Raw genomic sequence first — 72,089 nt, forward strand, 5'->3', positions numbered from 1 at the left:
GCCTATCATCCCTGTAAAGTTGATATCCTTTGAATTTAGGATTGTCAGCAGGTCTCGGGTGAGTTTCATTAATTAATAATATATCCGAATTATATCTGTTATTGAATTCCTGCACTTCTAGTATTTTATTTTTAAGGCCGTTGGGCATTCCATGCAATAATCATTAGAGAATCTGGGGTGAGTTTTTTCCTATGCATTGGAGAGTGCAGATAAAATGGACTATGTTTGCTGCAAGAAACTTTTTGTAGTGCTTAGTGATAGATTTGCATTACTGAAATCCTGTAACATACTTACAAGAGAAGAGGTGATGATGACTGTTATATTTGAATGTGGATTTGGCATATTCTGGTCATGGACTGCTTTTTTGGGGGATGGCCACGTCGTCATATGTTCTTGTTTAGTGCTGAAGATTTATTTTCTTGGGGCTCAGTTGATGGTGGGTGAACACCTGTCATCTTGTTCAAACTAATAGAAGCCTGATGAACTTGAGCTTCTGGGGCTCTCGTTTCTGATAATGAGGTAGATTGATTAACTCAGTTTGCCTGTTTGTTGGGTGGCAAATGCACCCTCTGTAATTTGCAGGGTGGGGGACACCACAATTAGCGCACTTAGCCGGGGTGGTTTTTGGCTTGGAGTAGGTATGTGTGTGGGGTGGGTGTCACCACATTTTAAACATCTGTATTGAGCTTTTCACAACTTCTGGGCATGACCACATTTTTGGCATATATGGCACTGTCCAGAAAGGCCCTCTTCCTAAGTGGCTCCGGTGAGACCGTAAGCCCACAGATTGTCTTCAAATTATAAATATCTTTATAGATATTGTGTATTTCCACCAATACCAGAGGCATAGGGGTCTCGTTTGATCTGTACATTCTGCTGACTTTTATGGGAGGCAGATCTTGCATGTTGAGGTCAGCAGCTATTTCAGCTGTTTCAGTGTCTCTGATACTCCTCGGAGTACCACTTTAAAATTTTTTTCCGAGGTAAGTGTGAAGATATGGTTTTGTATACCTCTTACATCCAACTCCTTGGTTAGATTTCTATAGTCAGTCACTGTAGCGGGCTGAATTTTGATGCCCTCCTCTGTGTTCTTGGCAGTGGAGTAATTTATCTGCAGGTTGGCCATGGTGGTTCTTAAGGCTGTCCATCTCTGCTTTTCCCTAAGAATGACTGGAGGCACCTTTTCATTTGTGATACATAAGTAAAGCCAATCTCTAAAAATTAAGACGATCCCTAGGCCACTCAATAGTGGCCGAAACACCATCCATCTCAGCGTTGGCTCCACTCAATGATGACCTTCCACCTACCACCACCACCACCCGCAGAGCAGAACCGCTCATATTCCGAAGAAAAGCATTCACCGACAAAGCCCCTCAGCGGGCCGTGCCGGAGAACACTTTCCCCGGAGACTCAAATTGTTCCCTTAAGGCAAAAACCTTAAGAGAGCGAACTCAAAACTCTCGAATCTCAGCGCCCCTGGGGGGTAACAGCAACTGCCGAACCTCAGTTAAACCTCATTGGTACAGCATTGCCATCCATTACCCTCCAAGGCACCTTTTCATTGGTGGAGACAGAGGAATCTGTGTTGGGGGCATTTTCTCTACCGGAACAGTCCTTATAAGGACTGGTTTAAAGGGGCGAAGCAAGAATGCTTTTCAATGTCCTCTACAGATAACGGGAAGTGTAGGGATAAGGTGTTATTGAGCTATTAAAGCTCTGATCATGGTAGGAGGGTAACAGCAATAGCCGAGCCTCAGAACTTCATTGGCTACAGCATTGCCATCCATTACCCTCCAAGGGTATTAATCACCGCATATCACGGTCATCCAGAATATAACCCATTGACTACCGGAACAGTTCTTAAAAAAACTGGGCGATGGACTGAGTCCTTGACTCTTTATCCCGTCATCTGAATGAAGAGAATCTGTGTGGATGGAATGTTATCGAGCTAAAAGCTCCAGTCATGGCTGGGTAACGGGCAATAAATAGCCAAGCCACAGTTAAAACTTCATTGGCTACAGCATTGCCATTCGTTAACCTGGAAGTCCTAAAAAGGATTTAACTTCCTCGCTCATCTCGACTACCGGAACAGATACACACATCCAATTAATATAGATATTGAATATGCAAAATAGAGTGGTGTTGGAATTATATACCTTCTACTTTCTTAGTTTTCTTTCTTTGCTTTTAGGAAAATCTGATCAATAATAATAAATGCACACTTTTTTTAATTGAAAGATATTTAGTTCTTTGTAAAAACAATACTTAAGGAGTAACACAATGTTTTGTAGACACATCATGTATATTTTAACGTTATGTTTCTCATAAGACTTTGATTTATACAATTCTGCCATAACTGCCGATCTTTCCGTATAATTAGGGAATCCCTTAGGCGTGTAACTAGCAATGTAATGACTCAAAGCTACACTGGTTGTTAACAGCATATTGTACAGCTTCAATTCTCAGACTATTAATATCCGAAGTAAGAAATTGCTTTCAATTCACTCTAGAATGCCCATGAGAATACATGAAGTCAAAACTCCTAAAGGAAACCGCCAGGTCGTTGATTTAAATAGTTCAGATTGCGAAATAACCATTATATATACTCATGAGCCAAAATATTGTGATCACTTAATTAGAAGCGTGTTGGGCCTCCTTTGTCCGAGATAACCGCTTGTACCCGTTTTGGTAGTGATTCCACTAGACCAAGAAAGATGTCCTGAAGTATTCTAGACCAAGTAGGCAAAATAACCTCCCGGATGTCAGTAAAAAGGGTGGTACTAGGATTAAGTAGCATATGCTGTGTTCCACATCATTCCACACAGATTTTTGATGGGATTCAAATCAGAAGAATTAGGCGGCTAAGGAAGCACACGAAATGCTAAACTATGCTCTTCTAACCTTACTTACGTAATACGAGCCTTGTGGCTTGAAATGTCGTCTTGATGGAAGAGTTCAGATCCATCGGGCCACATTGTCACCCTGTACTGCATTATCCGGTCCGAAACAACCCTTAAGAATTAGTGGCGATGGTATGTTTAATGCAGATGAGTGGAATCGGTGATTTTCATGATCCAACCGGAGAACCCGGTTGCTTCCATGACTGCTGAATTTCTACTTTAGAAAAAATAAAATAAAGAACACAGTAAAAGCAAACATTGGTTGAGGGTATAAACAGAAACAATTCTTGTCTTTTTTGAACTTGTTAATTATCAGTTATTCGAACTTTTACTGTCCTTAATCTCCGACCTTTTCTCTTCCTCGACGTCGTTCTTTTACTCGCTTTCAAAATTACAAAACGACTCCACTTAAAGTGGGGAAAACCGGCTTAATTTGACTCTTGTCATTGGTGCCAAGTTGTCTACTTAAACCGTGCTTATAAATGATTGAAAAGCAACTTGAAAATGTAATATCATCACCAATAAAACCTCTTTTATTTTACTTAAATATTTTGCTTGCATCTTTAAAGGTATGGCGTCAACGAATTTTGCCGACTCACTATTTCTTTCAAAAATTCTCAAGAAGCTAAAACGTCTTAAGATTTAACAACCCACTTTTATTAAGAACCGTAGTACACGATCGCTTTGTTATTGCTTCAGGGCGTTTGCAGAAGTTCTCTGGATGTCCAAAATTCCTAAGATGGGAAGGCAGATGCTGTGCATTACTTCTCATTACAACTATTAATATGTCCAATGATAAATTGGATAAAATAACAGACTTCCCCTCGGGGGAAGTGCATCGTTTCCAGCCGTGTTACTTATACGAGAAACCACTTCTCGATTTAAGAGGAATCTAATCAGAACTGGTATGATGCGATGTGGAGGTGGGGGGGGGGGGGAACTGGGTGGGATGCCGAAGAACTTGCTTAGAAGTGTCTTAAGGCTGCAAGTCATGTCGACATCCCTTAGATTATTTCCATCTTCTTAGATAGTCACGTTTCTTTGTCCGCGTTTAAATGATTTTGAGCTAGGAAAGCGATGCAGTATTTAAATATTAATTTTACAATGTCAATATCGTTTCTGTCGAAATACTTTTATTTAATGCTCTACCATTCTTTGCTCATCCTTTGTGCTTTTATTAAGCCTCGATGCTCTTTACGTAGCCATATTTCACTCATTTATATTGAGGTTGGTTAAAACAATGCCCAAAGGTTATGGCGGGGTTATAAGGCTTTAACGAGTACAATAAATGTTTCTCTCTCTAGTTAGCTCATCATATGTTACATCCGTGTTTCTTCGGAGATAGAAATTTATAAACATATCCACACACAATTCGACTTCAAACATACTTTTCAACAGAAGGTTGAGTTAACTGGTCTCATACGTAGGTGGTAGAAATTTTCATCCCCCCGAAAAATAAGTAAACAGTAATATTATACATAATACTAAGCCTCACAGGTTTGATTGCTTTAGTTTATTATAACCAAACCAATCTCCATCTTTCTTTCTCTTTATGGTCTGACACTTCGTTCCTCAAGGACTACAACATTCAGCTGTTCAAAGAGAACAGTTAGTGTCGTCTGTTTTCAACTCCCCCCTCCTGAATTTCAAGCGGTAATAATGTACTATTGGTCATGAGGCTTCTTTTGTGTGTGTGCGCGCGCGCTGCTGATATAAATGAATTACATCAATTCCTCGATTAATGCGCTCCCGATTAGTGCGCCTCTAAAATTCGATTAGTGCGCCTATATAAATCTTAAAAATAAATGTTACAGATTTAAAAATTTTTTCGATCTATATATTTTTTATGGCTAACTATTTTAAAAAATCACTCACCAGAATGAAATAAATTAGTTACCGATTTGAAACATTTTACAAAGTTATTTTTAATGGCATGCTACACTATTTCCATGTACGCTATGTTCCAAATTTACCGCCAAAATTTATGTCGTCTGCTTTTACGTATCATTTTGCTGATCATATCTCGTGCAATTGTTTTTCTTACGTTTTTATTTGAAATTATTTTTCTAACCTTTAATCATGAAGGTTAAAATGATTCGAAAAGTAATCTGATTCTTGGAAGAAAAACTTGAAATCATGAAGAAAAATGAACAAGGCGAGTCCAGAGCAAAGATAGGACAAGAACACAAAAATGGGTGAATCAACTGCTGAATACAAAGAGAACGGTAAGGCTGCTTCAAGTTCATCATGCATGCACTCGAAATCAAAGTATTATAATGATTGAATTTGAGAGACGTCTTTTTACATGGATCGAAGATTGTAACCAAAAACGGATCCCGCTAAACACCGGTCTTATTAAATCTAAAGCATTGTCTCTTTTGTAACCTGGAAAGAAGGACTATCAATGATGGAAAAGAAGAAGAATTCCACGTTAGTGATGGGTGATTTGAGCTTTTCAAAAAGAGAAATAGTCTACATAATGTTTTAATCACAGGCGAAGCTGCAAGTGCAGATAAGGAGATATCCAGAGATTTTGAAGAAAATTGTGTAAGAAGGGGACTATTGTGATCAACAAATATTTATTGTCGACGAAACCGGCCTTTTTTTTTTTTTTTTTTTTTTTTTTGGAAGCTAATGCCTTCCAAGTCTTTTCTAGTTAAATCAGAGAAATCTCAGCCTGGTTATAAAGTCGCAAAGTCGAATGAAATACTGCTAGCAATCTGCGAGCCGTTTGGAAGCACATTCTTCCACATTGTGCAAATGATCTTAGAGGCTTTTAAAATGAATCTAAGCTAATTAAATCTCATTCTGAGAAGTTGAGTGATTCCGACCTGCTAAATTTAGATGCACAGCGGGAAGATCCTCAAGAATATGAAGAAAATTTAATCATTGACAAGCCCAAAGAGGTTTCACAGAAACAATTTGAAAATATTTTTCGTACAATCGAAGTTTTTGAGCAACAACACTTAGAGACTGACCCTGGTGAAGAGAGAAGCAGTAAAATTTGCAGAAGTCAGTTGTATGAAAAAAAAAAGAAACAGAATGCCAGCCAAACTACGTTAGCTCAATTCTTTGTTAAGAAGTAGAATAATAAAATTTATATTCTAAATATGTTTTGTTATCTTTCAGCTTCTTGGTTTTCCTTTAACTAGGCTCCGAGACATACCCTAATTCTCTTATAAAAAAATTAATGGTCAAAAAAGAAACCTGAGGAACATTTTCCCATAGGTTGGTATATTCGATTAGTGCGTTTTCGATTAATGCGCCTGCTTTAAAGAGCGCATTAATCGAGGGATTGCTGTATAATGGTGTAAACACGTCCTCTCTATGCGCCTAGCAATTTCACCTTCTGAGTGTCAAAACCTCATCCAAGCGAATTGGACATTTTCATAAATTTACATCTGAAATTATACCTTTGAGTCAGCAACTTTGGGAAAAACATGAGTTGGTTGAAACAACTCTTAACGGTTGAAAGAAGTCGAAATGGAGTTCGAACTCAATTTCAACTTCTTGCATGAAAATGCGGTCTCTTTTTATTTATTTATTTATTTTGGTGGGAGGAGAAATGGCTTCCAGTTTTTTTCCATTTTCTTAAGTTGAGGCAATGATTCAGATCTCGTATTTTTCCTTCCAAAACATCTTGATTATTGGGAAAACAGGAGATGTACGTCACTTATTCCTTGAAAACATTCCGGAGGTCGCTAGAAGCGATTTTGTTTTATTATTATTATTATTACCCGACACCTTTAAGGAGTCCAAAAACATCGAGAGAGGGCACCTACTCTACAACTCTCCGCCTCCACCACTGAATCCACTATCTATAACGAATCGTAACTACACCAACGCCATCTACCGACCACCACTCGTATTTCCACAGACAATCACAAACGTCCATGCCCACGGCGGGATTCGAACCCGCAGCCTTTTGGCTGGAGAGCGGATACGCTAACCACTCGGCCAACCAGGGCGGTATTTTATTACTGAATTTATGAGAGAATCCACAAAATTTTTCTTACACTTCCGTATATCGTTGAACTTGAGCTCTAGACGTCGTCTAACTATCCCTTTATTCGTAAGATATCAAAAGTAGTCTCAAATGCTATTTTTAAACGAATATGTAATCGCTATCTTTCAAGGCTATTCGAAAATATTGAAATGCTATGAAAAACTGTTTGCTTCCATAAACATTAACCACAGACGACTTTAAGCATTTCACGAGTCTGTGCTGGTTCTTTAATTTTTTTTTTTTTTAAACAAGTCTTATTATCAACCCACAAATTGTTGATTGGAACAGCAGGTATACACTAGCCAATCGGCCAACAGATCCTACAAAATGTCCTCAAGTTGACCTCCTAAAGGGGTATGTCGAAATACAGGACCGAACGTAACTAGCTTAAAAAAAAAATAATAATAATAACGCACAACTCATTACAGGTAAATTAACTCAACCTATTACTATTTCTGACAAATAGCACGTCTAAGTTTTTTTTTTTTTTAATATATGTATATATCCAGCATATTAATAGCGTAGGTGAGGTAAGATTTTTTTTTTAAATATATTTTTAAAACTTTATTTTTACATAATCTGAAACACGGAAGGTAAGGCATTACACCAGACGGCGCAAATCATTTCTCGCATAATGAATTAAGGGGTAGATATAACTAGAAACTTGATCAAGTTTCTAGTTTCTAAGGCAGTGTTTCCCAACGTTTTTGAATCATGGATCATGCCCCGCCTCAAAGATTTTGACCCCCCCCCCCCAGCATAATAGTCAGCCAAGTTCTGAAAAAGTATAATATAAATATGTACTTTAAATAAAAAAGGAACATAAGTAAAGCTGTTTTTAATTTGACTTTCTTCAATGAATATAAATTTTATATTACACTTTGTATATTATAAAACATAAATCGAACTGAACTCGGGAAAATAAAATCCAAGTTAATGCGATCCTGGAGCTTGATGTCTGCTGCAAAGAGTTTTTATTTGAGGTACTAATTTAGTCATTTTCAATCTCAAATCCCCATGGTTTGTGATATCCAGCTGATTTCTCTTTTTCATTAGCAAGTCATTTACAGCACTAAAGCCACTTTCAACTAAATATGACGACGGGAAGGGCAACTAATTTTTTTGCAAAACTGGTTGAATTTCGGTATTTCGTTTCTGCCTCGTCAGAAAGCAATGCCATTGTTCCTTTTATATTAAATAAAGTTCTAATAGACTCATCATTTTGCTTTTCTGAGAGTTGTTGATACTGTATTTATGTTGACTGCTGCACTAGTGACGTCAGCTTTTTTTCTCGGAAAGTCAGGGTTGCAACATCGACAATTTATCGCCGACATTTGTGGAGGTAGTGTAGATTTTTTCTCTCCATCCCCAAACTATATTTAACCACCAGAAGTGCTACTACCAAATGTGTAAATTAAAACGAACAAGTATTTCTCAAATTAATTTTCTTTATCGCACACTCTTTTCAGCATTCACTCCATCAAATTGTAATCTCAGCCAAGGCAGTAATAATTATCGATTTGGTCCGTCAAAATCAAGGTGTGTGTATGCATCACCCCGATGAGCCTTCTATCACGTGACCAAGGTTATTCGGGATCGTTATCTGTAAATAATGCATTCACACCCAGATCTATTTAACGTGATTATCTGTTTCAGTTATTCTGCCGCGATTGGCAAATGAGACCAACGAGGTATTTTGAGCCCTTTCCTTCTTCAGTGTTTCTTTTTTTTGGAACACACGCACATACATACGAAACTAACCCATTCTTATCTTAATTTACCAAGACAGAAATCACACTAGTTTATACTTGCCCAGCCAAGAAACTAATGACGCACGAAAATGACAGGAATCAGCAAAGCTGCAAAACCGATAACAAGGCCCCCGCTTTTCAAATTGGCACGCAGCTTAATATCGCTCGTAGCTGGAAGAGTAATTGTTGCGTAAAAATTACTGCACGCCCAGCACACTCTCCGTGGCTGATGTAATACAGACAAGATATTCTCGAGCTGAAAGTTGCAAGAAAAAAAAAAAAAAAACGTAACAGTTAATGAGGCTGCAGCTAGAATGAACTACATAATAAGTCTATCATCATTCTATAAAGTCTTCACCATCTTCCCTCTACGATCAACTACACGATGACCAAATCCGAAAATTAAGCGTAAAATACTACCAACATGTATCCAATACCACAAACACTGCAATATTTTTGCAGTGTTTGTACACCATGCATCAGAAATTATGGTACACTCATTATAGTTCACCTAACCTCAGTTGTACGGGTGCACTACAGTACAAGAAACTTTTCATCTCACTTCTACCAGTATTTGTATGCATTTAAGCTAACCATTAGAGTTAATTAAAAGAAATAAAATTTAATCACATTAAATTAAAAGAAGCATTGGAAAATGCAGAAGAAGGAATAAAGATTGGAGGTAGACAGATATTTGCAATAAGATACGCAGATGACGAGGCATTATTATCAAACACTGAGGAAGGATTACAACATCTGCTGAATAGATTACTGTAATCCTGTATCAATTATGGTATGAAAATTAACACAAGCAAAACAAAAGTAATGAAAGGAAAGAGACTGTTATGAATCTAAGAATAAATGGAAAAAAATTGAATCAAGTAAGGAACATTTAAATATTTAGGAAGTGTAATTAGCAGCGATGGAAGATGTACAAGTGATATAAAAGCAAGAATAGCAATGGGAAGAGATGCCTTTAAAATTCAGATGTAAAATGGATAGAAATTTAAAGAAAATACTAATAAAATGTTATGTGTGGAGTGGTGTCCTCTATGCAGCTGAAACTTGGACATGGAAGAAAGAAGAAATTCAAATTTTGGAAGCGTTGAGATGTCGATTTGGAGAAAAGGATGGAAAAAATCAAATGTACAGATACTAATGAAGAGGTCTAATAGAAAAAGGGGAAACTTCTTTAAAGGGGAAAAAAGAAGAAAGGGAAACTGGATCAGTCATATTCTGAGAGGGAATGGAATCATCAGAGATGCCATCGAAGGAAAAATAGACGGAAAAAGACCCGCAGGAAGAGTAAGGAAAACAATGCTAGAAGACATGCTCAATGGAGACAGGTTCACAACCTTGAAAGAGAAGGCTCAGAACAGAAGAGAGTGGAAGGAAATTTTTGCTACTAAGAGAAGAACCTGCTCAATTGCAGAATACTTAAGAAGCTCAGAAGTTATTGGTATACCAGAAATTATTATAGTTAATCTAAACCCCGCTGTACCAGCATTTGCAAAATTATGGTTCATCGAATTGTAATACCAGAACTTGTGGTTCCCTACCCTCCCATGTACTGTTGCAGCAGAATTTATGGTACATCCAGTTAGTTTATCAGAGGTTATTATGGTTCCGCTGAGCTCCACTGTGCCAGTATTTGTGTGCACTATAACACCAGAAGTTATGGTTCACTCAACTCGGATGTAGTAAATGTTAAGATGTGTATGTATCGAATTTATAGTTCAGCATTTGCCAAACGAGTGAATTTCTAGTAATAATTCACATAATAACATCATCTTATGAGAAGAAATATTAATACATAAATGTCATGCACTATAAGGGAAGTTACGGGCCCCGTTCTTATGTAAAAAAAAAAAAAAATAGTACCTAATAATTCCGCTGTTAATGATAATATATCTGCTTAAAATATTACGTATCGATGAATCTCTTCACTGATGTATGAAGTTAAAGTAGTTTTCATAATAATTCATGTGATACAAATAAATTATATGTTTAGAATAAAAATTAATTAATTTGATTGTGTATTGATTGCAGTATTAGAAAAGAAGTTATTATACACCCATCTTTATATAGCATAAGGAAATAATAAAAAAATAATTAAGTTTTATAGTTATGTGTTGAAATATGATACTAATGTTACAGGATTTTCCCTTGTTTTAATCATTGCCCAAGTTTCATTTCTGTGAGAAGGATGCTGTCAACATCATCTTAGATAATGTAAGGGGGGACTAGCGATGGTATGTTTTGTTCCAAATGTCCGAATAATTAAAACCGGAAAACAACCAAAAAAGGAATAAACACGACTCAGGAATGTTTTGCAGTTGAGGGGAAAATATTAAGAAAGCTCTTTACTTAAGATACAAGATTAGTGATCGATTAATTACGTCTGGAACACCGCGAAGAACGCCTGGAATTGACAACAGCACATTAGGGCTACTTACCAAACAGTAGAACATGCGGCATCTCCAATGTAGCGTTTGGTAGTGAGAAAGAAGGAAGAAAAAGAAAAAAATCAAAAGGCATTTCCAGACTATTGCAAAGTCTTCTTAATTACCCTACTTGGGAAACAAAAGTATTCAGAATATTTGCACTAATTAGGGTAGAAGATGCGTAATTACCATTCTTTATAACAAACAGGCTTTCGCCGGACAGATAAAGCCTTGGAGAATTAAATCAAGGAAACATAGATGCGGACAAACATACGGGAATTTCGTTTCTTTTGTGATGTTTTAAGAGGGATAAAAACGCTTCTAAACACAAGACAAAAAGCCGGCGTCATCAATGGTGACATTACGATCACTATGAGATATGAACGGACTTTTCTAATTTTTTTTTTTTATTCCCAAAGATCGGATATTAATTAAAACAATCTTAATGGGATCTACATCCATTGCATTAGCTACCCGCAAATAGAAAAGTGTTTTTTTTTTTGTTGGAAACAAATTAAAACTTACATTATTAAAAACTATTTAATTAATGACCAATACTTTTTTGTTTTAGAAATGTTAGGAATGGATGGTCCCATTAATTTTTTTTTTCTTGGTATGAGTTTTATATCTGAAGTTTTTTTTTTCTGCCCTCTGTTTGTTAGGGACTAACAAGTTGTTTGCTAGAACTGTCTATTTTAATCTGAATTTGAATATATGTAAAGAGTTTCCTAATGCAGTTAATTAATTTTTACCCTGTTCTAATGCCGAGCAGGATAGCATATTCTTTTAACAACCAACAGATTCTAGCTTTGAATTCTACCTTCTGCATTGATGTTTATGATTGTAGATTGGTAGAAAAATATTTCATGCCTAGTTTTTAGAGTGAGATTTCTGATACTATATAAAAATTAACAAAACTCGAAAAAGTCTTAATCCATCCACGGTATTAATATACTTTATCATTATAACGTTTCGTGGTTGGTAGTCGCATAAGAAAACTTAAAAAAAAAAAAAAAACAGTGTGGTCCTTAAATGACTCAAGGTTCTGTAGAAGGCTTTTGAGATCCTAAAATTCTCAAAAAAATAAAAATTCCCAACTAAAATTTCTGAATATTTTAAGAACTCCATTTTTAAAATGTCTCAACTGCTTAGGAATTTTGTCCTTATCAGGACTGGCTTAAAGGGGCGAAGCAGGAATGCTTTTCATCTTCCCCGTTATCTGTAGAGGACAGTGTAGGGATAGGATGTTATTGAGCTATTAAATTAAAGCTCTGATCATGGCAAGAGGGTAACAGCAATAGCCGAGCCTCAGTTAGAACTTCATTGGCTACAGCATTGCCATCCATTACCCTCCAAGGGTATTGGATTGAATGAATCGACTATGTAAGTAAAGGTTCAATCTCAAAAATATCGGACGATCTCTAGGCCACTCATTCGTGGGCGAAAGACCGTCCAAATCTCAGCGTTGGTTCTACTCAGTGAAACTCGATTACCGAGCAGAACCGCTCAAATTCCGAGGAAAATAATTCACCGACAAAGCCCCTCAGCGGGCCGTGCCGGAGAACACTTTCCCCGGAGACTCAAAGTGCTCCCTTAAGGCAAAAACCTTAAGAGAGCGAACTCAAAAACTCGTCGCCCAAGTGGGTAAGAGCAACAGCCGAACCTCAGTTAAACTTCATTGGTACAGCTTTGCGTTGCTATCCATCACCCCCAAGGGCATTAATGAACCAATCACCGCATCTCACGGTCGATGGGTCCTTCTTAGGAATTTTAGCGAAAGTAATGGTTATTAGATGTAATTTATGTAAAAATAATTTAGGTGTATTCAGAAAATACAAATTTTTATTAAATTAACTTATTTTTAGATAATATAAATTACTTTATTATTTGTAGTATTATATTTCATATGTTTTATTTAAAATATTTTATAGATAACGGTTAACTATCCTATTTTATTTCCACTTTTATGAAAATTTTCATAGATTTTTGGCGAAAACAAATTGTGTTCCATACGTACAAAACGTTCTAGATCCTTAATTTACCCAGAATAGTATTCCTGGAAAGAGTACACATCAACATAACTTCAAATAACACTGAAGAAGTAGCCATTCTACCCCGGAGCCCGTCTACTTCCTCCCCCTCTACGAACAAGACAAGTGGAGACAGAGGGGTGTGATGTAAGAAGTCACAACACTTTTTCCTTTCCCCCACTTCCGAGAACGGAACAATTAAGTCCCAATTACACAAGAGAAAAAGGGAAGATTATCTAAGTTGTACGAGTGGTGAGATAACTGCCCGCTGGGTTGTTTACGACTGTGCGACTCCTCCCGTACTCCACCCCTGGGTATTCGTTTGTCTTTTCTTTGTAAGACAGACTCCAATAGATTGAGACATGACATATTAGAGAGAGAGAGAGAGAGAGAAAGAATTAGTGTACACATACAAGGGGAACAAACAATGAACAGAACCCCGCTTGTATGCCGTACTAGAATGGGATGGTTTATTACATGTCCCCTTCATTGACCTTAGCTGTGTGACAGGACACTGACGGAATGAATGTTGAGCGGAAAAAAAAAAAAAATAAATACCAGAATAATTCCTTTGGTTTATTTTGGGCATGCGCTGTAAGATGAAATGCTATGAAGCGCTATACTTCCTTGTTCTATTGTACTGGTGTCGTATTTTTAAAATATAATGAACAAATAGGCAGAGATGAATAGCAATACACAATGAATGGATAATAATACACAAAGAGAATATCACCACACAATGATAATATGATGTCGTTATTGAGCCAATGTAATAATGTGAGTATTTTTAACGAAGGGATAACATAACAATGCTAACAAGTCTTTACTATTATGATTCGAAATCGCACATAAAAATGAACGATAGATTAAAAATAGCAAATAATAGAAGCGTAAAATAGTGATGGTTTTTTATTAAGTTGTTTGAAAAATCTATAAAAAAAATCTTCTCATAGTTATTCAGAATTGGGTTTGTGTTAGTCAACAATTGAAAACCAACAACAAAAACTAACAATGGCTACTAGCTGTGTACTTTGTTGGAATGACTATCAGTGAGACTTTCGTCTGCCTTTAAAGGTTTAAACAAGAACTTTTATGACCCATTAGTATAACAAATGGCCTGTTATCAAGTACCGTAAAAATCTCTCATTAGGACTAGTTCCGTCATCTTGACTTGGACATTGGTGTACTCGCCAGACCGGTATGAATATAGAAGTTGCCATTATAAACAAACGAACCTATTTATTGTGGGGTAAGTTGAAAACGGAATATTTTGCTTGCTAAAATATTATTTTTTTTTACAGTGTTTCATCGTCTAGGGCAAGGATTCTCAACCTATGGTACGCGTACCACTGCCTTACTGGTACATCTAATATCTTGAATTAAATATAGTGGTACGCCACTGGAAAAGGTTGAGAACCCCTGGTCTAGGGGATTGTGGACATTCCTTCGCTTTTTTTTTTCAATTTTATTTTATTATTTTGTCTATTTGACTTTTATCTTATTGTTTCTTCGATCTACCCGATTCATCGGAGATTAGCAATAAGCAACCAATGTTTATCTTTAGGAAACCCGGGTGTGTGTAAGGAGGGGGGATAAGTAAAGGGGGGATGAGCCCATCACTTTTTCTCTTTAGGTGGGGTGATCGTAATGTCGGATTTGACGTGCTCGTTAGGAATCAGGAAGCGGCATGAGTGACGGCAGACGAAGAGCCTTATCCGATCACCCTGGCGGTGCTCTGACACTCGTAAATCCTTTAATTCTGTCTGTTTCCTCCGACATTCAGTCAGTCCACTGACGGGAAGATTGGCCAGGTATCGCCTTCTTTAGACTACTCAGGGGTTTGACCTTCTTTGTGGCTTACAAATGTCCCGAGGAGATCACCGGGAGAAAAGAGAATTAGTACGCGAACGCAGGGAATCGTCAGCCTCTTTCCTAACCCCCCCCCCTTTACTCGCTTTGTGCCACTTCAGATGCTTCGCACAGCGGGAACCCCCCTTTCCTTAAAGGCACCCCTCTCCTGTCGTACTTAGTGTGCGAATGACGCGCGAGATGCAGACCCACCCTGGGTGTGGATAATGTCATCTGGAGGCACCTAAGTCAACAGATAACAGAGACCTTTTCCTTGACCTTCTACTTTAGCACAGCCTTCTGTGCATACCTGACTACACCTGGACGCTATTTCGCTGACCACTGAAAGAGTTTTTTTTTTTTCTCTCTCTTCTTTTCATTCTCCCCCCCCCCCATAGAATGGAAAGATATGCCAGGGACGTCGTTTAACAAAAGGAAGACGCTAGTATCACCTAAAGGGAACGTTGACATTGGGGGGGGGGGGGAAGTAGACATCAGGAGAATACAGAATACTGACTATCCCCAAAGCTTTCTTTTCCCCACCATACTTAAACAAGCACAGTCAAAACCGAGTCACGTGATCTATTTACATTCACCTAAGAATTTATTTTCGATATGTTTTTGAGTATTTGCATAAGAAATTGTGAATCCATCTCAAGTTACTAATGATACAGCACCAATAATAAAAGTTAAAAACAAATAAAAAATATAAGGATACTGCAATGTGTAATAAATACATCATACTAAATATAATATCCCTTAGATATTTATATGCCTATAGGGTACTATTATTCATAAAGACAAAGGAGAATCCAGAGGGTAACAGATGGCAATGCTGTAGCCAATTAAACTTTAACTTAGGCTTGGCTATTGCCGTTACCCCGCATTGACCAGAGCTTATAGCTGAATAACCTATCCATACATTTTCTTCTATAGATAACGGCGAATATGAAAAACATTCTTGCTTTACCCATCTAACCAAAAAAAAAATAATAATAATAATAATAAATTATTCATAAAAAACGACAACGAATACGTAACTATCAAACAAGAAGCTTTCCTTAGTAGACAAGGGCCTAAAATATTTAGTTCTTAAAGCAAATAAAGAAGCAATACACAAACATTATACTTATTTAGCGCCAAAAATATTCAACGCTACCTTTAACAATAAGAAATGAAACTAACCCAAACAAATGCAAAACTCGAATAAAAGAATATTTATTTTCACACAAAAATGAGGAAGCTCTGTTCAGAATAATAACATAAATGATTGGTTTTTGCATATTGGTATTAAAAAAGATCCTTTTGCGAGTGTAAAATGCAAAAAAAATTAAATGCTATTTAACTACTTTTTTGTTGTTGTCCCTAATTCATGTTATTCAACTTTCTCTGTACATATTAGCATGTCTCCTGCGATCTTATTATGTTATTATATTATAATAATATATAATATGTATATTATATTGGATGTACATATGTGTATATAATGAAAATGCATTACATAACTTTGCGTAACTTTATGCATGTCGTAACCTGGATGAGCTGTTGCTCTTAGACTACACATATGATTGTTGAACATTTTGTATTATAATACGAAGCTTACAAATGAAAATATGAAATCAAATAATAAAATTCATTCATAAATTAAGTGTTATTCTGAAGTGGATTGGTTAAATCTTCTATTTTAGATTCTGCGATCTAACCCCCTGTAACACAACCAAAGCCGAATATTATTCATATAATCTCAAAAGAAATATATTAGTCAATTTATTTTTCGTCGCGAATTATAATGAAGAACTTCTGCACTTTATGAATGACTGGACATTTCTATGATACACATTTTTACTTCTTTAAAAAGCCACCCTTTTTATTCCTACAACCTGCTATTGGCGCCTATGCTAGCTATTCTCCAGTTGGAACACTTTAGATTCTTAGAAGAAGGTACTCTTTCGTTTGAAAACAAAGGAGCGTTATATAATAAATTGCCAACACTTCGAGGCTCATATTGTGACAGCTCGAAGACAGTTAAGTGGCCAATCATTCTTTGTTCTGTAACACAAAGCACTTTTTCTTCTAGATAACTGAATAGCGGGAGTAATGGGTAGAAAGAGTTTGGCCAATTCAGAAAGAAACGGCCGATTCAACAATGGAATATTGACAAAGCTAAATTATTTATTTTATTTTATTTAAAGGATGATTTAAGAGTTTTATGAGCTTTATTTTTTATCAGTCATTTCGAGGCTATTTAAAAAGAATGGAAAACATTCTATTTTTAGCAAATAAACCTAAAGGAAAAACACTATCGTTACTTAAGACTTACGTTCGTCGGAATTCTTAATGTTGCTGTGTTTTACGAGTTAAATAAACATACTCAATAATTACCCAAGAGTAATTATTGATACTTAGTCTGTAATCTTAGATCCTGATATTTATGCTCTCCCTTATAATGGGATTGGCTTCATGATTTGACTTTGGATTTTCATCGGGTGTTTTATTCCTCGCCAATCAATGGCTTACTACGGAGCACTCCATTGAAAGCCTCACCTAAAGGGAAATAATCTAATAGCATTAAATCCCGAGGTTGGAAGCCAACCACATTTGAACAGATTAAGATATTGAATTACCAAGTCATGTAAAAGAGCTTCTTGTACATTTTTTTATTGTTTCGTTGTCTGGGAGACCGCAATCAGTAGATGTACTTTAAATCACAGTTTTAAATCTGTGAACTATCAGTGAAGGAGATATTTAATAGTTAAATGCTATTAATAACAAACAGAATGGCGAAATATTTCTAATTTACGTTGTCAAGTAAAAGCTACTAGAATGTCTTAGATGTAGCATTCTTACCCAATATTGTGCTGTTTCTATGGCGACGCTGTTACAGAATGGTGATTTTGATATCCTATTAACAGAGTTAACCGTTTCGAAGTAAATGGATAGGCTTTTAAATAGAAGGAAAGAAATGCAAATAACTTAATTTCTGGAATGTGTTCCCTGTAAATATTTATTCGTCATTTAGAAAGACATGAAAGGATTAGATTCCAAAATTTATTGCTCGAATAAATCGATTTATATTTGAATTTGCCCAGCCTTTTGCCTAAAATTAATAATAGAGAAAAGAAGAGATAAAATTTAGAAGCACATGTTGTATTTATTGACTTTGAAAAAGCATTTGACAAAGTTAAAAGAAGCGTTTTATTTAACATTTTAAAAGAAAGACAAATGCCAAATAATATCCTAAATGCTATCACAAGTATATATGAAAATAATCAACAAATAAGATTAAATCATGAGCTATCATATACAAGAGAGATAAACCAAGGAGTCCGACAGGGATGTCCCCTCTTATCAACTCTTTTTAATATCTACTTAAATGAAATAATAATAAAATGGAATAAAAATTTACATCAAGGAATTAAACTTTCTCCTACAGTAAACTTAAACACTCTCATCTTTGCCGACGACCAAATAATAATTACAAATTCCGAAGATAAACTACAGAAAGCTATTTTAGATCTAAACGAGATATCCAAAGATTATGGTATGATAATACCAACAGAAAAATCAAAAACTATGGCCTTTAAAGGACAAGATCCAGCAAGAACTAAAATAGTAATAGATAACAAGATCTTAGAACAGGTGAATTCATTTAACTGCCTAGGATGTATGATCACATATGAAAAAGATATAAACGTAAAAATCGCAAAATATTTAAAAATAGGTGTAATTAACTCTATATTTAAACCAAACCTAGTTCAAAAACAAACCAGACTAAAAGTATACAATACATTAGCCCTACCAGTCTTAATGTATGGAAGCGAAATCTGGACAATAAAACAAAAAGACAAACAAAGATTAACAACAGCAGAAATGAAGTTTATGAGAAAAACTGCAAAGTATACCCTATTTGATCATAAAAGAAATGAAGATATTATGAAAGAATTAAACCAAGAATCAGTAATAGAAAAAAATAAAAATATATAAACATAAATGGATGGAACACGTTCAAAGATTGAAAATAGAAAGATTACCAAACAAGCCTTAAAGTACACCATTAGGAAAAAGAAAACCAGGACGTCCTCTTAAAAGATTCAACAATGACTTCTAAGGCCGGAACAGGCCATGCTAGGCCTAAATCCTTGATATGCATGATGATGAATTGAATTTACGAGCAAAAATGTATTAAAAGGCTTGACAAGTCAAATATGTTTGGGATAGTTCTGTAAAAATGGCTTCACTGCAATGCATGATTAGTGGTGCTGAAACTGGCATCTTCGTGGTAAAATTTTATATATTGGATGCTGGGATTGTTGCATCCTAAGTGGTCTTTTAAATGAAACAGAACGCTGCCTAACAATCTCTGTCTTTGTGTCTTGTATGTTGATAAAAAGACAGCTGTTATTATATTTCAAATGATGCTAATAATTGTTTAGAGGTTTTATATTTGACAGTGCTAATACCTAAGAATCTTTGACATTCATTCTTTCAATTGTTTTTCGCATCCGATGTCTTAGCATCGGCGTTAAAATCCCTTCACAACCAAATGTGCAGTCAGTAGTTTCAGATCCATTAAAAAATTACATGGTCTGGTGATCTAAACGCTTGAGGTGCATAACCAAACAGGCCCCATTTTAATTTTATCTTTTATTCTCTTTTAATCAGGTATGTAGTCTTATGCTAATGTTCCTTTACATTCCTAGCGTCGCATTTTGCATTTTCTTATCGGGGTCTAAAAGACAGCAGGTGTCACTGGTGTTGTGTGATGTCCTAAGATTAATGGCCTATAGCCCAGTGTAACTTTTGAAAATTAAATACTGCTAAGACAAGGGCAAGTGATGAATGTTCGGAACAAAAGAGGGACAATGATGAAGCCAGACAAGTCGAGATTGCTGGGCCAAATAGCTGCATTGGGAACGAGAAAAGTTCATTTTCCTCGATACATGCACCACTTCTAAAAAAAAAAAAAAAAAAAAAAAAAAATCTGAATGAGCGTACACTGCCTCTTCAAAAGTTAGGGAGCGTCACACAGTAAAGATACTGATATTTTGCATGTTTTATTTCTTATTCCCGACTAGAGAGGCTATCAGATAAGCTATAGAATGTAAATAGTTGGCCCATTCCCTACTTTGAAGAATGAGTTTTATAGCAGGATTGTGCATCTCAACAACTCAAAGATAGAAAGTATTTTGTTTGTAACGTGCCTCCAGTTACAATTATCATGTTGACGTGTACGGTAATATATTTGTATTCTAAGCAGTGAACAGATGTTCTCTTAGCTCATTTTTGGAAGTCGAGATGACATAACCACCCATTTATATAAGAGGTCGCCAAATGTGACAGTTTCCATTAATCAGATTACATCGGTGGTGTTTAGCTAGACTAATAAATCTTCTCCGGGAAGATTCTAGCTGTCAGAAGTTAGAATGAAGGTATTTAAAGTATAAGTTCTGAGTGAATGTTCTACTCTGTTTTTATTGTGTCTGTAAATAATTGCTCTTCGAACGTTCTGTCAATTTCTGGTAACTATTGCGTAGCAACCAACACACGTGCCTGGTTTCATTGTTGTGCTTACACTGTATTGTTGCTCAACTAAATTCATTAATAACAAAAAAAAAATTAAAAAAAAATCGCGTGGTAGCAGACGTTGCTTAGCAACTTATAGAATATTTTTTTTTTCTTTGCTTTTATATCAATCCATTGTTGGATACAGAGCTACAGCGCTTCACTTGTAGGCGTGTATATTCTGCTTTATTTTTCTTTTTAATTTTGTTTGAAGGTTGTTTGTTGTTAGACAAACAAAACCCACGCCTCTTGAGTATTCTTGATTAGCAGCTCAGACTTGACTCGTGTTTCATTAAAGAGTAAAAATTATTGTCTAGACGTCGCATTTTTTTTTTTTTTTGTATTTTAATACATAGCCTACTGTGTTTATTTATGTATTTATTTGCTGTGTATCTTTGTTGATTAGAACCAGAATTTGTTGAGATATAATAGCATGGCTTTTGTAATACATGAAAACACACTATTCTTTATCCAGACTAACTTTTACAATAAATATTTTGCATGTTTATATTATGTATAAGTCAGTGAATTCTTAACAACTTCATTGTAATTAATTCACACGCACATAAAAAAATTAATTAAAAATCAGTTTGTTTTCAACCAGATTAGGGTTCCTTCATGTGCTTATGTAATTCCTTTCAGATAATATGATGCACTTTATAAAATAGTTTAATCTCATAACTCATATAATCGCATCAAAAGTGTGCATTTATTTGGATAAACTGCTTCTCAATTTTGCACATTTCTAGTATTTACTAAACGTGCGATCCCCATAATCCTCCTCCTCCTTATACGTATATTAGGCCTAGTGGCTTGTTACGTTCGTATTGGAGATGACCTGTTACGATTTGAAATCGCGACCTCCTCGCGGATAAGTTCTATGCCTTCCCGGTGTGTCCTATGTCTGTAGATGCGCGTGTTCATGGGGCTGGTTTGCCTGTTTTGGGGGGAAGAAAAACCCGAGTTTTCTGGAGAAAAATTCCTTACCTTCGCATGACACCGGTTAACTCACCTTTAGTCGAAAGAGAGAAGATAAAGATTTCTCACGACGGGAATCGAACCCAGATGTTTCCGAACTAAAAGGCTTCGTCTATACTGACTGAGCTACGGAGGCTACATCCCCATAATACCTACGTGTTAAAACCACCCTAACAATGATACGTTTCAACTCTCCTCCTCCTCCTCCTCGGTTATGTTTTCACGCATTCTTCTCCCGCTTATTTTTGATTCTTCTTTTATCCTTTCAGGAGTGACAGAACAATCTCCATTAACTCATTTTTTGAGTGAAACTTCGTGTAGACTTTGGCTATTGGTTGCCACCGCACTTTTAAAGCAATTAATTAATATTTGTAATAGGTTAAGTAAGAATATACGTTTATTTAATATTATTTTTTTTTATTAACCGAATTTTGGAGCATGGACTACTTAAACTTCGATTACGAGAATTTGAAAAACATTTCAAAAGAAACAAACAACCAAACTCGAAACTAAGGAATCACATTTCTTGTTTCAAGATCTGGCTGTGATTCGAAGGTAAGTAGGATTGAAAGAGAATTTTTGGCTTTTGAGATTTGACTAGCACTGCCTTAAGCAGTAATTTGTTCAGGATGGAAGATTCGGTCAAATCGTCCGCAGATTGACATCTGAGAAGTTGTGATAGATATTCTAGTTTTGTTGCCTCATTCTGAACAGGGATAACTTTTAACTTATTAAAAAAAAAAAAAAAATTAAAAAAAAAATGCACGAGGGCCACAGAAGGTAACATTTTAGATTCTATTAAATGAATGGGAGATCCGACAAAAGCCAATTTTCCTCCCAATGATTAGTTAAATAAATTTTGCTAAATGGGAAATTGGAGTACTTTCATTAACAAAACAGGAAGGTTAATTTTTGCCGTTAATGGATGGGGGATAGTCGAGGGAATTCCGTATATCAGTGATATTGTTTCTGTGAAAGGAATATTAATAGGTGTGGTTTGTTAATCTCGCTGTGTCGTAATGGTGAAGTTCCAGCTTCACTGACATATTTCGATCGCTTTTTCATGTCCAGTATTCGAGGATATATTTTAAAAGATGCGAGTACCAATCTAAGTTTTTTTTTGTTTGTCGTTGTTTGGAAATAAAAGAAAACAACTTAATCTTTATCACTTGTATGTAGAAATGGAGAGAACAACTGCTGGAGAGGAGACCATCTGCCAACCGATTTAAAAATAAACAAATAAAAAATTGGTGCTGTCTACTTCTTTTATGGAATGAAAATACGTTAGAGGATTTTTTTTTTATTCTATTTTGGATAAAGCGTCATACTGGAATAAACAAATATTTGAGATCCTGCGAATATAGTCCTCTTTTACTTTGAACTAGAGAACGTAAAGTAAAATAATGGTTGAAGCGATCATGAAATGGATTTCTACCTGACCCCCCCCCCCAAAAAATGGAAACGATATGAATTCAGTGGAATCTTAAAAATAAATATTAATAAAGGAGGAATATATTCGCTATATATATATATATACACACACACACACACACACACACACACACACACACACACACACACGAGTATTTTAAAATAAAATCCGATAGAATCTGCAAAAGATAGCTCTAACAGCGCATAGAGTATTTGGGAAATTTTAAAAAATCCACATATTAATCCTAAAGTTAAAGAAAACAAATCACTCCAGGTTTCGGTGATTTTAAAATATTTAAGATTTTTAACATTTTAGCAATTATTTGTCTGTATTTTGTTTTAAAATGAGACCGGGGGGAACAAAGGATTATTTATTTAATTAAAAAATTCTTCTGTGTCATTGACTACTTGAAGACCAAAACATTTTTTTTTCTTCGCTTGTTCCCTCTCAAATGGCCTATTGCGATAATATTTCTTACCATGGTTGTTGATTCTGATAGCACTTAATATATTTCGGAATTCGATCTTCTGGTTATGTAAATATAACCCATATATAATATGCAAATAGAATTCTTGGTGTTATTTATGACTCTACAAAGAGATAAGCTGATATTATCCGTTTATCTATTGCTGTTGTTTCTAAATCCAATATTATCGGCAGTTGTTTTTCAATAATTGTTGAACCAAGTATTGTTGTACTACGGAAATAGAAATAAGTCTTGAAACAATGTATTTGGAGCCACACAAAAATCAAAAAGACAACAGTTAAATATAGATTATTGCCGTATCAATTGTTACACGATTCTACAAACTCTCAACATTGCGTACAGCTGAGAGACAAACAATGGAATTTTTTTTGCTCTCCATAACAATATTATTGTGGAGAACGCTTTGGAATTTTAAGTCCATTTATTCCCTTGCCAACTAGTAAAGTAAATCTATTTCCTATCTACCATTTATTTTCGATGTAGTGGAACGTTATCTGAGAATGGAATCGAATCCAACATTTATTTAAGCACGTGTGTCCTTTTATATCCAGAGACATTTATCAAGAATAATTTTACAAATAACCTACTAATTTAAGCTGATGGTTAAAGTCGTTGTAGAATTTTATTATTATTATTATTTTTATTTTTCTTGCCTTCTTTACAATAATCGAAGTGCTATCTTAGTGACAAACAAATGAAAACTGGGAAAAAAAAAAAAAAAAAAGAGACACAGAAACACGCGATTTATTTCCATTTTAAAAACCAGTTGTTTTCAGTATTGACTTTTCAACAATGGCTCGTTTATTTTCCAACAAACGCTCAACACTTCAGTGAACCAACCACGTTTGCGCACGAGCACAAAAGAGAACTATGTTGCAAGCGGGAAATCAATATAGGGTTATTGGCTTTAATGTGGAGATGACATACCAGGCTATTCTCCATGCACGAAGCAGATGAGTTGATTAGATTAGGGCTAGGAGTGTGTTTAGAAGGAGGGGGGGGGGCAGAGCAAAATGAACGAACGAGGGGAAGGCAACAGAGTAATGAGGAACTTCTATATAATTAGGGATGAGGCATCCCGTATTTGGCTCGGTATTACTGATCATCACAACTAATATACATCCATAGTAAACCGATTAATTCGATCGTCTACGTATGACGTCATCACACCAGGCTTTTAGTGATAAAGTTATTGATTGGTGCATTTTTAATAAATTAGACCACATCTCGAGGTTTTTTTTTTTAATATTTTTTTCCGATTTCTTTTTTTTTTTAGCTTCCTATTCAGGACTTGTCTTTTATAGTCATATATGTTTTTGTTCATCGCAATTTCAACTCTTGTTAGAAAGAAGACTCATTTAGAAAGAAAACTTAATAAATTCTAGTTTGGGATGATAAAAAGATGACTACGAAAAAAAAATTATTGACCTGGCGTTTCTTCAATCACTGGAATGGAGAATGGTACAGCCATTTCATTTTTTTTTTTTTTTTCTTTCACTGGGATTTTATAGATACTTCAACAATAAAGAATACGTTTGTTGGAAACTATAGCATTTTTTGTTTTCAAAAGATCTTAATTGTTGTTATTCAAAATTCATTATCTTTCGAAGTTTTAATATAAGATAGTCCAGTTTTTTAGTCTTGCTTTATAACATATTAAAATTAATAAAATATATAAAATCTTATAGTAAATTATATTTAAATCTATATTTTATAGAAATATTTAAAATTAAAGAAATTAAAAAAATATTTCTTAACATTTTTAAATGCACCTTTTATTTATTAATATATAATATTTTATAATGATGGGAGAAAATATGTTTTTTTAGTGGTGAAGCAATATAACCATTTTGTTCACTTCATTAACTTCAACTTCAGTTAACACAAGTTGACTGTGTTTACACTGGTTTATTTTATAGTACTATTAATTTTAATATTCTTCTTATCTGTTTACTATTGTTAATATTGTTAATGTTAATTTTTTTTTCCTTTAAAAAGTGAAAAGTCAACGACTGTTTTAGAAGTACCTGATTAGTCAACAGCTAAACCTGTCAAATGAGGCCTCTTTCTCTCCTCTAATTATTAGAGGAGTTAAATATAACATAACACTATTTAACTCTATCTTTCTCTCTGCTGAATCTCAAAAGGCCAATGATGAGAGACTTGAACTCAAAAATTATTCATATAATTATGTATATGAGACCTATTCGTGGTTAAAATATTTTGCATGGATTAGCCTAATTTTTTACTCATAATAATATGAAAATTTTCATATGGATTCCACGATAAAGAATATTATGTATAATTTCGCAGTCTCAACAAGTTTAAGAACACACTGAGATAGCCATTCTCGAATGATAAAATTTAGTGTTGAAAATTTCGATTAAAATAAAAAATATATCCATGGATAGAAGGTCTTAAGATCGGATTGACCTATTTCCACAACGAAAAGTCACCACATAAATTCCATCAACATTGAACAGGAAAAATAAATGAAATATTTAAAGGAGGACCAACCACTGATGATTTGAACATTCCAATTTCTGCACGTAGTTAATTTGGGATTAATGTTGAAGTAACCCTGAGGCATGTCAGGATCCAGTTTGTTTGAAATATATGAAGCTCTACCGTAAATATGAGATGGAGCTGTGGATGATAAAATGTGGGTTCAACAGCTAATTTCTCTGTGCATAAAGAAATAGCGAATTGTCTGTGATATGGGTTAGATTTATTCCATTAGGCAAAAAAAGAGATGTGTGCATCTATAATGGTCACCATCGTACAGTGTTGACCTGTGCAAGTTACACCATTCGAAGGCAGGCAGGCAGACTAATTAAGTCAAATGGAAAACTGGCCTTCACACTGACATTTCAATACATTACTTCCACCCCCCTTCCCTCATATTTTATTTGATATTCCATCTCTGCAAAGCAATTCTTTCACTCGGACAGACAGTCGAGTTCTACAGAGTAATTAAGGCGAAGAATTCTCGTAATAGGAAGCAGAACAAATGGAGCCAAATGAACAAGAGAGGAAACATAAAACCGACTTCGCCCTGGTTACTGGCCTTATCGCTTTTCACCAGAACCACCCTGCGGTCGTCACTCTTAATTATGTCACCTTCCTGATATGCTAATAGCCAGTAATTTTGCAGCTACAGGGATCGGTTAATGACACCAGTCCAATCACGTGACTCGTCCTTGCTTTTCCAAAATGAAATGTGGTTATAGGTGGTTTCCGTGTACGTGTCATTAGAGATTTGCAGACGATGCTAATGCAAAATGGACGGCGGGGGGGAGGGGAGAGAAACGAGATGTGGTTTTCTCTACTAACTATCCTCACGCGAAATCAAGGAAGTTTGAAAAAGAGAGATTTCGTCTGCTATTTCTTTTTTTTTTTTCGTTGCCATGGAAATCGCACAACAATGGTTTAAATTATCCATATGCAGTGGGGAAAGCAGTCCGAGAAATGAATGTTCGTACCGTTAATGTGAACAGTTAATCTGATTTGGGATTTCTTTCTTTTTTCTTTTTTTTTCTGTGGCACGTTCGTGTTTGTTTAGGAACATTCATACGATTAATTTCAACAATAGAAATATGACAACAGTGAAACACTGGTGACATAATCGGCCATTCTACAGATATAGAAGTAGTTTTCTATGAAAGTTTGTGTTTATTTACAAAAGAAAGCACAATCAGCTGATCAAAAGCGACTGATATGACATCAGTTGTGTGATGGGCAGTATCATGATGTTTATTGTGCTAAACATTCCAGCGATTCAAAAATCACCTTGAGTTGCTGACTTTAAATTGGATGGTATTTATAAACCTTATTAAAATCAGAAAATATTTTTTTCTGCATTTTTTTTCCCCCTGTGTATATCGCATATTCTTCTGGCTGGTTTATGCTTGTTTTGCGGAATTAAAAACAAAATTTTCAGGAGAAAAAAAAATTCCACCTTCGTTTTGAGAATTTCAAAAGATCTTAATTGTTGTTATTCAAAATTCGTTATCTTTCGAAGTATTAATATAAGATAGTCCAGTTTTTAGTCTTGCTTTATATCAAATTAAAATTAATAAAATATATAAAATCATAAAGCAAATTATATTTAAATTAATATTTTATAGAAATATTTAAAATTTAGGAAGTTAAAAAAATTATTTCTTAACATTTTTAAATGCACCTTTTATTTATTAATATGTAATGTTCTATAATAATGGAAAAACATGGTTTTTTTTTTTTTTTTACATTTAAACGAGTTTTGATAAAGTTTCCTTCATTCGATTTAAATGAGTGTTTCTTTGCCTAGACGAGATTTGATAAGGCTTTCTCTCCAAAGGACATCATCAAAAAACCGACAGCATCTTCCTTGGTAAAATTGTTTTAACCCGTTGCTAATTCCTGACAACACGAATTTGTGAAGAATCCGTCTTTGTCAGTGGATTCCTGAGGATGAAAATAATGTGTCAGGCTTTCGATGAAGAATGAACCTTTCATCCGTGATGAGTCTCGCAGTCATCGCGATCTTGTCTTCTTTTTGTTGTTGACTACAATGGAGAAGATTATCAACAGTCAACTTCTTCAACACCTCCAGAACTGCTGTGTAATTAGTGACCACCAGTATGGATTTCGCCACTCTAGATCCACAGGAGATCTGTGGCTTACGTCACTCACACTTGAAGAAACGTATGCTGTTGCTCTTGAGGTCCAAGATTTTTAATAGTCTGTCATCGCGGGCTTCTGAACAAGTTACCGTCATTTGGACGACCTTCGTCCTTGTGCAAATGGTTTTCTCTCAGATCGATCCCTACTGTAATAGTAGATGGTGTTCTCTCCTCAGAGTTTACTGTCAGTGTCGGTATCCCTCAGGGCTCTGTCATTTCACTCACCCTTTTCCTGATTTATATACATGGCCTGCTGACGACAACACACTCCACTCGTCCTACTCATATGATAAGCTTATAGTGCTCAACATCTCATGCTTCAAGGTCATCTATAATAAGTTCCCTGAACACTCATCTCCACAGTATCCTTGACTGAGGTAACCCAACATAGTCAACAGTTTTGCGTAGTTTCTCGTTTTTTTTTTTTAAAAACCCAGATCTTCTCCACTTACATTTGATAATGCTCAGCTCAACAGTTAAGACTAAATCTCTCTTGTGGAACTGATTCTTACTCCAAACTTTTCCTGGCACAATCTTGTCACTTCTATAGAAAAACTTGGCATCCCTTTTCTGTCAAGACAGTAGATCTCCGCCGAACAGTTACTTACTCTGTACAAATCGTACCAATCTTGGAATACTCATGTTTGGGGAGGTGTATCCAAGTCCTCCATAAAAATTCTTACTGCTTTCAGAAAAGGACTATCCGGTTGGATAAATGACTCATCTCTAACAGATTCTCTTCAGCCACTTTCCCACAGAAAATCAGCTTTTGCATTGTGTCTTTCCTACAGATATCTCCATGGCTGCTGTTCAGCAGAACTAGCATCCATTATGCCTTCCATTTCTTATTCGGGCAACAGCTGCTCAATATCCCTTTACATTTGAACTGTATACTCACCGAACCTGCTACTCCCAGTCATCTTTCATTCCTTGCACCTCAATTCTGTGGAACAGCCTTTCTCATGAAGCATTACCTGCACAGGGCATTGATTTGCAATGGGCTCTTCTGCTTTTTGTGTGTGTGTGTGGGAGAAATATATAAAATTCTGGGTAGTGTGTCACCGTGTGCGGTATAAGAGTTCCTGCAAGCAAGGCCGTTTCTTGTTATCCTGAAATATGAAGTTTTCACAAAGAAAGTGGACACCGATTTAAGTGCAGTGTACGTTACACTGTCGAAGGATAACGTTACGGTACTAAAGCAGTATACAAGAATCATATTGAGAAAAGTGTTCGCATTTCAGACAAATGAACAGCAAGAATTTTTAGATAGCATGAATAATATTGAGTTAAAATGGTGATAGATTTTTTAAAATTTTTTTTAGAGGAGATGTGTAAATTAAATAGAAATACTCACCTATATGTAGGTAGTTTTATGTTCATTGTTGTCATATTACGGAAAGCGCCATGGGATACTATAAACTTTAGAAAATTTTTGCAAAAACTAAATTACGTTTTTTAATAAAAGAAATAAATTTTTTATTTATTATTTTAATACCAGTATTTGTTTACTTCTCAAGCTATATTTCCCTGTTGTTCCCGATAGATCAAGATTTTTTTTTTTCCCCTAGCAAAAAGGAGCAATCAAAAATAGATAGAATTCAATTCTTTCGCCGGTATTTGTTGATAAAGGGTTTTCTTGTCAGAGGGCAAGTTCAGATAGCTGAAAACGCACACCGGCTTTTATCCCCGATGAAAAATCGTTCGCTTCTTTGAGAGTGTCGGTGCGGTGAGTGACGTCATTGGAAGGTATGCCCGGCTTCGTAAGAGAGTGCTGCCTATTCACGGTTGAGTATAAAACGCTTTCTTTATTACCGTACGAACGAAATAAAATAACCTTCAACTTCAGCAACAAAATGTCTGTTTTAGCTCGGGCACTAAAACCAGCCCATACTTTCCACTCGCTTGCAATGGAGACACTTATTTGCACCGGCAGTAAAATAAAATTTTTACCGTTACCAATGAAACTTCCTTTCCAAAGCGATGTGCCATAAACATTATATTTCTTCACGCAGTTCGTTGGCAAGTTGTGAAAACTATTGCCTTTTTTTTTTTTTTAAATGCTATTCCGGTATTTTGTGGAAATGCTTTGTCTATAGTCAATACAAAGCAAAATAAGCATAATGGGTATAATTGTTTAATGATCTGTTAACATTTCCTCATGTTTTTTGCTATTGAATTTATCAAACAATATAACCAGTAACTAAATTAAAAGCAAATATCACTGGACTTCGTATACCGCTATCTGTGCAAAGTCCGTGTCTTTTAAGTAGCACAATCCAAGGCAACTCCGATACCAAAGATTATATTCGAATAATTTCTCTAGTAAATTTAGAAATTTTCTATTTTTTGCTATAAAATAAAATTGGATCTATTATATTCTTCTTAATATAGTCTTAATTTTTTTAATTAAAAAAAATTAGCCTTGAATTTTAGTATTTAGTTAGGCACCTATCAAGGGTTCACTTATGATGAATTTAACTATTTAATGCAGGATATTTGAGCGTAATTAATTAAGTTAATTAATTGAGCGTAAGTAATTTTTTTTAAATTTTTAAATAGTGCATCCCTAAGTTTATAAACACCATAAGTTTCTTTCATAAACTTCGAGACTTTTTTTTAAATTTCCATCTTTGTCAATAAAATATCTTTGTATATAAAATATTAATGGATCCATAATTATATAATATATACTCTGTTACAATGGGATATGGAGAAGAAAAAACACTGATTATAATATTCGCATCAGCGGTACCAAGTAAGATATATTACCTGTACTACCAAATTGAAGCCATTTTGACTCTACACTTTATAGTTCATTGTTAGATTTCTCAATGTTCATTGTTGGCAATAGCGCATTGATAAACAATACTGCCATTGTTGATCACCCGATAAAAATCCACATTAGCGCCACGCTGTGTTTTCATTCCATTGTTCTTTAAGGTTATATAACATACTGGAACGTGCTAATTAGAGAAAAATAAATTACCATCAATGCAACTACACTTTTGCACATCTGTTATTTCTACCTGATGAATACGAAATAGAGAGAAGGAAAAAAAACAACAAAAAAAAACAGAAAATATAGTCTCACCAAACATCATTATGGGTTAATTTAGTATAAATCATGCAGGTGTGTTTCTTGAACAAAAAAGAAAGAGGGAAAAAAAAAAAAATAAATAAAGTGCATCCTTGAACTTATCCAGTTTCTTAAAGCAAGGTTATTGAACAAGAAACTTATAATGATACCGTGTGCATGTAGGAGAGATAAAAAGAAATTTTTCCAATGAAATCATGGATGCGTGAACAAGGAAGGGGGGTGTATGCTCGGCATATTTAATTGAAAGCAAGGTTATTGTACGGATAGCACGGTTTTTAAAACACAAATTCTGTCTGCAACTTCGTGCTGTGCTTGTAGCTTGATCCACAAGAAAAAGAATTAGCAGGAACAATAAAATTTGACCGAGAGAAGTTTGTAATGGGTATGATTAGGACTACTTTATCTTTAAAATTTCAAGGTCATTATTGTAATGACTTGGAAAACTTCAAAAAGGAGGGATGTTGGGCCTTTTACATAATGAGACGTGCATGCCTTATTATGAAAATTGGGAAAGATCAGACAATAACCGAGTGTTGATATTCGTATAAAAGAATGTTTTTTCTTAATTGATTTCATTGCTTTGCTATCCATACGGATTGTTACTGTTTTTCTAGACCGTATTTCTTAGAACAATAAGCCTTAAGGGGGGTGATGAAATGCACTCGAAGGTCGATAATCTATATCGTGACATCCCTTACCCAGTGGGGAGATCATAGTTCATTCTTCAATAATCGACTCTGGCATTTCCTTTCTCCAGGGGAGGTCGCTAGTGGAGGCCTCATATTACTAATCAATCTCGTATAAACCGGAAACCTCTGACCACCTGCAAAGGGCGCCTTTTTTTTTTATTACTTCCTGGGTCTCTCACCCATCACCCTGCGAGGAAATCAAAATATGTAAACAATGTTATAGGATAGCTCCGACTAAAACAATGGATATTATTCATTGTTATAATCGGTGTTTCGTCATAATTTCAGACAGTACATTTAAAGAAAAAAAAAGTCAGGATTCTCTAAATAATGAACCGGAAGTGATGTGCTAGTAACGGATTTCGTTTTGTTGCTGAGAAGGATTTAATACCTGGCAAAAATGAACGTTTCGAAATATGTTGATGTCATATCGAACCCAATGCCATCTGGCGGACTTTAGTTGAACTATATCAGGTTGGGATTTTTTGAGCATTGTCTTAACGAAAGATAAGGTTTATATTAAATATTTTATTGTTTTATTTTTTAAAAGATAGAACAGTCCTAAACCGTAGATTAAGGGCTACTTCTTTCTTTGCATTCCATGCTTGGTTCTTTTGTTAAATAGCTCATGCTTTGCTATCTTTCTTGGGTACTTTTTGGGTTGTGTGTGTGTGTACGTGCATGGATATCGTTTTAAACAGTTATAATTTTCCGTACTGGCTGAGAGCTCTCTCGACAAGAATGTGCCTTAATCTGCTCTTTTATGCGACTCTATAAAAATTGTTTCCCCCCTCTTCTAACCCCCCCTCAACTATAAACAGTTTTCATCTCCCATTTCATGTACGGCCTTCGAGACTAACTTTACCCCTCATTAAACTTTGTAGTGGCTGTGCGCACGTGGAATGCGCATTGCGTCATAAACTTTTAGGTGTTCGAGTGCATCGCAGCGGAAACTGTTACATTATGTGTCAACAGTGGGAAATAACTCCGTTTATGGCAAGTACTTTTATAGACTCGCACACGTTGACACACAAATCACCTCCGACACACACCAAGTAAGGAAATATTATTTTTTTATTTATTTATTTCCTCCTCTAACCGTTTCGACTGCTGTTAATAGTTACACATTTGCTTTTATGTTTCCCTTAACCACACTAGAAAGTTTGCCAAACGACTCATTGAACACACGTGCAAGGAGAATGCCTGGAACTCCTTAATTGATATCAGTCATGTCGAAATAAACGGACCATCGACGGTAAAATCAATGCTATCGAAAAACACGCTGCGAACAATCAGTTTCTTTAAATGGCATTCTACCTTCCAGTTACATCTTAAGCGTTGATTACCTCACCCCCCTTTCTCATCCCCCCAAGGCCATAGACCACCCTGGTATTAGGGGTCTTGCCCACTATGTTTTTCACCTCCTATTCTTGTGTCCGCTTGCAACTGGGTGCTGAACCCATCAACTATGTATCGTAGCCCCTATTATTATAGACAACACAACCTTTAGCAATGCTGGAATATTCTTTGTCATTCTTACAGATTAGCATTACCGATGGAATGCCGACACCCCATCAAAGATACCGACTCGTAGAGGATAACACTTACTTAAGTATAATTCCAAAGACAGGGAGGGGTTCATATAAAAATAAAATCAGAAAAAAAAAAAAAAAAAAGAAACGGCACACCTTTAGCTGCGAGGTAAAATAACACACTTCTACGTCTGTGTTCGTATTCATTGTTTGATTGGTTCTTTAAAAGATCATTGACGGCGTCTACTTACATGAATAATTGTTGACTGGGCCTGTTAAAGCAATCATTTAACAGATACTTATCTTGAGAAGGAATCTTAAATTATCCTATTGTGAGGAACACCTCCAATGTACCCAGCATTTATCCACAAATCATCCCCTTTTAAAATGAGGGACTGTTTTAATATAAAAAAAAAAGTGGTCCTATCAGCACATTAGAGACGTTTTTATTAGAGCAATGATCTTTGAAGTTACGATTCAACACCCTTTTGCGAAGCTAGAACATGTTTCACCCCATCCTATCCCCCATTATTTCTATATAAGCAATTAAATCAGTTCATTCGTGGATTGGAATTAGCTTGAATTACATACTTGATGTGAAAGAGGTATCAGGGGATGTCATACCAATTCGAGTACGAACGCCATCTGGTGGGCATTCATCGAACTACATAAATTAGGGTTGTCTTTCTGGGGACCCTGCCTTTATAACAAGTGGATGATCAAGGTTTAATATTTCGTTTAAATGGGATGTTCTGTGTTCATTTTGTTCAAGTCTGCTTTTCGGCACTGGAATTGTACGTAATAACCGGTTGAAACCATTACTGTGTCCATTTCCACATCTTCTGATGTGGTTTCGCTTTTATGTGCGAGTGGAAAATTTCAGATCGTTTTGCGTATTCTTGCAGTCATTTTCCTTCTAATTTTCCAGACGTGTGTCAAGTATAATTCTAAGGTGGTAGAAGTGACTGACGGCAGTTTGGTTTAATCAATATTAATTTGCAGACCGCACTTCGTAGGGTACACCATATCAGTTTCACTAAAACGAAAATATGTCGGAGTTTATTTGAATTACGATGTCTGGAACACAAGCGAGTTCTGTGGTTTAAGATTCGCATTGGTCTTTCGTTTCTGCTTTATTGTTGGGCAAAGAAATGCATGGATAGACAGAAAAAGTAACGGTTCCATTTTCTTTCACTTCCTTCCCCCCCCACACACAAGGAATCACTGTGAACTTGAAAGGATTGATATTTGCCAGGAACTTCAATTTATAAGAGCTTAGATTGAAAGGAATGGACTCGTGGAAGAGGGGAGGAGTCCCCAACTATGGGAGGATTATCCCATCACAACATAGAGTAAATATCGTATATCTGATCGGATTTGAGTGAACAAAAATCGTATACACAATATTTTCGATGAAACCTCCCTTCACAAAGACAAACTGGCCTTGGAACACATTTTGCAGATCACAAACATGAATCAAAATGGAGGATACGAATCATGGGATATTGTAAGCTCCTAAATACGTTCGTCATGCCTTTTTTATATACAAAACTTTTAATAAAGATATCAAACCTAATCCCTTGGATTAGATATCGTATATGCTAATTTGCTCGGAAGGGGTTTTTCAACATTGCTTTTCTTTCTCTTAAGTACAAAGACATTTGGTTTCTTTTCAGCAATATCTTTATTCATAATTTGTTCCCAAGTTCTTTTATTATTATATTCTTAGAAATACTTCTGTTCTGTGTTTGTATTTTTTCACTTTTTTAACTGCATATTGGTTCGGCGCTTAATTTTTTCTTTTTTTTTTTTTTGGATTCAATTTTCATTGATATTGTTCTTAATTATTTATTTTAGAAATATATTATCCATATTCCCTCCCCCCCCCTTTCAGTTTATGTTGGATTTCACAGAAGTACAGAGGAAATTTTGATTCTTTTCCCACTCTCTTAAAATAATCCCAATCCACTCTTGGAATATTTCTTGATCTCGTATTCAATCTCTCTCCGTGTACTCCTAGCTCAATTGGTTGACTACTTCTGCCTAGTTTTCCGTATGGTTAACTGAACGGCTAGCCATACAGAACTCTAGCTTTACGAAATAACTTTCGCGGGTGAGACAAAAAAAAAAAAAAAAATGCTGACACTCTTTACATAAGTTTATGCTACTAAATAATGCCTTTACAATACTTCTTGAAATATTCAAATGAATACGTTTTCTGTGAATGTTCATGATGTTCTGTTCACGAGATAACTAAGAAAACAGATTTTGAGAATTTGCCAAAATCTCTCTCAGTAAACTTCGAAGGAAAAAAAAAAAACTATTCAGTTGTCCTAATCATCTGGTACGCGCGCGCGCCTAAACACGTTCTTTGAAACGACGTGTGTAAGTCTTTTGTGGCACCCCACAGACTACGCATTCTCATTGGCTACATGATTCTAGCACGAGTTCCTAGACCATTGTTGCGTGACGGTTGATGTATCACGCAAATACCGTAGATTCAAGCTCTTTCTAGTGTGTGTGTGTGTGTGTGTGTGTGTCCTTATCTGAGGTACGTTATTGTCGGACATATTAAAGAACATGGGTTCATGACAGCCGAGAAGAATTTTTGATTCTCGGGCGCGGAAAAAAACACTCTAATATCCATTTTTTTAAAAAAGATAGGGTCCCTTTTACTCCCCCTTTCTTTACCCACCCCGTCAGTTATGATGGCAACCAAAAAAGCGTGACGCACGAAGTTGCAGTAAAATATTCCAAGAGTGGGAGACAACCAGAGAAAGAGAGATAAGTTGACCACTACTTTCATCGTCCTATTTGAAAGATCCTCGGAAGATACACTGGCTAAAGCCTTCTTCTGCCTGTGAAGAGCGGAGCTAGTAATTGCTAGCAGGATGAAAGACACGCTATATGATAGAGGATCTTAATGTTTTGGTCTGGTAGCGTGGCTTTGTTTTCATTCTAAAGATTTTTTTTTTAAGTGTAAAATTGAGTTCAGACTTGAAAGTTTTGGCTTTATTATGAACATTTCTTCTTATCATTTTAAGATACTGAGCACACGATAGAAACAAGTGGTCAGCTTTTTGTGTCAACATTTTAGTTGTTACTTTCTGTTTATTTGATAGGAAAAGTAGGAGATCGTAGTGTTAAATTGCTGTAGTTGAAAGAAAGAAAAAAAAAACTTTTGTTAAGAAAAATATAGACGTACTGACCTGTAATATTACATTCCACTATTCTTTGTTTCTTTGCCTTTGTTTCCCAATAGATGCGAAGAACGATCTCTGGTAGCCTTCATAGGCTTAGTTAACTCGTTTCAGTCTAAGTTGCTGCTTTTAGTGAGGGAAAAAAAAAAACGGTCCCGAGAACAGTTTATTGAGAAGCTAAAGATTGTTTTCAAACTCCCTCACTTCGTTGGACACCGTCTAGGTATAATTTAATCTATGAGCAATCCTAATGCTGATCATGTTTAGCTATTCATCAGGCTACTTCTTCGTGCTCATCATAAACATGATTGTAATCCTTATTGCTAATCAGACATTTTCTACTGTCAGTAAATATCATGATTAGCATTAAGTATACCTTACGGCTAATCGTATGTGTTTGGTTGTTCATAAACACGATAATAATTTAGTCTTACGATTAGCCGTTCAGAAATATATCTTAAGACTAATAATCATTGTGCTTATGAACAACTGAAAACATACAATTAGCTTTTTTTAGTCATTAACATGACTGAAGGCAAACTATAATTTTGTTTCATGAACATGCCTCAAGGCCCACGTATGATTTAGTAAATAAACTCGCCTTAAAGTTAACGCACGGTTTAGTTAATAAACGTGTATTAAGGCTAACGCAAGATAAAAATTTATAAACAGATATTAAGGCTAATAGATGGTAAAGTTCATAAACACGATTTAAGGCTAACACGAGACTAGTTCAAAACAAGATTTAAGGCTGACTTATGTCTAGTTAAAAACACGCTTTAAGGCTAACACGTGCCTAGTTTAAAATATGATTTAAGGCTAACATATGCCAATTAAAAAAACGCGATTCAAGGCTAACGTGTAGTCATTACATAAACGTGGTTTAAGGCTAACACACGTTTAGTTCATAAACACACTTTAAGGCTAATAGGTTTTATCTCTTCATGCCATAAAGCTAACGTATGCTTTTTAACTTTCCATAAACATGCATTAAGGCTAACCTATGTTTTCAGTTCTCATAAACATAATTATTATTCACGGTACTGCTAAACATAGCAACACTAGCGCTGATCATGCCAACTCGCTTAAATTGCAATACATAAATACTTAATTATGGATGAATACGAATTTCCTTTTTAAATTTTGCACCAAAGTACAAAACTCTTTTCCTCAATTTCATTTCGTTCTCCCTTCGGATAGGTTATATATTCGAGACTCAAGCATATTCACTTAACACAAAATGTGCTGCTGATGTGTTAGGTGAAGGTCCAACCTCCCTCTAGTGTACATAAGAATCATAAAGGCTTTATGATATGATTACGTAGCTGGAAGTAAAACTTTTCACTTGTCACCTCTGTTTATAGAACCATTTTGCATGTCATTAATGATAATAAGCTGCCTTCATTAACAATGCGAGATTGCTGTGGGACTCGACAATACTACAATCGCACTCCCTTCGCAACAGTATGTTACCTCTCCTTAAAACAAACCGTAACTAACTCCTTTATCAGTTACTTAAACTTTAATTAGGCCGTAATCAAACCAATTAAATGCATTGATAGAAAGTCTCATTTCTGACAATTGCTTACTACGCCATCTGACGAAGAGCGATTGAACCTCTTGTCAAATTTATTACATTTTATTTTTACAGTTTTTTTTTTTTTTTGCACATTTTTATATTTTTTTTTAGCTGATTGTGAAATTCAGAAATAAAAAGTATTCAGAGTCGTAATTTCTTGAAGAATAACTGCTATAAATCCCTTCACAAATGCTTCTACTTTGTCCGAGATTTTCAGGGATGAAAAACCACTTTGGCGAGTATTTGAACCATCGGAATGTTGTCAAACACTTGAGAGGGCAATCCTTATCACCTGTGTGATTTCCCCTCCGACCCCCCCCCCTTAGTAGGGAGAAATGGGTGGGAGGGGATAGTATAAGAGTGTCAAGACGGGAGATGCTCGCGCTATCAGTTCAACTGCCTGCTGTCATGCAAGGGCCCGACCCCTTAGAAGAAGTCTGGAAAAAAAAAAAGTAGAGTGGCAGTCCGATCTTGAAGGTCGACATGAGCGCCGTTTAGCGGTCACGGTAGCAGTGAACGCAATCCATCAAAGATGACCGTCCAATCCTCCGTCTCTTACGGTAAGTGCTAGGGCTTTTGTGTATCTGTCATGTTAGTGGAGAGAAGTAGCTGGGGTGGGGGGAGGAGAAGTGGGGGAATGAATCTCACGTTCATTTCGGTGAGGGGGTGTCTAGAAGGTGCACGAGGGTCTAGATCTTATCGCTACATCGTCTTAAAAACTGGCAGAATTTGTTGTAGTGGGCGTGGGCTGGTTAAAATCGTTAAGTAAAGAAAGAAAAAACCCGACTTTGAAAAATGGTGTGGGCGTTCATTGGAGGAGGAGGGGGGGGGAAAGAACTGGCCGACACACCTGCGTACAAGATCCCAGTTCCTACGAGAATGCTCTTTTAAATTTATCTGCCAAACATCTGATACCTTTCCCCGCCTGCGGAACATTCATTTTCTTAGTACAAATATCTACGTATATTGTTTGTCTTTATCTCTCCCTCTTTACCGCCCCCCCTTTTTTTTTGACGTATCTTGACGATCTTGTTTTCAAAACATCTTAAGAACCCACACAATAGAAACAGAGACAGATCTAGTTGCTTCTCTTTTGTTATTAATGGAGCTAAATGAAAGATGATTTAAGAACATCCAAAAATATCCAAGATTCTAAGAAGATTTGCGATATCGTGTTTCACATGTTTAATGGGATTGTTAAGCCTATAAAACATAATAGACTCGCGAACACTCAGCAGAATTTTCAGATAGGAAATTTACATGAAACCAACAATTCATTTCCACGTGTCACTATCGTTTGGCTTGCAATTTCACTTATTGTTGATTTCATTGTCGACTCGCATGGCAATCTACATGGCTGTTTAAACAAAGCTCTTTAAAATGTGATTGCAGTTTTCTTTTGTTCAATTCGCCATTGTTTTATTATTATTATCAAAATAAATACGTAACGATGCATCTCTTTTATCGTTCTTTCTTCTCCGCTTCCTAGTCGAAACCAACTGTAGTCTGCGAGAGCAACGGTCTCTTGAGTAGTATTAATCTAACAGCACACACAGCAAAATAAAAACTTCTCTTGACAGCTTAATCTATTTAAATTTTGAAACATTTGCCATTTTATATATATTTTTCTGTTGTAATTAGTCTTTTTATTTTATTTTTAAAAGGAAGCCTTAGAGTTTCGAAGACCAATGGTACGCAATGCGGAAAAAACACAGGCACGTCTGTTCTTTTTTGAAGAAAGCATTTAATTGATCGAAAAAAAATCTTTTTTTAAAAATCTGTCAAGTAAAAATATTGAGAGAATACGGGAATTTTTGTATATGTGCGTTCTTGTATTTCTTCCCCTTTGTGGGGGGTTTTAAAGGGGGAAGAACTGTCGCCAAACACTGGCCTCCCCATCTCATTCCCTCATGTTGCGAGCTTTACAGATGGGCCCTTAAAGGAATGGTTTATTGCTACTATTTGGCCACCACCACCTAAGCAATATAAGAGTCCAATTACTAGTGAAAAGAAACACAGTTGGTCACCAAAATTTCGAACACGTGTGTTGGATGCAGCTGTTTGTTGAGCGGGGAAAGCCTACCCCCCCCCACCTCCACTGGTTCCGGTTGGTTTAATTGATCCGAGCAATTAGAATCCCATAAAAAGTGGCGAAGACTACCTTCAACAACTTTGTCCCTAATTGCTAGCATTTGTTATCTATTGCGGCCTTACCCTTGCAATTTACTTAGCAGGACATCGCGATTGGTCCCTTCGGTTAGTACTTAACTTCAGGGAGTTTTTCCAGAAGGGGGAAACATCGTTTTTTTTTTTTTTTTGCCCACGTAAGAATTACCTCAGTACACTCCCCCAGTCTTATTCAACCTACAATGCGCTTGTTACCAAGTGGTTGTGCGGTCAACTCCCCTAGTTTTCCCGCCCACAAAGAACCTTGAGTAGAGTTAGTTCTGACCAGCACTTGACATTATCCACAAGCTCGTGGAGAGCAAAACTAAATAAGAGAAAGTTGGATTCTCCCCTCCCCCCCATACCCCTTAATAAAACCATTTTAGTAGGTTTATAGAGGTGTATTGCAATCAAAATACGATGGGGGCGGTTGGTTTCTGCTAGTTTCAAAACGTTTTTAGTTCAACCGTGGTTTAAACTCACGTCCATTTATCAGTTGAATCTCCAAGCTGTCTTGAGTAAGGGTGGAACTGGTTTCCGAGTGTTTTTGAAGGACATCTAATATTATTAAGAAATATTTCTGTGATGAAAAGGAGATAGAGGAGCAAGTCAGTCACGATGGTGATTTTTAAGTGAAGTAATTATACCGACTGTAATCATTAAGGCTTTGTAAAGTCGACTTGCTTTAACTTCAGTCGAAGCTTTTTTTTTTTTTTTTTTTTTTTTTTTTTTTTTTTTTTTTTTGTCATCGGTGACTTCTCCCCCGTCAATAATGATCGACAAAGTCAGTTGGAGATTCCGTGACATCTTTGAGGCTATTAAGTCTATTTCCTGTAAGATCCGTCGTTCTATACGTGAAAAGCGGCTACTTGGCTGACATTATTGTTTTAATTGTTGAGAATGGAAATTCCTCTTGAAATTCTAGCAGCACCAAAAACAGCAAAGCAACATTGTCCCGAATAGTGTGCGAACGTTCTCGTTTTTTTTTTTTTAATTTAATTAAAAAAAAATTTTTTTTCGATATTTTTTTTCTTTTAAGGAGGTAAACTCATTTTCCTCTTTATTGATAAAAAAAAAAAAAAGAAGAACACTTTGGACAATTTTTCTCTGTTTATTATGGTATTTTGTCTTGTATTTTTGTAATCCCAGATTATTTCAATCTATATCCGTAGAGAAGTATTCACTGTATTACTCATTTAAATAACCTGATATTCATTGGTTGAAGTATCGTAGGAAAGAGCAACTGACTCCATAGTGTGGTCGAGGGTTGCGCCAATTACCCTCTCAGCTGGAGGTGGGATTAATCGTAAAATTTCTTGAAGACATATTAGATTTTACTTCTACTCCTCGGAACCTTGGAATTTTTGAATCAGCGGTCTGTTTTTAATTCCAAAAGCACTGCACTATATCATTTATCATAAATTTAAAAGATTTTTTTTTTCCCTGAAGTGATTCTCCACGAAATGAACCAAAAAGAGGAATTTTTGATTCTAAACAATAGAATCAAACATCCTGTACAATTATATCCTCCTTTTTGAAGATTTTTATTTTTCAGCAAACTTCTGTATTTCCTCTAGATTTCTCTAATAAATTAGACAAAGTTTAAACTGTTATACACCCTCAGTCCAAAAAAGAAACCGAACTTTTCGAAAAATAGAAGAAACTAGTGGCGCCACCTGTTGCATCTTTTTGTTGTCGAAAGCGGCAACCTTCATTAGTGTTGTGTCAACTGTTTTATGACATTTGTTTCATTAGAAGCAGAGTTATAGTACCAAGAGTGACAGTGTGTTTTGACAAACGGTCGGAAAATGAGTTTCAAACTCATTGAAAGCTGCGATTGACTTTTGTGTTAAACTTGGTAAAAGTTTCATTGAAATGCATCAAATGCTTCAAAAAGCATACGGTGATGAATGCGTAGCCCGTACTCAAGTTTACGAGTGGTTTAAGTGATTTATTTCCAAGTGGCCGTGAGACGCTTGAGGACGACGAAACGCCGGCCGGTCAAAAACTAGACTGAGCCAAGTTAACATCCAAAAAGTGCGTGATTTCATCAAAGAAAACCCGAAATCGTCCTTGAGATTGATTGAAGATGAATTGAGGATTCCAAAATCAACTGTGCACAACATTTTGATCGAGAGTTTGGGCCTTCGAATTTGCGACTTTTTTGAATTCGCGATTTGCACCATCTCATCGTTCGAACATTGTGAGACAGTTTTTTTGAGAAAAAATCAAGTTTGTATTTTGGATCACGCGCCGTATTCACCTGATTTAGCACCCTGTAACTTCTTTCTCTTCCCCACCCCCCCGACTTCATTTGCCGATGAAAGGAAAGCGATACGACACCATTGAAAACGTTCAACCAGCAGTAACCACGACCCTCCACAGTATCTCAAAAACCGATATAAAAAACTCATTTAATGAATTAATTGACCGTGCCAAACGCTGTATCGAAGCTGAGGGAGAGTATATTGATTGAAATAAATGATTCGAATAATTATAATTGGTCTGTGCTTTATTTTCTATCAAGAGTTCGGTTTCTTTTTGGACAGAGGGTGTAGATTCATCACTTTAGTTATTACTCCAGAATATATTTTAGACATGGCGGCCTCTAAATCTAAAATGTACATAACGAGAATATAAATGCTACTACAACAGAAATATCTCGAATTGAAAATGACTTCATCTTTTAATACCAAAGCTAGCCTTAATTGTAACAAACTTCGTATTAATTTGGAATCTAAAACTCAACAAAATAATGCGTTTAGAATGATTGTTGCATTTTCTCCTTTGTTAGAGCAACAATGACTATTTGTTTATAAATCTTTATGCTTCTCTCTTTTAAACCAGTTCTGCCTTATAACAAAAAAAAAAAAAAAAAGAAATGCATTTACATATCTTCATAATTTCCTCAATACTTGAAAACCTTGAAATATTTAATTACAGGAAATGAACAACAAAAAAAAAACACTTTCGTTTTGTGTTTGCATTTTTTTTTAAAGGAGGGTGAATGACTTGTAAACAGGGAAAGAGGTGGTTGTTAAGGGGATAAGATACCTTCTTAAAACACACGTTCTTTCATGTACTGATTGGTGTTGCTTCTTTTGTAGTGGCTCGAGAGGTATAAGTTAGTCATTTGCGGGCTTACAATACTTCAGATAATCCTCGAGGTTCTGTCGGACATGATTCTAGGGGTCGAATTTGCTGTTTACCTGCCAGATAATCGTCTTCCTAAACAGAGTATTGTGTGGCGCGTTGTTCTTTTTTAAATAGCCTTACTAATGATAGCCTACACCCGACTTTTAATGGCATTACACAAAGCGCCATCTCTTTGCCCATAAGGTGGAGGTAGGTTCAACTCGTAAGGTGAGTTTTTTTTCCCCTTCTCGCTCTCTTTTTGAGATATGATACTGACTTGTTTTGTTCGCCGTATTTCCGTATGCGTGACCATAAAATTTCTCGGCCAGTTTACCTAAAATTGAAATGACAAGTCGTGCGAAGAAAAGTCTGGGTGAGGAAGAATTTTGACGAACGTGTTGCTTTTAAAACCGTGCTGTTTTGATGTTGCTGTAGTTGAATGTTTGGGGGGGGGGTTTGAAAGTGCACGTTGAGGTCACTGCTCTCACACTTCCGTCGACGACAATGAATGAAGGTGTTCGTCTTGCGCGGTAAGATTCTGAGATTTTTTTTTTCCCCCCTAAGGTCAAATATTTCACAATGAATCTCCCTCCTATCCCACCTACAGCGAAAGAAATGATTCTATTACTTAACATTGGACTTATTCGTTCCCGGCTAGTAAGACAGGATATTTGCTCATTCACATAAACCCATACTTTAATAAGAACGCAAATATTTATTGAAGTAAAAAAAATAAATGAACAAATCTTTTGGTATTCTGTGAAAAGTGATGAAAGCACGCGCTCAACAATGCGTAGATGTAATTGAACTGGGCGGTAATTCCATTGTTGTATGACGTGTATTGCGAGCTGATTGGCTGTCATAAATGAAGTATCGTGAAGATGCAGGTTTTTTTTTTTTTTTTAAATCTTTCTGAGGAGAAAACCGGAGGTCCCCACAGATGGAAAGGAGCAGCGGATGAACCAATATACTGACTAAATCACCAATGCGTGACTCAAATTGATATGCTACCGATTCACTTCACAGCGTATATTCACTCAATTTCTTATTCATTCTCTCACTTTTGCTTCTGTTTCATACATATTTATTCTCAAACACCCAATAATACCGATATATTCAACACGGCCAAATCGAAAGATAATTATTATAACTAATCTTTCTTTTAGTAGTAACAAATATCTATATTAGTTACATAAAATCATCCAAAGATGAAGGCCATTCCACATTTTCTACCCTCATAGGAAGTGATGAACGTTGTATATTTGTTCTTAATTGTCTTTTCCACTATCGTTTTATTCTGCCCTCTAGTAGAGCTTGGTCCTGTCAAATGCAGAAAACTATCTTAGGAGTATCTCGAATCTAACTTATAAACTTCGAAATCTCATCTCCGTCTGTTGTTAGATAAATTCATTAGATTACAAGTAACCAATCGATTCTCCCGATGACACTCTTCTCTGACTACCCTCAGTTTTCTCGATTTATTAAAAACCTTGGCAAATAAAGTTGGGAGTTATAATCGAATATTGGCCTGACTGTTGATTTATACGAACCCGTCCATTCACCTTGCATCCATCCACGTAAAATATTTTTTTCTGAATCGGATATACTTGCATGCGTTAGTTACATTTTAATCCCCAATTTTCCTTTTACTCTTCTTGTTTTTCAGGATCATCCTGCTAAGATCATCCGAACAACTATGTCCATCTTTACATTATCAGCAAAGTGAGAAATTATAATCTTAATATTTGACCCTAAATCATTTATAAGTATATTAAAACAACAAAAGTTCTGACGCTGTACTTACGCGCATAACAACCTTACTGTTTGAAGACTTCTGTAAACATCACTTCCTGTCGTCTATCAGCCAATCAATTTCCCATCCATCTCAATAGATGATCAACAATATCCATCTGGTGCATCTTAACCAGCAGGTCCTGAAGTGAAACGCTTTCAAAGGCTTTGTTAAAATAACATAAAATACATAATTTCTCTGTTTCTATTGGGACTCAGAATAAAAGAAAAGCAGATTAGCCATAGATAATCTGCTTTTATCTATGGCTTTTGATAATCTAAGTAGCTCAGTTGGTTTCCACAAAGTCCTTTGGTTGGAAAGGATTTGGATTTCGTCTGTGGACTTTTCAATTGAAAGTGAGTTAGCCCAACATTCGGAGGTTAAGGGTTTCTCCCTTCAAAAAAGTGATCCCTCTCAAGAATATCCTTTATACAATTCCTGATTAATGTGTTTCCATTACTTTGTTTCTAATCCCAACAAATTACACTGAAAGTAATCAAGAGTCAAATTAACCCTGCCATACATCGGTTTTATCAGGAAACATAAGTCATCTTGAGCTGCAGTTTTATCAGCTGCCAAGTGATCTAAGATATCGAAAAGTTCCTTCATCTACATTATGTCATTATGTTCTATTTGTTGTGTGCGTGTGTCTGTTCAGTTGTGTTAATCAATGATGTCACTACACAAGAATGCTATTGCAACACACACCCTTTTATGATAATCTTCAATCAGTTCCTGACTTGAATTCTTAAAGACTTTAGTTGACTTTATTATAACCCCTTCCCCTCATTTCATAATATAGCGTAATCGATACATAAAGTTAATTTTAAATAATATACAAAACAAACCTTTTCTTAAGGTGAATTAAAAAGTTTAATAAAGAAAACAATACTCGTGTCAGTCTAATCTCCCTATAATAGTATTTCCAAGTACATTAATATTTTTCTTTTCTTTTTTATTTATTATTCTATAACCCAGACGAGCATGACACGAGTTTTTCCAATTTTTAATAGCAACCTGTGTATTTTATTACTTCACTTATAGGTGGCGCTTTTTTGTCCAGAAAAATTTATATTTTAAATTTATGTATGCGTATGAAGATGTATGATATTTCGCAGCTTTATCCATAGATGACACTGGAGTTTTTATCTGGGAGATTCACTTGTTTGTATTATCATTATTACGTAGATCAGTATCGTCTGCTTCTGAATCATAGTAGTATTGTTTAAGGTGGATGTGACATTATTAGGAAAGAGTTTTTTTATTTATATTGCCATTAAACAATGTTATGAGATAGGCCATATTGGATTGCATTAGCATTCACTAGTTGTGTTTGTCCATGCTTGGTTTTTTTTCGTTGACATTTTTCTGACCACCATTCCGTCTACAGTATTCGATGTTAAGGGAAGAAAAAATGATTTATATGTCACTTAAATCTCTGTTAATGGAACAAATTGATCGTCTGGACTTCTCGGAGCCTTCTGGTTCTAAAAAGACGCCTGCTTTTTACTTTTCCAATTGCCAGTATGCCATGCAGAGAGAAAGATCAGTAATTAAAACCTACTCTACAATAATTTAACGCAAAATAGTCCTATAAATCTATCGACAGAATTGTTGCATTTATCCCTGGAGTCACATTTACTCTTGAGAGTTCTTCTTCCCCTCCCCTCTGGAATGCCTTGAATTTATATTTCACCCAACATTCGCGCCTGTGCGGGTATTAAGTGTACATCCAGGCTAGTGTCCTGCAGAAAGGTACGGATGGGACACCAGCTGCAGGCCGCTCTACATCGGCCATTATTTTGTCATCACCGGGTGTACATATGTTACCCACAAGTGGGGGAGAATCCACCTGGCACGAACAGACAACTAAGCTTTTATTTATAAATAAAATCCTGTTGAGTAATATTTTTTTTTTTTTTTTTTAAAAAACATTGGATGTGAAAGAATTTTTGGCACAAGTTTAAAGAAACACGAGCTTTATTTGAAGTGTATTCTACATTTCAAATGTAGAATTGTGCGAGTTGGAATGCAAAGGTACAAAAATGGATGGTAAAACTTAGCAAGAGGGAAAAAGAAGAAAAAATTTAAAACTCTTTTTCAAAAGTATTAAAAATAACTATGCAATTAAAATAATAAAAAGGAAAATTGTAGTAAAGTTATTTTTAATACTTTTGAAAAAAAGTTTTAAATTTTTTCTTCTTTTTCCCTCTTGCTATATAAATTTAAAACATATTTAAAATTATTAGTAATTTTTAAATGTACCTAAATTTTATAAATATAAAATAAAATGATATCAAATGTAAAAATATTAAAAATAATATAATATAACAAGTGAGATGCGGTGATGGATTCATTCAACCCAATACCCTTGCAGGGTAATGGATGGCAATGCTGTAGCTAATGAAGTTCTAACTGAGGCTCGGCTATTGCTGTTACCCTCCTGCCATGATCAGAGCTTTAATAGCTCAATAACACCTTATCCCCACACTGTCCTCTACAGATAACGGGGAAGATGAAAAGCATTCTTGCTTCGCCCCTTTAAGCCAGTCCTTATAAGGATAAAAATAATAAATAATAAAGTAGCGCTACTGCCTTTATCTTAAAAAAAATAATAAAGTAGTGCTACTACCTTTATCAGAAGAGGAAAAAAATGCAAAGAAAATGACTGAGAAGAAATAAAGTAAAAAGAAAAAAAAACAGCAAAAGAAGAAAAATATTCAGAATGAAATACTGTGTCAGATACAATGTACGACTAAACAGATATGAATATTTTTCTGCATATGTAAGGCTATTTGAGAAAATCTCTTGGGAGGATAAAGAAAGAAACAATGTGGTTGGAGTTTTAGAAGACACCAATCTATCTCAAGCACCGCGAAAACAGCCAGGAAAAATCACTTCACACTTCTTGTATCACTCTACAGAACCCCTTAAATTACTCGCGTCTCCACCTCCATATTTCACACTTTTTTCCCCTTCTTTACGCACCAACCAAATAAATGAAAACATTTTATTTCTCAAATCTTTTTTTTTTTTCTTCAAAGGACCAAGAAGAACAAGACAAAGACCTATTGTCTCAGTGTGTTGGCTGTGATAATAATATTAGATAGAGAAGAAACGTGTGTGTGTGTGCGCGCGCGTTGCGAAGATATACAGTACTTCAAAATAAACACGTCAGAGAAAGAACTAAATAAATGAAAAATGTATAATTTAAACTCGACTCTTAAGGTATTTTGAAAAGGAGAAAAAAAAAAAATGACGTGATGTGCCGGCATATTACTCTCCTTGTGCAATAACCCTGCACGGAAAAATGGTTGGGGGGGGGGGGCAGTAGTAAGCGTTTGGGGTCGATTGTGGCATCGGCTTTTAAGGTTATGTGGCAATTGAGAGGACTTGTTTAGCTCCATTTCTTCTTCTTTTTTAGCTGACTCTGATAGAAAGAAAAACAGATTCTCCGCTCCCGTAATATATATTACCCGACATTTACGATAGAGAGAGGATTAAACAGAAAATAGTGTGCTTTTATAAAAAAAAAAAAAAAAAAAAAAAAAAGAAACGACAAAAAAAAATCACAAAATGCTTCGCGGACTTTTTTAAAAGAAAAAAAAAAGTTTTTTTTTTTATCTCCACTAATCTGCAACCAAAAGGGTTTTAATGAGGCTATGACAATTAGTTCTGTAAATTAATTAATTAATGTTCCATAAACTTTCTCTTTTTAATTGAATCCGGAATTTTAAAGTGTCAAAACGATGCAGTCATCTGAAATTCAGCGAACTTACTGCGTATAATTTTCGTTAATCATTATAATTGAAGTACAGATAATCTCCGTTACCATGGAGACCAGAAATTTACAAGCGCGTGCTAATGCGGAAAACATAGACTTGCATTTTTTTTTTTCTTTCTTTCTTTCTTTTTCCTGTCTTTGTGTGTCTCCTATAACAATACTTGCATTAAACTAAAGAAATAATAATCTGGCATTAAGAGTGTCACGTTCTGACCTCTGGCGGAGACTTTTGACATCACTTGAATCAGTGCTAGTGGAGATCTTCAGAACCATCTGTTTCTTTGAGCCGTGCTTGGAATCGAATTTGAATTGTTGAATATTGTTGGGAGCCTGGAAGTGAAGGTGGGGGGGGGGGGAATGCCTTGCCGATCAAGTAGTATTTTTCTTTCGTATCCGATAACTTATCAAAATTTCTTTGTATATAAATTATATCAAGGTTTACTCAAAGATGGCTTCTTTGCTAAGGTCATACATATATAAACTAGACATTATTCTAGTATCCCATAATCCCAATGGAAGAAAGACATTATAAATATCCAATTTAAAATGTTTAATTGTTATTAATTTGGAGAAATATAGCTGTATAATGATTTTAAAGTCTGTTAGTTTTTATCTACTTTTTTCTTAAAAATATTAAAGATATTATAAAAATATTAGAATAGTCTTAGATTCAAAAATAATTAAAAAGAAAATTGTATTAAAATGATTAAATTTAAAATATTATTAAAATTATTAGCGATTTTCAAAGACACCTAAATTTTATAAATATAAAAGAATGTTAAAATAAAATATATCAAATATCAAATGTACTAACATTGGAGTTGGTTCGAGAGACGAACCATCCAATACCTTGGAGGGTAATGGATGGCAAAATACTGTAGTCAGTGAAGTTCTAACTGAGGCTCGGCTATTGCTGTTACCCTCTTGCCATGATCAGAGCTTTAATAGCTCAATACCACCTTATTCCTACACTGTCCTCTACAGATAACGGGGAAGATGAAAAGCATTCTTGCTTAGCCCCTTTAAGCCAGTCCTTATAAGGATTACTAACATTGGAAATATTGAAAATAATAAAGAAAACGACTGAGAAGAAATAAAGTCCGATAAAATGAAAAGAAAAAGATGCAGAAAGAAATACTGTTTCAGGTACAATGTAGGACTGAACAGAAATTAATTTCCGGAATAATAATTATTGGTAAAATAAGAGTACATAAAGACGTCTAATTTGTATTTCCTGCAAAAATATTTGAAATCCCACAAGAGTTTATATATAGTGAGTGTAGACTAGGATGCTAGAAGCAAATATTGCCCAATAAAAGAAAGATAATGATGTCCACGACAATCCATACATAGTCCTAGTGGTCATTCAAAAATTGAACGCAAATCCCTCCCTTCCGTAGGGCATTGTTAGCCAATAACTCCCGTTTGCTTATTATGTGTGTCTGTAAGAGATGAGTCACTGAACTTCAAACCCTCATACATTTATTCCTTCCCTCCTATTCAGTGGTCCACAGGATTACGTATAATATACGAAGGAAATGGACCTACACAAATGGCCTGCTTTCCACGTGTCTGTATTATTGGTCTATAAACACAAATGAGTGTTTCTCAGAATAAACATTCGTTGTAATTATTAAAATATTGGAAAATGTCAGGATATACAGTTCTTGTATAGTTTTTCTTACTCGTTAGTGATATAGTGTTGCATTCGATACAGAAGAGAGTCCAAAAGACATTTGTTAAATACCTAGTGTCAAACAATAGACTTGAAATAAACTAAAGTGTATGTTTGATAATATTGAAGGATTTCGTTACCATAGCAACGGTTGCATCGGAAATTGACATTCTCATCTTGATTATACTAATTGTAATAAAGGAATCGTAAGGCCTTCACACGACGTACTGTCATATGAAAGCCTTAAGACGCATTTATTATATATTCGAAAGACATCCGTGATTAAAAAGAATTATCTCATCCTAAAATAAGATCTTGCATTACATCGAGTTAAAAGACATACCTTTCTGAGTTATGTATGAACCTACTTGTGTTGTTGCAATCTTGATTGGAGACTCTAGTTTTTTTTTTTTTTTTAAATTCCTTTCTAGTTTCTTGGACTCAGTTTCCTGTCCGATCCTAACACATTCTTTTATTCTATCATCATTATTTGATTTCGAACTTCCCAAACTCCTCTTTCTCAGCCTTCAAATCATTTTTTTTTTTTTTTATTTCGGTCGCCGGTCCAGACACTTATAGAGTTGTTTTTCATCCGTTCTTTAGGTCTCGTTAGCTAGCTCAAGACTTATCTGCTATTCTAGTCTGGTTTTAAAAAGAAGTCTGTTGGAATTCATCCATATAGTTTCCCCCTCTAAGGCAAACCCCTCGGATCTTGTTGTCATTTCTCCATCGCACAAGTAGCCACCTCCTTTGAGATTACTTCTACAAACCTTCTCTTGGCGTGTCCTACACGTTTGGATATCCATGTATAATGCAGTCGGGCCGACGCTTCATATATATCTTCGGTGACCCATACATGCTAGAGAAGGGGACGCATCGGAGTCGAATATCAACTAGCTCGCGCTTCGGGAAGAAGTGGGAGAAAAAAAAAAAAAAAAAAGTGCACGCGTTTCTTGTTAATGCATCCGCAAAACTGGTTGTCAGAAATGAGTCGGGAGATTCTATAAAGTCGTAGAAATGGACGACGGATCGAATAGGGGCGGGGGGGAGAGGTTAAAAAAGATATAAACTGTCTTTCGCAAGTAAACAGGTTGCTTAAGATCTGAGAAATTCGTTTCGAGATGCGAAACTGTAGCCTTTTATGGAGTTCAGAGAGAAACAGATACTTCGGTTCCTCTAAGGTTCTCCGATTTAGGTTTTCTATTTATTTTATCTATTCGAGAAGGAAATAGATACGTCAACTGATTCAATCGGATGGTTCTAAGATTTAGTTCCAAGTTTCAAAATGGAGAAAAAGGAAATACTGCTACTATTTAAACTAACTCTTTATAAATTGCAGTTTGTTTTTGAAGTGTTTCATTGTTGTGAATACGTGGTTGTTTTCGATTAATTCATTAGCTGAAATTGTCTATTACATTCTAAGTTTACAACTAAATACACGATCTGCAAATCATTATTAAATATAAAGAATTATACCATACGAGTTGAGAGTACAGTTCATTGCAATAAAATTTGAAATATAAATATATTTAGCTTAATCTGAATTTGATCTGAGAGTTTTATAAATTGGAGAATTTCTTAGAACTGAACTTTGAACGGTCCCAGAATAATATAACATGCAAAGTTTGTATGAATCAATGCACTTTTATGATGTCCATCCATTGCCTTGATGAAAATTCAAATCGCAGACACATGCTTGCGAAACAATCCTTATAAGGACTGGCTTAAAGGGGCGAAGCAAGAATGCTTTTCATCTTCTCCGTTATCTGTAGAGGACAGTGTAGGAATAAAGTGTTATTGAGCTGTTAAAGCTCTGATCATGGCAAGAGGGTAACAGCAATAGCCGAGCCTCAGTTAGAACTTCGTTGGCTACAGCATTGCCATCCATTACCCTTCAAGGGTATTAATCACCGCATCACACGGTCTACTTTCTTAATCGTAATTCTTAAAAGAGCTGGGCGATGGACTGAGTGTGCTATTGAGCTAAAAAAGCTCTAGTCGTGGCTGGGTAACGGCAATAGCCGAGCCTCAGTTAAAGCTTCATTGGCTACAGCATTGCTATTTATGTTCTAAAATGAAAAACAATGAGAAGTTAAATCAATTTATATTACTTTATATACAAAAAATAAAATGGTATTTTAATATTATTTAAAAAAAATAGACTATATTAAAGATAGTTACAGAAATTTTTAATTTTTTTTCAAGTAAATTTAAAAAAACAAATAATTATATTTCTTTTTTACTCTTTATCCAAATATAAGGAAATATAATTCAAGCATAAAATATATTCACAACCACTTGTATATAGATTGTTGACTTCATATCAGTTGCCTTAGTATCCCATAATGCAAAGCACACTTCCTTTTGGAAGTATAGTAACTGGTCTAGGATTGTTTACGATTCTGACATTGTGGAAGATAAACTGAAAAAAAAAAAAAAATCTGGTCAGAAACGCTCTAAACATTTTATTCTTTTGCTATACAAAATGTTTTAATTTAATAATCCAAATCAAACCTTATTAAATTAGCAATCCCAGTTAGGAATTGCTTAGCGCACTAAGGGTAACACAAATTCAGCTTGTAAAAAAAAAAAAAAAAAAAAAAATATATCAGTTGCCTTAGTATCCCATAATGCAAAGCACACTTCCTTTTGGAAGTATAGTAACTGGTCTAGGATTGTTTACGATTCTGACATTGTGGAAGATAAACTGAAAAAAAAAAAAAAATCTGGTCAGAAACGCTCTAAACATTTTATTCTTTTGCTATACAAAATGTTTTAATTTAATAATCCAAATCAAACCTTATTAAATTAGCAATCCCAGTTAGGAATTGCTTAGCGCACTAAGGGTAACACAAATTCAGCTTGTAAAAAAAAAAAAAAAAAAAAAAAAAAAAAACGGAAAAAATCTCGACATGGACGAAATGTTCTAGAGATTAAATCTATGAAATTTCGAGCGTACATTTCGTTTTTATAATGACTACTTTAATCTAATATTGCAATTTGTTGAAATGCCTTTTTTTATAATCTCATTTCTAAGACCTTAAAAAAAAATTAAGATGATTAGCAAAATTACTAGAATATGTCACCCGATTTTTTTCTGTAATAAAGTTAATGTCTTTAAAAAGAATTTATTAATATTCAAATATCGAAAAAAACTTCTTTAATTCAAAGTAGGCAGCCATCAAGTAAGAAAAAAATTCAGATTTTTTTTTTACGAAAAAAAAAAAAATTGCGTTTTCTATCATTCGTTTTTCTACTTTCTTTTCATATTGTGTGTGTCTTGGTTGTATTGAAAGTTTTTCCTTCTTCCCAACAAAATGTCTCGCCACAGTAGCAATGTCTGTAATAATGACACGGATTTAACGAACGCTAGACCGGAGATTCATCGATGCAAAGAAGTTTAATCCACGAGTCGTCCGTAATTGAGTCATCCTGCAACCCTTCCATTAAGCGGACAGTTTACAGACCACTTCACCGCAACTTCGGAGTAACCGGTCTTGTTAAGTGCGCGATCAGCTCCTTGGCAGTCATCCTTCTATTATGTGCACCTTTACCTCGTAGAGCAGCAAGCTAGGCCTAAGACTTAATCACGTTAGCAGGTTATTAGACTGGCGCCTTGCTTCGGGTTCTTCTTCGGAAAATCAAACGCCCTGCTAGACAGTGAGCCGTTCTGATTTTGCTTGTGGTCATGATTCATCCCCGGAAAAAAAAAAAAAAAAAAAAAAAAAAGTCAGGGAGAGTTGTAAGGGAGTAAACCAATGAAGATGTAGGGCTGACCTGTAATGATCAGTCAGAAGTTTTTCTGTAAACGCATATTAGATGACTGCACCAGCAAACGAAATATCAATTGCAATTAAGTTTGTCCGGTAGAGGACACTGCTTTTGATGGTGATTTACTTGATTGTTGTATACATTTTCTCTGTAATACTATCAGCGTGGTACTGGGAGCATTGTTGGCAGAAAGTGACTAAAATACTTGGAATAATGAGACTGGGGGGGGGGGGTGATGAGTGAGGCATTCTTCGTGGATAGACAGAAAAGAGAATTAAAGAACTATACGGTTATATCCGTGTATCTGCATATATAATACTCCTCCCTGTACATAAATGAATTCACGTATTGTCACTGTATAGACACGCATCTTAGCATACATACGCACACTTCATATAGGTATACACACACACACACACACACACACACACACACACACAGTACCGTCGACAGGGGGTAGCATAGAGGCAGCCTGCCTCATAGCGAAGCTTAATAAGGGCGTTCGTTCAGCCATATTGCGGTAGACGCCGTCGCTACGCTAACAGGAATTGTTGTTAGCGGAACAAGTGCGGAAAGAAGTTTTTTCAAGCTTAAACTGATTAAAAATTATTTGCGAACAGCAATGACCCAAGAAAGATTGGTTGGTCTAGTAAACTATATCGATAGAGGCGGGCATATAATTTAAATTCAGAAAAGCTTATAAACAGTTTTATTGTGTGCGATATCCCCGTAGAGCAAACATTTAATTATTATTATTATGTAATGGTTTTGCATTAATGTTTCTCTTGTAATAAAAACAAAATAGCAATTGGAGATTTTTTTTTTTTTTGTCTTATAATCCATCAGGGGCGATATTTAATTGTTTGCCTCAGGGCGCTATCTAATCTGGCGACGGCCCTGTACACACATCACTATGTGTAGCTAATGAAGGTGTATGTAGATTATACGATGTGTTACCAAAAAATTCCTATTCAGAAATGGATTAATATCGGTCCATGATGTTGACATATAGTATTTGTACATGTATAAACTTAGCCATTACGGCTGCCCAAAAGGGGCTATTAAAATGAAATAAAACTATTTAATCCTCTTGCTTCTAGAGGGCGCTGAGGACGTATCAATTTCAGTTATCTATTAATTAGTCCAATGTGTACACAGAACATGAACTTTTTTTTTTTGCATTTTTAAAAATCTTTTTTTTTTAGATGTATCTAAAAATGGCATTTATTGTTTCACACGTGTATTGTTTGGGCGGAGATGAAGTCCAAAATAAATACGATTTTTCTCTCCTAAAGAAACGGATCACTAAGACAAATGTCTATTATTAGCAGAAACCAGGAGCGACATTCCAGTCTGGTTTTATCAATGGCTTTAATTTGAAGGAACGAATGCACGCATGGATATATGAAAAACAAATAGCCCCAGAAAAAAAAATAATCTCTTCGTAATAATTTGTTCAAGTTTCTTTAAGTCATTACGAGAAAAATGTCTCCATAATTCTTCTTATGCGTTTATGAGCTTAGAAGAGTCCCAAGGGTCCACTGAAACCAATCATCTCATGCTTGGTCGATTTGTCTCTGTTTAGCGGCAGGCATCATCCGCTTTTGAAATTTGTTACATTGTTTTATTTCATGCGGAACGCCTTTGGTGTATCGACAACGCTTACTACTACCCCCCCCCACTCCCCTTCACCCATCCTTGTCTTCCACCCTCTCGCTCCTGTGGAAGGAGGGGAAAAAAATGTAATATTTCTTCAGCACTGATACATCTTATGGCAAGTTCTTGGTGACGAAAAACAAGGCGTCGTGGAATGATAACAGCATTGGCAAGAGGAAGCGGTTTCGTATGTCTTGGGAATTGGCAAACTTGCAGCTTCAGCGCTTTCGACTAGCACGCGCCATGTATGTGCACTTCTTCTACACACGCGCGCGCGCTCGCACGCATTTTCAGCAGGCGTGCTTGTAAACTATGACTGCAACACAACCGACAATGCCAAGAAGTTCCAGACTGGTTCTCTCGCTAACATTTTATAAATATATTTTAGCACTGATAACGTTTAAGGGGGGTTGGGGGTAGGGATGGACGTGTGATCGGCAAGTGAGAAACGAATATTTGCTGAGATAATCACTTTTTTTCAAACTTTTCCTAATATTCGATTCTAAACAACTTTTGATTTTTTTTTTTTTTTTTTTTTTGCGAGTAAGCCTAATATATTACTAAATTTTTTTTTTAGTTTTTTTTTTTTTTTTTGGTTAAAAAAGTCCCTATAAGGAAAGAGATCACCCGAGGAGAATTCTTTAAATCTGTCTTTATTTAAGGTGAAATGATAACCAACTTTAAGAAAGAAAATAAATGAGAATTTTAATTTGAGATATGCAGATAATGTAATTATTTGCAAGGCTGATAATCTTAAAACAGGAAAACGACAGAGAAAAGTATAGTCATTGCAAAAGAAACTGTAAATTGGGACTAAATAGAAAAATATTACAACAGGTAAAAATATTAGAAAAATGTAAGACCGATCGTATTCCAAATGACGTTTGTGTGTGGAAAAATATTCAGCGACTGTTCAACGGATGACATAATAGCTTAATTTTTTCACCATTTAATGATTTAAATAAATCGCTTATATTTTATTTTATTTTCAATATTTAATTGAAAGATCTTATTTTATTATTCGGAATTAAATTTAGTGAAGACTGCGCACTAAGACCATTTTTATAGTCCTTATAAGGACTGGCTTAAAGGGGCGAAGCAAGAATGCTTTTCATCTTCCCCGTTATCTGTAGAGGACAGTGTAGGGATAAGGTGTTATTGAGCTATTAATTAAAGCTCTGATCATGGCAGGAGGGTAACAGCAATAACTGAGCCTCAGTTAGAACTTCATTGGCTACAGCATTGCCATCCATTACCCTCCAAGGGGGAAAAAACCCCATTTTCATAATTGTTTGTCAAAGCTAATTATAATATTATGATATAAAAAATTTAAAGGTGTGTTTGTGTTGCATTGCATTATATTATATTATCTCAAAAAAGAAAGGCTTAAAAGCTATGACATATCAGTTTCATGTTAATTCTAAAGGATATTTCTTAAAATCAACTTATACTTCTTAAAATATAATAAGTTTTTGGGAAAGCATTTTTTTTTTGTAGTATTGCATGTCTGTATAATATTCAAATGATTAATATATGCAAGAGGGATGGCAATAAGGAAAATATAATTGTCTGATGTCGTATATTCTGTCGTTTGCTTACATAGAAATGGAGAGATAAAATTTATTTAGCTTTTTGATGTGACTGCATTTTACTCTTTGTGTCGTATTGAATTGCATCAGAAGTCTGGCTGAAGCACCAGAACAAATGCCTTGTGTATAGTTAAAAAAAAAAAATTAAAAATAGCAATTACATAAAGAAATGTTTTGTCAGGTAGCGTAGTTTTGCAATATTTGTTTTTAAATGCATCTGATTTTTTAAGTACTTCTAGAAGTATCCTTTCAGTTTTAAATATAATTATTGCGATTGTTGAGGAAATCTAATATCTGAAGTTATTCATTCCATTTCTGAAGAAATGGACTTTATGTATTCTCAGCGCTACATTTCATTTATTTGTTTTTCAACTTTACTACGTTCGTAAGCCTTTTAACATTATCTTATTATAAATTTAGTTTCTTAACTACATTGCTTTTATTTTATTTTTTAATGAAATCCTTATTTTATTATTCAGAATTAAATTTACCAGAGTGTGCTGTAGTTAAGACCATTTTCTTAAATCGTTTGTCAAAGTTAATTATAATATTATGATATAAAACATTTAAAGGTGCGTTTGTATTGTGTTGCATTATATTACATCTTCTTATATTATCTCAAATAAAATAAAGCTGAAAAGCTATAACATATCAGTTCCATGTTAATTCTAGAGGATATTTCTTAAACAACTTGAGATTATATTAAACAGAGGTAAGTGGAACCAGCAGATGTGTGTTTTGTTATGTCTAAAGGAAAGCTAAGAAATGATGGAGGACAGTTAAGAACATATCCGTGAAGAGACAGAACATATGATTGTAGGAGTTTGCAAGAGAGGGGGGGGGGGAAACTAGCTACTGTGAGTAGACTAAGTGTGAAGTTGGAGGTTTTGTCCTCAACAATTTAGGGTATTCTGATTTTTTTTTTTTTTTCAACGGCCTTGTCATACTATTTGGTTTAAGTGGTGGGATTCTTGAGATGGACTTCACAGCAAGAATCATTACAGTTATTTGGTCCAAGCAGGTTTTTGGATCAGGATAGCCGAAACAATTAATCCATGGAAAGGAGGGGCAGTAATTGAGCAGGGGTCATCCGATTTGGTTATTCCAAAGCACATTATGAGAGGGGATGGGAAAAAGACGATGCAGGAAAAAGAATACGCAGTGATGACCTGTCTTTGGTTAAAAGGAGAGCTGACATGTTTGGAAGAAAGGTTAGTTAGGGAGAAGTGAGGTCCAGCGTGTTAAGGATGGTGAGGATTATCAATATTATGATGGTTAGATGGACAATTTACATTCAGTTATCACTAACAGCAAATAATCCACATCCTGTAGCTTGATCGGTGCGAAGAGAAGGCAGTTTGAGTTTAGAACTTAAAGTCCTCAAGGATGGGAGTTTGGACTCAATCGATTTTAGAAATAAATAAAGCGGTGTTAGGGGCTCTCAGATTTTGGAAAGCGATAAAAGCAGTAAATGAATGCAACTGAATTGGGGCCATGAAATTTTGAGCCACGTTACATCGGAAATAGAAGATTCGATGGTTTGGCATTTTCCAACATGTGCATTCATCAGATTGATGTCTTGAATCTTGTGACGAAAACAGTGATGCTGAGTGCGGTTGTTGAATTTTGTAATTTTTTTTTTTTTGTTTGTTATTTTAGGTAGTTTTGTTGGTCCGTAGTGATACTGCAATTAATGTGATGCCTTTCACGGTAGGCAACAGAGAAACGGTAGAATGGAAACATGGATCGTGAAAAGGTTTCTCGACACTCAAACTGTTCGATTCACTGTGGAAGAACAAATTTCTTACCCCTTTCTTAACCGCGAACAAAACTTAACTTCATGGATGTCCCCTGTTCTCTCCCCACCTTCAACATATCCTATAACACTCATTCAGACGTTTCAATACTTCTGTCATAAGAGGACTTGACCCTCTTTCTCCTATCTATCGATGTAAAGTCCACATGCTACTCCCAATCTATACGTAATTCACATTCCACGATCCGATCCCGATATCACCTTTTCTTTTGCGCAGCTTTTTTTTTTTTTTTTTTTTTTTTTTAATATCCCGTCAGACTCCAGGAGAAGACAGTGCGGTTGTTTCTAGGCTTAGTAAAAAAAAAAAAAAAAAAAAAAGAGTGAAATGATTTTCTTATTTTTGCATATCAAAGTTCGTTTCAACATCGCAATTATCCTTTGTGTTGCAGTTTTTGCTGTGTGACCTTTGAACTTCAAATTCCTATCCACGTAACTCTAAGATCTATAACCTCGTCAGTTATCTCCGCAATTCCACCAGTATAATATGCCACATTACCGAGATATTTTAACAGAATGATTCAGAAATATATTCAGAAGTACTTTTTTATATAAATTTATTTATTTGATTCTATAATGAGCACTGCCATAGGTTGGCCACACGCAATGAGAAGAGTTCTCCTTTTTTTGTGTATTACTAAATGTAAGTTAAAGATCTCAATCTTCCTCAAATATTGCCTGTCTAGAGGTTTTTCCAACATGTTATTTGCCGGAGAAACCTTTCAATTTTCCCGTCTACCATTATTTTTGGTGACTAAATTCATCAAAATTCCATCCTCATGCGTCTTCATGTGAACAGAAGCTCAGACGTTGGATCAATTGTAGTTAATGAAAGATTTTTCCGAAAATAAGTCACGATATATGCTATTATTTATGCTAGAGCTTGTTTATATCCCGTAGGACTTTTCCTGATGAATATTTAATATTTGTCTAGTCTGGTAGTTTAACCAAAAATAACTATTTTGCTTCGAATATTGGGCTTGCCGTGTTTACTTATTACTATTTTATTTATTTATTTATTTGAAGGAAATCTATAGAAAAACTCTTTTGGTACATCTTTTACCTGCCAATTAACTCTCTATCTCGTTCAGTTTAAGAGTGGCGCACTTGTATCTGTATTAGCGTATAATTTTTACGTAGCAATACCCACGATACCGTGGCGTACTGCAAATGTTTAACTGGTCGTCGCCTCCGTGAAGCGTTAAATGGCTTAGCCTTTTTTAGTTTTTTTCCCATGCATTTTGAAACAAGACAGAGCCACACACGGGAATACCATGCAAGAGCTCCGTTTGCAAAGTAAGTTACTCAAATCCTTATATTTGGCTTCTTAATCCCGTTTACAGTGTGAGATGACGATACATAATTTAGTATTTTGTCTGTTTTTAATCAAGTCTCTCACTGTCATGGCATTACTCGAATAGACTGACGTTAAATTAACATTTTTCTCACTTTACCGATCTTATCTTAGGTCTCTTGTTTTTTTTTTCCCCACGGAGAGAACCTTTTTCACTTCGATTTTGTTTTTATGTCAGTTTGGAAAAAGAGTTTTTGGGAAGCTAGCAAATGATCTTGAAAGATCGCAACATTGACGCGTGTTATCGCCTACGTTAATTTGTAAACTCATCGTGGTTGGTTTGCGAAATAGCTACCGGATGGATGGTTAATAAAATTTTTTACTGCGTGTGTGCTGCATATACGCAAAAAAGTCGTACACTTTCTTGTTATCAGTAGAGAGCTATGACTAGGATATGTTAGTTCATCGTTTGGCCGGTAGGTGGCATCATATTCTTCTTTATATACATTGTGTTACCGTACTTGCTATTTGGTAAGTAGAGATAAATAGTTAAATGCCATCAGAGTAAGTGAAAGGGGAGTCTCCGAATTTTTTTTTTTTTTAAGAATTTTTCAGATGGAAGTATAGCAACTTAATGTATTTTAAAAAGATTACTGAATACGTTTTATTATTATAATGAGATTCCTATCCATGAAAAGTTGTAAACATTTGGGATAGTCTAAGGTTGTTTATTATTTTTTTATGTATTATTCCGGTTTATATATAAAAAAATTAATATCAAAGCTTGTCTACTTAGTATTCCATTTCTACTACCAACCTCGTAATGCTACTTCTTAAAATCCATAAAATGAACGTATATAACCTGAACTTATGAAAAAAAAAAAATGCTTTCCTGAATAGTAGGATGAATGATGGCTGAAGAAAGACTTAAGTTCGATTATTTTTTCTGAATATTTCTCTGAAAGAATAGACTTCTCAGCTGAAGGTGAATTTGCCCATCTCGTCCAGAAAAGATATTCATCCCCTCCGAGGTAACCGGAGTTTTTTTTCGTCCCCACCCATTGAAGTGGGACAAGATCTGGTTCTTATAAGGGGTGAGCTACAGGTGACCTGAAGGTGGGATTAGGCGTAGTATAAATATAGGAGACTTAGATTTGTGCTGGGATTGTAATCTTTCCTTTATCCCATCGGAATGAAAAATAATTTCCAAAAAAAAAAAAAAAAAGAAGTCTGGATCCATCTTTAACACATTTGTAGTGCGTGTGTAACTGAATCATACGATTTTTTTTTTATTTACATCTTTAATAAAATGATTCAATGCATTACTTACGGTGAAGAAACAGCTTGTATTAATTCTCATTCCTTTTCTTAAAGATATCCCCACTCAACCTCTTCCTTAATATTCCATTATTTCTTATATACTGCCTTGAATACCCAGCTTGAATAGTACACCTTCATTAGTTAAGATTAAGAAAATGAAGTCTTCGTTGCTGACATAAATACGAATGGATTTTTCTTACTTTAGTGACTGATTTCAAAACAGCCAGTTCAGAATAACACGTGAATTTCATTTTTTTTTTTTTTTTTTTAAATTCACGAGCCGTGTTGTTTTAAACAATGCGAATTCATTGTTAACGAATGCTGCACGCAGCAACATTTAAAAAATAAGCCGTTGATGGTGAAAGAAACCAACTACAATGGATGACTCAGATTACATAAAACATCGGTCTCTTTGAACAGATTAAATCTGGAACTTTTTTGTTTTTGCGGGACATTCTTTTATCGCAGTCTGACGGAATTTTGATATCTTGTTCATTATAATAATGAGGTTTTGTTTGTTTCCTAAGCTTGTCTATATTTAGGTTGGGTTTAATAAGGGGCCATTGTTTTTAATATTCGAAGTTAGTCCAAGTGTGGATATTAGATTATAATTTAAATAATTGATGTTATTGTATTAATGAATAATTTGGATTCTTTTTTCGGTTTGTTGTAAGCTGAGAATTTTTTAAAGTAAAATTTGTTTTTGGTGATTAGAACTTTGTTCATCTTTGGTTTTTATTTTCAAATGAGTTTTAAGTAAAAAAAAAATCTTCAGAAGGGTCGGAGGAATATGTCTTCTAAAAAATTAAGGGAATGCTTTTGATACAATTACAATTTAAATTAATTCCTGGCTCCACAATGACGCAGCATCAGTTTGGGGATTAAAAAAAAAAAAAAAAAAAAAAAAACATATATTCAGCAATTTTAAATGTTAAAAGAATTTTTTTTTCAGATCTTCGTTTACATTAAAAATAAACCAATTTGATGGTAGTCATTATAAAAAATTGAACTGATCAAATGTAGTTCTATTTCAAAATTTTAAAATTACATAGTCTTTTTTATTTTATTTATTATTCCCAAATCTTTCCATTTACTATTGTGTTGAGTTTATTGTTATCCAGATATATTAAGTTTTTCCTGGAATTTTACTACTCAGTAGAATAATTTTTCGATTTTAAACTGTTCAATATTAATTAAATCTTGCCGACACACGTTTATTGTATTATAGGTCTTGTGACTTCTCGAGTGGGGATATATAAAAGCCAGTCTCAGATGAAAAAATTTAAGTCTGACGAAACCCTCGTTCTTCATGACTAAATGTCCTTCCCAATACTTTAATATCCACTAAAATTCAGACATAAAACGTTTAATTTCGTGACCATTATCACGGATAAGTTTAAGAATAACAAACCCGACACTGACCTGCGACACGCTGCTATTTACCGGAGCCCAGTCCAGGACATAACGATTCGTTACTATCAATATACTAATTAGACCGAAGTATATACAGTAGACCAAAAGAAAAAATAATAGACTAAACCTATTTAATAGAAGAATCCTATTCGTGGATACCTCCATAACACACACCAATGAGATACCTACTGCATCTCTTCTCAAGCAATTGAAAATGTATATTTCTTAATACATAATAGAATTTCATCGAATTGTATTCTGTGAAGATGTTACTTATTGTTAAATTTTTATTACATCGGGTTATGATCTTGAGGTTAGTTATCCTCCGGGTACTCCTGTTTTTCCTTCAAAAATAAAAAACACTGACTTCGAATATATTTTTAGTTTTATCCATTAACATCATGGGAAACTATCGTAAGGTAGTATTAGCGTGATTCTTTTCATAAAAAACGCTAATACTACATTTTATAATAATGTAAGGAACCAGCAAGTATAGATGAGTTTGTTTTTCTTCTTCATTGCAAAACGTAGCTACCATTTGTCATCGGGGGGGAGGGGGGGGGTAATGAAGAACTCTATCTCACAATGAATATTTTTAAGTATGCTTTGAACCTATTTAACTCAAGATTCAGGTGTTTTACTGTAATCTACTAATGCACATTTAAACACTCTGAACTATTACGCTAAAGTCAAAAAAAAAAAAAAAAACTTTCTTAAATTTATACGTTTCCACTATGTGATGTCACTTCGTAGAAACATACGAATGGCATATTCGTGTAATGGCTTGCGCATGCAATAAAATATATTTCGGGAATATTATCGCTTTTCATATTGTCAGTAGAGTAACATCATTTGTCTTTGAACCTTTTAAGAAGGTCGTACCATTCGAACTGCTTCCAGATGCAATAGAATATACGAAAATAATAATCCACATACTTTCCATTAAGTTGAACACAGCTGTGAATCTAGTAAAAGCCGCGTGCTTGCTCAATTTCTGGGAGAACCAAGAGAAAATAACCATTACGAATAAGTGATGTGGGGCCAAGATAAATTTTCTCCATTGTTTCCTAAAGCACACACACATACAGCCTTTGGTGATTTATTTTCTCACACTTAACTCAACATCGCACGTGAAATTTATATAGAAACGCTTCTGCATCTAACGGCACGCTTCATTATGCGAACGTCACAGTTGAAAATAGCATCAAACATGGCTACATCGATCTGTAGCCGACACTGGACATTTTGCACACTCCAAGAGCCCACCCATGACTAGTTAACAGGCAAATACTCTTGCAGTTTGACTTATTTCCGGTAGATGGCGTGTTCAAACCAAGTGACAAGCAGTTTAGATTTTTGACAGTGTAATATAACTCCATTACTTGGGATATATATGTTGTTCCGGTTTGATATAGGTGTAATGTAATAAGTTAAAGAACTTGTTATTAAACTCGTTCTCTTAATGCGTATGTATTTCAAAAAAGGAATGCCCAGTGGGCGTATCCTTTTTGTAGTATCGATAGATCCATAACTTGGACGACAAATTCATTTCGCACAATTTAATGATATGGTAAAGAACGTTAGGCTTAGCGCTTACCTACTTATCCCTATTTCAGGTCGAAAGACTTGATTTTTATGATTTTTATTTGTGATAAACCCACATTCGATTAAAAAACCATTTCAAATAAAAGAAAACCAACCAATAAAGTGTATTATATACCGGTATATATATATATATATATATATACTTTAAATGATTCTCTTCTTTAAATAATAAATCTTCTCTTTCCCATCATCTATTTGAATGATGATGAAGCCTAATATTGGTTTTGTTTTCAGGTCCTCTTTTATTTTGTCTATGCTTTAAATAATTAGCTGTTCTTAAAAAGACTAAGAATTTTTCAAAAAAGCTTTAAAATATACAATTTTTTTCATTAAATTAAGAATTATATTATACTTGACAATAAATTATATTTATTTTTTCTTTTTAAATTTAATATAAGTTAACAAAAAAGTTTGAACATGTAACTTTATGACCTTTACTTCCATCTAAATCATTGAATGAATTGTATTCATTCGTTTCAGGTATACTGTACAGTGTAAATCTATAATGGCGATACGAGAATAGGATTGTGACTATGGGATGGTGGAATTTAGGTAATTGGAATCACAACAAATGCTGATTTTTTTTCTTCTTCTTCTCCTTTTGGGATTATGTAGAGAAGTTGCAATATTACTTTAGGTGCAAATACATTTTACAATTTATGAACGTTTTTGCCGCCGTAGGTAACGTACAAGCAAGCTGAATCCCGTAGCTGGGAATGCGATAAGCACTAGCACTTTACCGTAAAGACAAAAGACCGTACGAGAAGCAATTTAGATCGTGCTTAAAAACGGGGGGATGTTTGAAGTGCGTGCCGCGTTTTATCGTTATGCGGGTAATGTCGCTTTGGCAGAATTTTTTTTTTTTGCTATTTTAGTGTTTTTTTTTTTTTTTTTTTTCCCGTCCTCCTCTGTCATTGTGATCAGGGGGGTAGGAATTTCTATTGATGACGATGCTTATGTATGAAGATTTATTTTTAGAGGAAGGGGAAAGAGTGGAGGGTATTGCATGGCAAAAATTCATTTGTGTCTAAAGAAAAATTGGATTCTATGATAGTAACAGTCTTCTAAGAGAATTGACGAAGTTTTATATTCTCTTGGGTTTAAACGTAGGATCCTAATTCAGTTTTCTTTGCAAAGAGAGGGACGATGTATCCGAGGGGGAAGTGGGAAGGGTTTTCTCTCACTCATAAAAATGCGTCTCTGCTTTTTATCTGACACCTTAATATCAATTATCAATGACAACCTTCCCAAAGAAAGGAAGGTAATATATTTATATAGAAAAAAAACAGATAATAGAAAGAAAAAAAATAGCAAAGCTTAGTAGGTAATGGAGCTGCCCCGCATCTTCAACCAGAGGCTAAATTAAAAGACTAATATAAAATTTTAATGAATACGGAAAAGTATTCTTTCCAACACTGTTTTTATTGATTTGCATCGCTTATTGGGACACAACAACCAAAGTCGAATATGAATTTGTTTCTATATTGTACATATATACAAATCTGTACTGAATATGTACATATTTCGTTCACCTCTGATTGCATACACGTTTTTCTTAAAAACAGATGATAGTTTTTGCTTTAAGCTAGCTTAATCAGCATAGCAAGCATATTTCAGATATGAAATTGTATGTAATTTTAAAATCTAAAAGATTAAATGTATGAAACACATTTTTTTTTATATATATACTTAAATGGATTGAGTTAGATTGTCTGAGAATTAGCGACTCGCCTCATGAGGAGAGTGGATCTAAAAAACGTGCTCACTTTCATCTGAGACTAACTCACTCGGTTTTAGGTGAACACGCCCTCAAAGTGTTTCTCGCATCCTTGAAGGAATTTTAACTCCGATCTTTTCCAGTTACGCTGTACCTTTATATTTAAAAAATACAAATGCGGGATTTAAATAAAGAAATGAGGACCTCCACACGATCATCTATGATTTATTAAATTGTATATTAATGATGCGCGGAGTTCATCAGTAAAATATTAAGTGATGCCATTGGAATCATATATAAAATCCGTTTTTGCCGAAAGCTGTTGGAGCTTCAATGACTGGACGTTAACTGTTGGTTTCCAGAAGGTGCTCAATTTGTCGAATGTATGTCGGGGGAACGGAAATCGAAGAGCGCTTAATGGAAACTACAACAACTTAAATGCTTCTACTTTTAGAGTGTCCTTTTATTTCTTAGATCTAATAAGAACTTAGTGGTACAAATTGAAAACTATCGAAAAGCTATTTCAACTGCGTACATTTGAAGATTTTCTGTAATATTTGAAATGCAAAATCTACTTATCATTAGGCTCATCAGTCTTAGTTCACAGATTTAAAAAAAAAAATACAATTTCATATGCTTTTCTTAAAAAAAAAAAACTTTATTCAGAACTAAGAAACACGTTACATAAAAAATCTGACTAACATTTTATAGATAAAGGGTATTATTTGAAAAAATAATATAAAAACGACGTAACTGTGAATTCATTCCATGATTTTTGATGCAATTATGGCCTTAAAATCAGTTACCACACAAACTGTTTTAAATTGACTTTAAATATTTAGTTGAGTCGGCGTGATCCAATTATGCAGTATCGGCTATTATCACCAGCAGTAAGGTGTCACATTATGGAAGACGTAATTCAAATCGTCGGCTAAAAGCTTTTATTTATGACATGTTGACGCTAGTATCCGTTGAAATATTTTAGAAGTATTCACGCACCTGTCTCCACCCCCAAAAGAACGTTTCGTGTAAGATTGCCGCCTCTTCTGTAACAAGATGCTATTTTTATTCTCAACATCTTCATCGGAATGTTTTATTGGGCACAATTTATTCTGGTAAATTCCTGGAAAAAAAAAAAAGATTAGTCAATTTTTTTTTTCTTTTCTTTCAGATTACAGAAATAAAAAAAAAAAGTTATTTCAAAGGAAAAGAGACAATTGCAGCAGTACGGAAAACTACAACGCCAATGTAATAACTAGAAACGGGAAAAACTCCGCATACACAAAGAACCACAATAATTAACAGTTAATTCTGTCACGCAATTTGCCAGAGCTTGCACGATACACGAACATTTGCTGTGGATAGCGCAAGACTTGTTGGCATGTCTCGAGATTGTTCATTTCCATTGTTAAGAATTATGTTTCATTTCATGTGTGTGTGTAATGTACATTTCGAGTTTGGGCTGCCTTTAAAAATAGAACTGATGATTAATAGTTTTTATCAGACTCCAAGCTCATTAATATTTGGACATTAGGATTCTCATTAAGCATACGTAAACCGATTAAGTTTATTCTACGTATTTGCATATGTCAAACAGAAAACGTGTTTCTGCTTGGATGAAAAAGGAAGGTGGGCGCACACGTATCAAATTGCTTTGTGTATTTAAATATAAAACTTTTTTTATTTATTTAGAAATTAGTACATTAAATCACCGCATGTCTTATAATATATGTGATGGATTATCCCATGTTCATAAGATAACTTGGAATAACAACAAAATTCCAACCAGATTTTCAATTGTATATTTTCTTATAAATGAGTGTATTACATGTATTGAAAAATTAAGTAACAATTTTTAACTCATATAAAACTATTGCATATAAAATTTTAAATAATAAATAGTAATAATAATATATTAAATTTTGTATTATAAAATTCTATTTGATTTTTCGTTAATATACCTTTTATAATTAGTAATGATATAAGTTCTTATACTAATTGCCTTTATTTTTTCTAATTGCTAGAGTTAAAAATAGTCAACCATGTTCCTAAGCGAGCGCACACATCAAATATATGCTAATTTTAAATGCAGTGTCAAATATGAGTCAAGTTTTTGCTTCCGTGAATTTTTCAGAAATTTTCCAATGCAGTGTCAAATTCTTGCTTCCTTGAATTTTTCAGAAAGAAAAAAAAGGCAACACAGTATTAACTTTTAATACGTAATAAAAATTTGCAACACAGTTGAAAAATTGTGTGTGGAAAATAACATAAAAATATTTATGTATATGTTTTTATATAATATAAAAATATTTAATATTTGTAAAAAAAATAAAAGTTTCGTACGGAATTTAAAATAAACTTTTGACAAAATTATTTGAAAAAATTAAAAACATAATTTTTTACCTTATTTAAGCTTTTGTTAGTACACCTTTTATATTTATTAATATATTGGTTATATTAAAACCGTATTCCACGAATACTAGCAACACGGTACAACATGGTTCTTTGTACCGTGCTTTTTCATTATTATTATTATATTATATAGGGATTCAGGTAATGTTGCTTTGTGTATGATCGAATAAAATAACATATAGAAAGTTTTTCACCTTGGTATAAATTATGTTAAAGATACCAAGCAATTTTATAAGCTAGGTTTTTTAATCATTTTTCCCAAGTAAGCAAACAGTCAAGTTTGCGGCTGCACTTAGTGCAACACTGGGCAGCTCGTGGTAAAGGTGGAGCAGCTCTGATCATTTTCCTTAGAATTTTCCCCTAATGCAAAGCACATTTCCTTGCGGAAATGTATGATGCTATGCATTAAGGTAATGGTCACTACCCATACCGGTTTCGAACTGGTGACGAGACCTTAATAAAGGTCTCGTTAGTGGAAGCTAGACCTAAAAAATGCCAATGGTGAAGTAATACAGAGCTTATAAATATTTCACCAAATATTTACATAAATATATATAAATATTTTACATTTCCGCAAGGAAATGTGCTTTGCATTAGGGGAAAATTCTAAGGAAAGTGATCAGAGCTTACTCCACCTTTACCACGAGTTGCCTAGTGTTGCACTACGTGCAGGCGCAAACTTGACTTACTTGTCTGTTTGCTTACTTGGGAAAAAGGATTAAAAAACCTAGCTTATAAAATTGCTTGGTATCTTTAACAAAATAATATATGTTATGTTACATAACAAGCTTTAAAAGCGCAAATTTTGTTTAGCGAGAATTGAGCAAAGTCTCTTCACCCACATTAGCTCCAATGATTTAAGTAAACTGTTTTTCAGACACTTGTTGTGAGTTTATAAGCTTCCAAAGACTGCTTAGCAAAACGTCAAGACCCTTAGAAACATTCCCAATAATGAAACTTAGTGATTTACTTGATTGATGTAGCTTACCTTCCTCAGTGCCTTATTACAGGCAGTCTGTTGCTAAGCAATGCATGGTTATTAAAGCCCTGCTGGTTTCCGGGATAGTTACAGACATCCGGCACTACCAGGCGCCGTATTTAATGAGATTGAAAATGCCACCGCAAAGGTTCCTTTCTTCCGTTGACGATGTAGCTATATTTATGCCGCTTAATACTCGGTCCTGCACTGCAAATTATCACTCGCTTTTCTTCTTAATGCCACCTCTACTTTACATCAACGGGGTACGGAAGTTTTGAGAGCATCATTCCAGAAAGACTAGTAGCACGGACTTGAGTAGTTGGGGAGATTTGTTAGCATCACCTGGAAACCGATAGAGGCGAATAGGTATTTCTAACATGATGGGATACTAATGAGCCTATATATATATATATATATATATATACACACACACACATACACACACACAGTATAAACATAAATGTTTAATTTGAATAAAGTTATTAATTCGTTTTCGTAACTTTTTTGTTGTTACACTCGGTAAATGTTCGCATTTTTTTAACTATTAAACCAGTTATCCTACTTCGTGTGTCTATTATATTGTAATATATGTTGTACTTTTCTATGATGCCAACTATAAAGTTTTACTGGCAACATAGGATTGTCAGAGTTGGCAACATTACCGGGAAATCTCTAGGATTTTTTTCTTTATTTTTTCCATCACAAAATAAGGCTATTTTGGAAAACATTGATAGTATTTCATGACTGGAATGACTTTTAATGGGATTATATTGATCAAGTGCATATAATAAACAACTATGTTATACCAACTAGTTTCACCAACTGCATCTTCAGGGTACATAACTGATATAAGGCACTAAAAAGTAAAAAACTGTTACAAACTCTAATCAACCGATTCCAATTGTATTAAACAAAGAACAAAGCATGTACAATACATGCATAGAGCGTGCATGATATCACTTGTTGTTATTTAGGAGCGTTCTATAGTTGGCACTATAATTCAGTTCTGGCGAGTTGAAGGATCTGATAAGGGTCTTCCAGATCACGGGCAAGATTAGTCCTTGGTTCCTGTTAAGGTTTTGTATACAGCGGGCAACTGTTGTGGCCTCCTTAAAAATTCGGGAGCGGAAGTCCTCCTCCATGTAAGGAATTGTGCTTCTATCCCACTCTATGGTATGGTTCCTTCTTGAGAAATGAAAAGCTAACCCCGATTTTTCTTCTCTGTTATTATTGACGTCAGCTATGTGTTCTTTTTGCCTAATTTCAAGGCTCCTTGAAGTTTGGCCGATGTAATTCAAGCCGCACGAGCAGGTTATGTTATAAACTACAGCATGTTTGGAGAAAGGATGGCTATCTTTTGGAGATCTTAAGAATTGTCTAATCGTTTCTGTAGGCCACTCTTATTTTATGTGGTCTAAGGAGTCTAGCAATCTTATTGGAAACTGTCCCCAAGTATGGAATGACGATGGTAGAAATATAACGTACATCATCTTATTGTCTTTGTCGGGATTCAGAGAAAAGTATCTTGTGGATGAGTCTTCGAGGAAATCCATTCATGGTAAGGTTGGTGGATATCAGGGATAGTTCTTCCTGGAGGTCTTGTTGATCTGTTGTAAGGAGAGAGGCACGGGTCTTCAACATGCATGTGTACAATACTAAGTTTCTGAGAAATGTGGTGGCAGGAAGTGAAATGTAAATAACGTCCTGTATTGGTAGGTTTGCGGTAAACTGAGAGGTTGGAAGCTTCTTAATTAAAGTGCCCAGAAATG

Source organism: Typopeltis vanoorti, chromosome 22, assembly GCF_054136105.1.
Source record: "Typopeltis vanoorti isolate ZY-2024b chromosome 22, IOZ_Tvanoo_1.0, whole genome shotgun sequence".
Lineage (NCBI taxonomy): Eukaryota > Metazoa > Arthropoda > Arachnida > Uropygi > Thelyphonidae > Typopeltis > Typopeltis vanoorti.